The following is a 62,756-nucleotide window of genomic DNA, read 5'->3' on the forward strand; positions in this document are numbered from 1 at the left end:
CCAAGGTAATCCAGACCGATGGAACTAAAGGGCCGATGTTGAGTGGTGACTCGTTCGACGGGAAGGGGAGCCATTCTCGGTGATCTCGGTCGACACTTGTTGACTTTGCACCAGATGCAATGTTTCACCACCTGCTGGATCGCCGGACGCATTTTCGGAATTTGAAACCGCTGCCTCATCTCGTTGAACACGGTTTCCGAATTGGCGTGTCCGAACTCTTCGTGGTAGTGCTGTATCAACCTTTGTGTGATTTCGTGAGCCCGCGACAGAATAATTGGATGCTTCTTGTCGAAGGAGCTCTCATCCGAATTGGCAAGTCTGCCATCCATGCGCAGCACTCCGTCGTCGTCCAGTACCGGAGAACTTTTGTAGATCGGGCTACTCTTCTTGATGTTCTCCACCGGTTTGCCCGGCTGGCGCTTGAGGTTGTTGGTGAGCGCGCTCATCTCGTCGGGAAAGCTGTCCCACTGTGCCTGACGCCAGAGCAAGGTTTCTGCTCGCTGAAGCTCTTCTCGCTGCAGTGGTGCTTGCAGCGCCGCGTAATTCGCAGCTGTCGCCTCGATCATCTGCCGCTGCTTTGCCGTAGCACGTGTAGCAATGATCGGCTCTCCTCTTTTCTTCCGCCGGCAGTTGGCGATGAAGCGCACTACGCTGGCTGTGACCCGCAACAACTTCGTCCAGCGTGATATCGGTTCGACGTCGATCACTCCGTGGAACAATACAACGCCTCTCGCTTCCTCGTTGGTCTCTTCGATCGTCGCTTCTTGTGTTGGCCACTGCTCTTCCGGCCGGTACAGGAACAATGGTCCGTTGAACCACTCGCCGTCATTTTGCAGTGGAGGGCCTTGTCCCCACTTCGTCAGCACGTCCGCAACGTTGAGCTTCGTTGGTATCCACCGCCAATCCGTTACGTTTGTCCGCTCTTGGATCTCGCCGACGCGAAAGGCAACAAATTGTTTGTAGCGGTGTTGATCGGAGTGCAGCCAACTATAAACAGTGCGGGAATCCGTCCAGAAGACAGTACGGCAAATCCGGTACGAATGCATGTCGAGTACAGTTTGGCTTATTCGCGCCCCCAGGACCGCGCCCATCAGTTCCAGCCGGGGAATCGACTGTCGTTTTATTGGCGCCACCTTCGCCCGAGACATCATCAAACTGCAGTGGACCGCTCCGTTGATAACCGCTCGCAAATATGCCACACATCCGTATCCATGTTCGCTGGCATCGGTGAAGATGTGGAGTTCCAGCGAATCAACATCGGCAGATTTAGCGCCACCGATGTAACAGCGGGGAATCCGGATAGCTTCAACTACCGGTAACAGGGCTGTCCACCGCTTCCACAGCTGCCAGGAGTCGGGATCGATCTCTTGGTCCCAATCGCAGCCGGATCGCCACAGATACTGTATGACGATTTTTCCGTGGATGGTAAACGGCGACAGCAGTCCCAGCGGATCGAAAAACCCCATCACGCAGCTGGCGACAAGTCGTTTCGTCGGCCGTTTGCCTTCATAGAGGTACGGCAATAACTCCTGGCGGTGGGTCGTTGAAAAGGCAAACTGGTCCATGTCCGGATCCCAGATGACTCCCAACACTCTCTCATTCGACGTTTGCTTGTCACGGCCGAAATGCACCGGCGCCGCCGGTTTCTCCTCTCCCAGACTCCGCAGCACTTCTGGTGAATTCGACACCCAGTTCCGGATCTCGAATCCTCCTTTTTGGTGGACCAGTCGTACCTCCTGAGCTCGCTTGACAGCTTCTTCCTCCGTATCCACGCTATCGAAGTAGTCGTCGACGTAGTGTCGGTGAATGATCGCCGCCGATGCTTCTGGGTATTGTGAGGCGAATTCTTCAGCGTTTCGATTCTTCACGAATTGAGCCGAGCAAGGAGAGCTCGTCGACCCGAACGTCGCTACGTCCATGACGTAGATACTCGGTGGGTCCTCCGAATGTTTCCGGAAAATGAACCGCTGCTTTTGTTTGTCTTCGGCGCGAATCTTCAGCTGGTGGAACATTTCCTTCAAGTCGCCGCCGAAAGCGATGCTCCATTCGCGGAAACCAGCAAGAACTTTTACCAGCGGAACTAGCATGTCCGGTCCTGCTAGCAGTTGCGAGTTCAGGGAAATTCCTTGTACCGTAGCCGCGGCGTCCCATACGAGGCGAACCTTTTCCGGTTTCTTTGGATTTTGGACGACGTTGAGCGGGAGGTACCAGACCTGATCGGAGGCAGTACCGTTCAGCTCTTCCGCGGTGGCGAGGTGTGCATACCCCTTTTGCTGGTACTCATCGATCTGTCTGCAGACGTTTTCTCGCAACTTGTCGTTTTTCTCGAGTCGCTTCTCTAGCTGCATCATCCTCCGCAAAGCCATTGGGTAACTGTCCGGGAATCGTGGGTCATCCGTTTTCCACAGCAATCCAGTCTCAAAGCGATCGCCAACGCGTTTGGTGGTGCGCTCCAATATTTCCCGGGCACGTTTCTCCTCCGCTGTTTCCTGCGGAATCGCCACGACGGACTCTTCCAACGCGTAGTGGCTTTTCAGCAGCTCGTGCAGATCATCGTTGGTGATTCTCTGGTGGTAACCAAGAAAGTTGCCCGATGCAACCGTGGTGCTTTGCCTCGGCCCGTACACCGTCCATCCGAGGTTAGTTCGGACTGCGATTGGCTCCATTGTAGTGCCTATCTTTGCCTCCATCGGAGCAAACGAATGGATGTTATTCGCACCGATGAGCAATTGCGGCTGTCCGTCGTAGGATTCGATAGGCAAGCCTCGCATGTGCCCGTATTCAGCGGCGAGCTCCTCGCTGTCCAGCTTCTGACGTGGTAGCATCAATTTACCAACCGTATGAACCGTGTGCAGGAGCATCTTGTCGTTGGCACCGGCGTTTGTGCTCGATATCCACAAGCTGGTTCTGCGGGTTTCCTCCACTCTCGATACGTTTCCCGTCCACCTGATGGTGAGTCGCTCTTGTATTCCGAAAGCACCCAGGCGATCGGCGAGCTTTTTCTCCACCAGCGTGACGGAGGCACCTTCGTCGAGAAATGCGAGCACCGTAGCGGTTTTTCCACCGCAGTGGAGTTGTACCGGTACGATTCGGAATAGAACCGTGCAGTTGGTCCTGATGTGTGCACTTAATCCGACCGTGTTTTCGACCGGGTGCATCAGCGGGTTGTGCGGTTCTCTGCATTCGCCGACATTACAGCGAATTCTAAATTTGCACTGCCCGTCGTGCTCGTTGAGGCAAACATGGCACAGCTTCTCTCGAGTCACCAGTCTCAACCGGTTAACGTATCGCAGCTTCTTGAAGTCCGCACAGTGTCGCAATCGGTGATTGGTTCCCTGACACATTTTGCACGGTTTGAGCTTTTTCACTTCGCTGGACGTAGCGGCTGGATTACTGGCTTCGTTGTGGAGGTATAGTCCACCCTTCTCCTTGTGCAGCTTCTTCCCGGATTGGGGAACTGCCTTCGGCTGCTGCAGCGGCTTGAATTCGACGTCAACGTTGGCCTCGCAAGCATCTGCCACGATGTCCATCAAAAAGTCCGTCAGCGTCCGCAACGTCGTTTCGCCACGGCCTCTTCGGAAGTGGATCCACTCACGCTTCTCGCGATCCGGCAGCTTATCGACCAGTGACTTGATCAGCAGTGGGTTGACAAGGTGTTGATGAAGTTCCGCGGCCTCCAGATGACTACAGAGTTGCTCCACCGTGTTTCCGAATGGAACGAAGCTCCGGAGATTATCCGCCTTCGGAGATTGCAGACGATTCACCTTATCCAGCAGACTCTCGAGTAGTTGTTCTGGGCGGCCGAAATGCCGACGCAGCTTCTCGATGACCCTCGGGATTGATTGAGGGAGCAGTAATTGCCCGGAAACTAGCTCGAGGGCATCGCCTTCCAGCGCTTCATGCAGTCGCATAAGGTTTTCGTGGTTCATGTAACCACAGGCCTCGTTAGAAGCTTTGTAGGCGGCGTAGAACAGAGGCCACTGCGCTGGTTTGCCCGAGAATTTTGGGAGTTTGTAGGTTAGTCCCTTCCTCGCGGCTAGCTGCGCCTTGGTCGGTCCAGTCCGCTGTTGCTCCTGCCCGTTTTGGCTCATTTCATCCACCTTCTCCATGCCTTTCCGCTTGAGGTGCCTAGATGGCGGAATGGGACATTCCTCGTCCGACGATTCGGAAGATTGGCTCGACACTTCGGATTCTTCGTCGTCCTCGCTATCCTCGTCCAAGTCATCGTCGTCTGCCGCTAGCTTCTTGACGTTCTCCTTGCTCAGCTTCAACACCTTTTCGTTGACTTTGCTGGCACGACCGTCGCCACCGAGTTTTGACGCCGATGTTGGCCCCTTTTGGATCGAAAACTCCGCCAACTGTTTATCCATGGCCGCCATCTTCTTCTCGAACGACTCCTGGTTCGCCTTCATCCGCTCGATCTGTTCCGCCTTCTTTCGGAGCATTTCCGCTTGCCAAGCCCTTTGCTCCTCTTCTTCTTCGGCACGCATCTGCAGCTCCAACTCCATCTTCTTTCGCTCGAAGGCACGCTGCATCTCCCTTTCTCTTTTCCGCAGCTGCAGCTCCGCTTCCATCTCCTCATACTGCCGCTTTTGACGTTCCTCTAGCGCTCGGACCTTTGCTTCGACGCTAGATGCGCCTAAGCGGGAGTTGACGCTGGATTTGTCCGACTCGTCGACTTCCTTGCGGCTGCGCTGCTGCTTCCTGGCTTCTCGTTGCTTCCGGTACTCCTCAGCTTTCACCTGGCAGTCTGCGTTTTGGCAGAACCACTTTTTCGGCAACTTTCCGGACACCACATTGACACAACGGGAATGAAACCACGCGGAACAACCATCACAACCAATCATTTCTTCGTCCTGAGTCGACGGACCGCAGATACCGCACGGAGTTTCCGTGAAATCAAGGACGCGTTGGTTGACGGAATCGGAATCGGAAGCCATATTTGGGGCAAGATTGGCTTCTCACAAGGACACAATCGTATGTCAATTTATTTTTGAGAATGTTCCCGAAGGGAAACCAAAATTTTCCAGAAGCAGCTGACTGGTTTTCAGCAATGCTCAAACTAAAATTTATTAAATTTCATTTAGTTAATTTCTATTAATCTAATCTACATCTACTCACAATAAATTGGTTTCGTCTTGCCGTTCAATTTCTTTCGATCCGTGGTATTGGTGTCCAACTATGGTCCAACTACCCTAACTGTTTAAGCGGATTTCAATCGGTATTTTTGCTGTTAAATTTTATCATGAATGAAACTATAATACTGAAATTTTTCTTAATTCACTGATTTCAATTCTACTTACAGTCTAATTTGCAAAAACGGCAGTTTTAGCACGGGTTTTCGTGGTGGACAATTTGGTTTCACCGAGCCTGCAGGAAAATACGATAAACGTTACATATCATTTCTCACTCATTTCAACTTTCTTTTTCAGGTTGCACTCACGGATTCCCCTTTGCACTCTAACCGTCGATTTATCCAACTTAGACACTATTTAATTTTTGAAAATACTAAGTTTTTGGAAAATAAAACTTTCTTCGCAAATAATCTGCTTTTCCTTCAATTTGCAATGGCGAGATTCTTCTATTTACCTATGCTCTTTATTTACTTTCTACCATCGACAGGTTTGTTCGCCATCTCTCTCCTTCGCCTACCACTACAACTATGCGAACTGTCATGTTGCGGTTATGCTCGCTACTAGACCAGTTCATTTCTTAGGCTGGTCCAAAACGCGTCGCAACACCATCTTTTTTAATAATGACTACTATTGGAGATGCCCACAAGCTAGTTTTAATAGGTGTTATAATATTGTCTTTCTCTAGTAAACTTAAATGATCCAATACTTTATCCTTCAGTCGATAAGGAACATCGTAGGGTTTTCGAAAAATTGGGCGGTCTTCTTTTAATGGAATTGGTATTAAAAGAAGACCGCCCAATTGTTCGAAAACCATTTTTCAAAGCCAACAATAGGAGATGAAAAATCTCTGTTGAAAAATTCACTATAGCGGCTTTTCATGACGCTTAATGCATTATCTATATTGTCCTGTACGCTGTGCACCGCTCCAAAACTGGTAGATTTGTCCATTTGCAAAAAATTTTCTCGCCAACCATTGTAAAATACATCCAACCAATCTCTTCCAATGAGAGCCGTAAACTTATGGTCAATCAATTTCTTATGACTCTTTCTCACATTAATGCCACTAAATTTTTCCAAAAATTCTGTTTTACTAATGACAGACACTGCCGAACCACTATCTACTTCCATTAAACATACTCTTCCTTCTATTTTGACTTCGAGTAGACAAGGTTTGCTTACTTTTCTAATAGAAGAAATCATTAAACATGGATAGTCACCTTCTTCCTCACTTTCCGAATCATAATCTACACGAAGCCTTTTGAAATAGTCGTGGACTTCCTTAGGATTGGTTTCTGCTTTCACTGAGTTCACCGATTCGCCCTGATTATCTCTGTATTGGTAACAATTCTTTTGGATATGACCCCGGTTCCTACAAAAATAACAGACAAAATTGGCGTATCTACCTCGGCTCGAATTTCGTTAGCCCGACCTTGACCGTCCTACAAACTTTCTAAAATTAGTTCGTAAATTTCTATTTCTGCTGAAATTTCTTTCTCTAGATCGACTACGATCCATTCTGTCTATCCTGGACTGTCTACCTCCGAGGCGGTGCTTGACAGAATTAATCCCTATTCTTGCTCCTGTCTCAGCAATATAGAGAGTATTATTGTTCGCCAATAGGGTCCTAAAGCCCTGTCCCAATTTTAGTGCCAAACGCTTAAGTTTAGGCCAAAAACACATGTTTACTCAATTTTCTAATGTTTTCCGTTGGTTTAAGCTCAGAAAAATTTTTTTAGATTTTGTCACATCCTTTGGCTTAAACTCAAATATTGGGTGTATTTTGTTTTCCGTGTTCGTTACGAAATGTCAGATAGGAACAACCCCAGTGGTCGAACTAAACCCCTGTGGTGTTTTTATCGACTAAGCGAACGTCAAACATGATCAAAAGTGTCAAGGTTCATTAATGGACCAAATTTTTAAATTGAAGTTTAAACATGATATAGCCATTATTTGAGCGGGAAAAATTGCTAAAGTAGTTACAGTAACATGCTATTTCGTGTTATTAAATAAAAACAAGATTTCATTAAAAATTTTAGGACCCAATTCAAAACCTTTAATAATCCTTTCAGCCGACCTTAATTCAAATCTTCTTCGTTTAGTAAACGCTTTTGTAATTCCCTATTGTATACCCCGAACACCAATTGGTCTCAAATGGCGGAATCTCGAAATGCGCCAAAATCACAGGATTCTGCTAAATGCTTTACTGCTAATATATAATTCTCTCCACTCTCGCTTGGACTCTGTCTTCTAGAACGAAACTTGTACCTCAACATTATCTCCGAATCAATTTTGTCTAACCTTTCCTTTAATTTTTTAGTGATTTCGGCGTAAGACAATGTTTTAAGGTCTGTAGCTGGGTACAGAAGCTTCAATTCCTCAAATACCGCCAATCCTGCACAACTCATAAATATATCTTTTTTACGATCTTCAGCAATGTTGTTTGACGAAAAAAAATATTCTATTAATTCCACATAATTTGAAAAACTAGTGCCGGGCACATACGGATCGATTGTGCCGATCAACGCCATTTTTGACTGCACCGAATCAATTGATAAAACTGTGCGCATCTGAATTAATGATAGAAAGTAAACCACGTACCTGTTTGATACTGCTAACAACGTCCTCAATCTTCGATGTTGTCCCCAGAAGTTTCTTCCACCTCCAGATTAGTTTTACTCCAAGGCTCCCGCTATTCCCAACACTTCAACTCCGCCGTTCTTATTCCTTTTGTGGCACTCACGAACCGTTTTTTTTTTTCAGCAAGTAAAATCTGGCGTCGCTTTTCCGACCGGCTAGAAACCACAAATGAATGAAATTGTAATGGCCGCTTCAAAATTATTACACTCGGCGCTTTCTACCACTGTATTCGCCAGACAAGTATCCTCCTTGTGCGAATCACCACAGCTTGCAGGAGTTCGATTTGCACCTGGTCAAACAATATGTTCTCCGTATAGCAGTTTACGCTTTCACCGTTCCAACAGCCACCCAATAACAGCAACTTCACCAACTAGCACTGAACTTTACTCCAGCCTTACGACACAACACTGCCAACTAATGCACGCGAATCAATATCTCAACTTTTGCTTTCCCTCGTCGCCAACTGATATGTTCGGATTTCACCACTAAACAACACTAAAGTTATTAGCTTCTGGGATTAAACTGACATCCTCTGTCTTTATTGCTGAGCCTATTTATAGCTATCAAAACAATAACAAATTACATAGATCAATGCCCTCTTTGTTTACTTATGTACCAACATTACAAATGATGCATGAACTATAGACCGGCGCAATCGTCGGCTGTATTCACTTCCTTCAACAAACCCTGACGTTACACTAGATAGACGTTTTTAGGAACTAGGTCGGTGATCAACACATAAACAAACCAACGTCAAGCGAATTGTGGTTCGGTCGAACCTGAATCGGGTTGGGGTTGAAACCGTGAATCAGAACTGGTTTCGCCAGTTCCAACCTACGTTCAAAAACGAATCCGTCATTAGTAACTTTTTGCGAGCTTTTGACGATTGATGAAGTAGAGCTGATTTTTCCGTTCGGTATAGTTTCGATGACAACCCAAATAAAACGATTAAGGGGGCAGGATCCGTCTTAAATTTGAGAAATTTCAAAAGCAGTTTTTCCGTTATTCATAAAAATTGTTCATTGTATTCTATTTTCCAACCGAAACGCGATGAACACATTTTCGACAAATAAATTTAAGATTTGAACAGAAAACTGAACAAAAAATCTTCTGAAAACCTTTTAAATGTTTAAACTGAAACACGTTGAAATCACTAGCGCCGCCACAAAGCGTATTGCGCCAATCAGTGGTGAATATCAGTATCTTGAAATAATTCATATTCACCACTGACAAACTCATAGGAACATAGCGATAACTACGTCACTACGATGTTGCTACTTGCGAGCATGACATAATTTGTATGTCAATGGAGTATCAGAAACGAAGATCAAAAAATGGAGATCAAAAACGTATGTGTGCCTTTTACCCAAATGAATCGTCATTATAAGAGAAAACCTCGATTTTCACCGCTTTAAAACTCAACGATTTTTCTTGTATTACTGGTTTTTTCCGTGCATCAGCCCACCCCTACACAGTTTTTACGGTGCCTTATTTTTTCTCAGTGTACGCTGATTCCTTTTGCAACTTGCAAGCAAATCCCTAGCAGAAAATTTTCATGCCGATCGTCCCATCTGTCAGATAGCTGTCAAAATTTTAATCAACTTCCGCCTCCGAACTGTCGACTTTCCTTTCGCTCTTTTTCCGTCATAAAGCTACGGCTGTTGAAACACATTTCGTAAAGTTTGCGAAAATTTTAATGTAAGTCGGCATTTAATTGGTTTTGATTGAGATCTATTTAATAACGTGAAGCATCCTGATTTGTGTTATCACAAAAAACATTGAAATTGTGTGAAACTGTTGGTTAAAATAGTGATATTGTTTACTGGATGTTAACCTTCTCCGCCCGCTAGCTCTGTTTTGGTACACATCGAACTAAACTTCTGTTTTTCTAATTTCAGAAAATGTCGGATGTCGAAGTGTAAGTGTTCAGTGCACCTATGTGGATTTAAACAGTTAGTTATTGAAACAATTTCTTTGTTTACAGCGAAGCCCCGGTCGCTCCAGTCGACGGAACGATGGATGTCAACACAGCGCTGCAGGAAGTGCTGAAGAAGTCCCTGATTGCCGATGGACTGGTCCATGGAATTCATGAAGCCTGCAAAGCTCTGGACAAGCGTCAAGCTGTCCTCTGCATCCTGGCCGAAAGCTGTGACGAACCCCAGTACAAGAAGCTCATCACAGCCCTGTGCAACGAGCACCAGATTCCACTGATTCGCGTCGATTCCAACAAGAAGCTCGGAGAATGGTCCGGCCTCTGCAAGATCGACAAGGAAGGCAAACCCCGTAAGATCAGCGGAGCTTCCTGCGTAGTGTTGAAGGTATGTGCTATTTTTTATATGTTGTATCTCACAGGGCTGGTAGCGAGTCACTTTTTACTGCTTGATTGATAAACAATTTACTAGAGAAAAACAAGCAGTTTTTAAACTGATTTCATACAATTCAGTTCATTTGGGTACTATTCCACACATTCTAAATAACTGCTCCTCTGTTGATTTCTTTTGCTTTTTCGCAAGTGTGACGGTCTAGAAGAGCCCGATTTTGTGTAACGTTCTTTAAGGGAGAATACGCAACGTAAATAATTTATGATTGCAATAAGGCTCCTGCTTAATTTTTAGGATTCTGCAGAATATCATTCAATGGGAAACTTTTGGGTTATTGTAAAAACCTTTGAGGTGCTTTTGAGCATCCTGACAATTTGTTGGAATTCTGGAGTTCAGGATGGTATCTTGAGATTGTTATGGGAATTGTCTTAACTCTTAGTAATCGTTGATTTTTAGTGAAGGAACCCTCTGAATCACCAAGGTCCTTAATGAATCACTTAATATTTTTAATGATATTTCAAAAACTCCCATATAAATCGCGAAAACTCCTGCAGGTATTCAAAATATGTCTACCAAAATCACCGATTTCCATCTGAAAACCAAAGATCATCTAAGTTAAAAAGACAACTAGTTACTAGATTTACGAGATTGCCATCGGAATTACAAAAACCCAATCTAAACCTTGGAAATTCCAAACGAAATATCAAAGATTCCAATCGGATTACACAATAAATATTACCGGAAGCTCATACATTCCCACCAGAACTTTAAAACATTCCCCCGGAATTTTTACCGGACTACTAGAATCCTAAGACAACTAACACAATGCAAGAATTCTTACGGAAATTTCAGTATAGCTGTCGGAAACTATCAACTCCCACCAGGGCTTCCAGAATTTCGAAGAAAATCTAAAAATACCTTGGCGAATGTCAGAGTTAATAATTTTAGAATGCAATCGCCTGGTGCAAACACACGGTATTATGGCACGTTTGCTTCTGAGTTCCAAATACCGTGTTTCAGTCATAATTTCAAAATGGCTGAGTAAAATATAAATTTTATTTCTCGAATCAATCATACAAACCTCAAGACGTTGTTTGATACAAAAGTTTTAATTATGATGCGCTTTGTTCGTTCAATTGAGAGATGTTTCAAAATGTCACCCGGCAGTCGGGGTCAGATGCACGGTATTTGGAACAATGGTATGGTAGAACTATGGTTATCAACCAATATAATATGTTTTGTGCAAAATATGTAAGACGGTCAACTATATGAAACTTAAAAATCTTGAAAATAACCATTCCTAATTTTTTCCTGATTGATTGAAACTTGAATTTTAAGTGGCTGATTCCTGCAAGCATTAAGTGCAAGCCATTAATGGAAATCAGATATTTTCACTGATATATAACTCTTAAGAAATATGTCAAGTACAGTACGTAGTTTACTTTGAAATTAAATACGATTAGTAGATTGACTAACATTCATTATTATAAGAAACGTATTTTAATTTCTAGGAATTTTTACCAAATACTTGTGGTTTTAAAGTTACTATTTGGTCACTATGTTCATCATTTTAGTAACTAAAATCGCTATTATCTTGATATCTGGTCGCTACCAGCCATGTGCATCGTACAGAGGGGAAAATTGTATTAATCCTTCACTTTTATATTGTCCTTTCCAGGCTTACGGCGAGGAGACCCCAGCTCATGACGTTATCCGAGAGCATCTCAAGCAGCTGCGGCAATCGAGCTAAACAAAAAAATAAGGGATCGCAAAAAATGTTTATTAAACAAAACAATACATAACGTGAAAATTCAGTAATTCCATCGATTTTGAGTGAGTTAAAGTGCTTTCAAGTGATGACAAATGTCCTTGTGTTTGGTCCAGTCGGCAACCTGACAATCGCTGCAAAGATCAAGAAACGCTCCATTATAACCGGAAACAGTAAGTATAAGAAGTGTAACCTACCGAGAGCAGTAGAAAGTTGAGGCGCATTTTGAGCACTTTTTCTCTGCCGGTTTTCCACATTGGAAACATCCTTTCTGCGTAGATTTGTGATCTGATTCGGGGAACTTTTCCAGCATATCAGTGTTGTAAGCAGCAGCAAGTCTAAAATGAAGTGAATTTAGGGGTGGTGTTTTTATGATGCTTTTTAACCTTCTGTCTGTGCCAGAAAAAAAGTTACGTCTGTGCATTGTGGTCCCAAATCCAAATCGTGAAAACTCAGCGAAATTTAATCGGATTTTCAATTGTTCTGCAGTTTTGAATAGAAAATTTACCTAATTGCATTATACTAAAAATTAAAAAAAAAACATTCAAATTGGAAACTTTGGACGCTTACCTACCTATATCAAAATCAGTTTTATATGAAAGGCTATGCACTAGTCCCTAAGTCCCCATTAATTCGGAAGAAAGAGGCAATGAGATTTCTTACATGTCATACAAAATAATTATTTTACGTGATTAATGGACGTCCCATCACTTCACTATTTTAAGACAGAACTGGAAGATCTGTAAATATCCGTTGGTCCATTTTAAAAATCAGAGGGTGTTGTGTACAAGACACGGTCACATGACTTTAACTACGCTATGTGATTTGCTGCATTTGAATTTTAGTCAATTGTCGTAATGACAACCCTCTTTTAGTTATAATTTAGAATGTAATGGTTTGTGCATTTAACCCTTCAGTCGTCGCGCGGTTTGCCACCGTCAGAACCACCACGCTGATGCTGTGTACGGTAAGCGAGGTTTTTTCACCACTGTTGTACAAAATACAACAGCACGACGACTGAAGTGTTAAGAACAGCGAGGATTGACTGAATGATTTGTCTTTATTTTAGAGACTTTCAGCCCTTGGCTGGTTCGTCTCTTTTCGAGATAAGGTGGGCCAGAAGGGCTCACCTGGGAAAAGTTACAATTCTCGAAAACTTATTCTAACAGACTCAAGTCAAAAAAGTATACAAACTTACTTTATCGATTCTACGTGTTTCGCAGACGAAATTCTACACGTTGCGCTCTGAACCAACTCGATTTTTCACTTTTAAAACGTTTAATTTCCGGATTTACAAAACGACGAGAGTAAGATTCTCAACTTTCGCAACCTAACCACTACTTTCGCCGCCCCGCTGTATGGAGAGACAAAGTGACTTAACCACGAATCAAAACAAAACACTACTTGAGCCGATTTTACACTGGTAGAAAAACGTCGAAAGTAACTGAATAAATCGGCTTATCATTTTGTAATATTTTTTTTGTGGGAAATAACAGGAACTCCCTAGTTTTTGAACGCGAGCTTAATGTGTGCAAAATTTAAGCGATGTACACGGCGAAAAAAAATTAAAAAGTTGATTAATTTTAAAACAGTTTTAAAAGACAGGTTGTGATTCTTCTGAATTAATTTTCTCAAAACCATATGAAAGTTACTTACGTCGATTTGAAAAAGTAATCGAGAATTTATTCCTGTCAGTGTACATTTCATTTTCATCTCAGAGTGTGGGGATTAGACCTGTTCATATTTTAAAAAATGTCTGGAAATCTACCGGTCAAGCAGTATTCGGAATTCTCATGTTAAGAACAATGTCTGGTCAAAATTTCAGCTCGTTTGATAAAGATTTCAGTATGCTTCAAGTTGAAAATGTGTTTTTGGGGTTATTTCAAGGTTTGGAAAATCATAACTAGCATGTGGAAAATCAAAACCACTTGCTATTACCACTATTTGAAAGCTAATTATATTCTGTCAAAGTTTGTCGAACACGCTAATAAGATTAAATTGAGTTTTAACATTGTTTGATCCAAATTTGTTCTCCAAGGTACCCAGAAATTGCAGTTTTCTCAATATACACGGTATATAAAACACTCATTGACATTATTTTTTCAGGCCCTAGTCAACGGGAATCAAACATAATACATTTATGAATTCATTGACCATCAACAGCTTACATGTTGCTTAAGGCAATAAATTACAATAAATGCCCAAAGATCGAACACCGCAGCGCAACCTGATGATAGTTTAATCATGCATGACACATGTACCGAAAACGAATGAATTGAACAAGTTAGCATTGCTTTTTCTTTCCGAGTGATGATTGTTTTGATCGCATTTCACTGATCATTTAGAACGATTTGAAAACAATCATCATCATCGACTGAGAAAAGGCAGTGCTAACGTGTTCATTTTTTGTGTTCTTTGAAGCTCACGGTGGTGCTCTTGGCTCACCCACAGTGGATTTACAAATGTGCTTCATAATTACCTATTTTTTACAACTTATTTTCGTGAGATAAATGGTAACGTTGAGCGGGATTGACTTTAAGATATGCATAGTCATCATGTCTGGAAATTAAAAATCCGAAATTTTCATGCAGGAATGCTTTTCAGTGAAAAAGCTTCCCGAAAAAAGAGATTTTCAAGAACCTCGAGATACAAACCTCAACCAAACTATGTTAAAACTTGCTCCAATCTTGAAATCGTGTTCGGCAAAAGTTCGTAGAATTAGATAAACTACTATGTAGAGATATTTCCGATAAATTTCGATGTTTCGTTCGGTAGTTATGATTTTTCAAAGCTTGAAAATAGCCCAAAAACACATAATTGATTTGAAGCACACCTAAATTTACTCTAAATTGAGTGAAATTTTGGCCAGAAGTTCATTTTGCAATGCAAAATCAAAGTATTGGTTGACTGGGGAGTTTCCAGACATTTTTGAAAATATGAATAGGTCTAGTGGGGATGGGCCAGAAGGGTCCACCGGGAAAAATTACATTTCATTTCATTTTACAGTTCATTTCATTTTTTAAGCTATTTTGGCGGTCATGGGGTAGGCCTGTTGTGTGTTCGGATCCAGGGTATAGGGAGCCTGAGGCTCCTCACGTGGCTTTCTCCGTCGGCGGGGTTGGTCACGGAGTTCTTCTTCTTCTCCTGGTTGGGGGTGGGGGGCTTCGTGATGGAGGGCTTCTGCAGGGGTCGATGGTAGTAAGCCGGAAATTGTCCTGATGACCCGGTTGTGGATGGGTCCTAACGTCTTGGTCAGACGGTCTTGAGATCGGCACGTGGGCTCGATCCCATAAGTCAGCCGGCTGCCAATTATGGCGTCGGCGACTCGTAGGTGGGTGGCACTATCACTTCGGGTTCTCCTGTTTTGACAGTTCTTTTTAACTAGGTCGAAGTGGGCCTGTAGGGTCAGCTGCCGATCCAGAGTGACCCCCGAGGGTCTTCAGGGTCCTCTTTTGTGGGGATCGCCTCTTTGTTCAGGGTGATGGGCTTCCGGGGCGGTTGGTGGTTGCTTGTACATATATGTACACTGAGGAAAAAAATATTCTGATTTCCATACGAAACGGTTATGAAATTTTACCAAAAGAAAATATTATAAATTTCATACGATGGCGTTATGAACGAATTAGCTTGTGGTATGGTATGAGTTTTGCAGTACAGTAGTATAGATTTCATAAAAGTGTCGTATGAAATCTATGGGTATATGTCATGAACTTCAAAGTGTATTTATATGAAGCTCAATATATTAAAGTGTGATCTTTATACGCAAATTAATGTAATTTATTTCATATTATTATGCCTTTCTTAATATTTTTATTTTAACTAGGGGTGTTCTTGATTTTTTTTGAATTCATACAACAAAATTTTAATGGGAAAATAAACATTTATCAGAAACCATACATTTTATCATTGTTTGTGAATTACAAATCAATAGTTTATCTCCCCGTTGCAACTGTCATCGAATCTAATAACGCCATTCTTAGAACTGGAAAAAAGCTTAGGTAGTTCTCCGGTGGGAGTTCGAGCCGCGTCGAGTTTCGCCGCCAGGGGTGATGTTGGTTTTGTACGCATTTGTTGGGGGAATCGGGGTGGGCTTACCGCTCGGAACTGTCGATCCGAGGTGCCCAGAGGAGTCCTGCTTAGGGTCCAGGTTGGTTGCAGATTGATACCGACTTCGGCCGGAGATTCCAGCTGTGGGTGTTTGGTAGGGAGTGGCCGTATCGTTGCGGTAGCGCTCCGGTGGGAGTCGGCCCCACCGCTGGTGGTCGCTCAACTGGTTCTAGATTTAAGTTTTCAGTGGTGGTTTTGGTGGGGGTGAGAAGGGGGAGAAGGGGGAAGGGGTTTACCAGTCATGGTGTTCTTCTATGCTGTTGTTGAGCGACGTGGGCTGGGTCTTTAGTCGGTCGTCGTTTTGGGTCCGGTTTCACGGGAGAGCTTTTTTCGGCTCCGGGTGATCCGAGTATCGTCGCCGGAGTTGGGGTTAGAGTCGGCGCTTGACTAGGTGATAGAGTGGGATCGCTTGGAGACTGCTGCGGACGAGGCCACAGTGGCGATTGAATGGTCGCTATCTTCCATATCCTCTTGGTCGGAGGGCTTGCTTCTATCGCCTTGGCGGCTCAGGAGAGAGTGAGTCTTGGTCGGGCACAGTTCTTGTTTGTGTGGTTCGTTGCTGGTCTTCTTCTTGGCTTTGGGTTTTTTCTGTTTTTTCGGGGTGGGTCCTTAGCTGGCTTTTGGTTTTGTAGTTGTCGACCCGGTGTCGTTGGATCGGATCTATTCGGCGACCGTGGAGTGGGGTCCTGGATGGTCATCGGGAAGCTGTCGTTGCTGCTGACACTGGAAGAGATGTTCAGTGGGGTTTGCAGGGTTTCGTCGACGTTCATGGAATTCTTCGGGGTCAACTGCTGCCTTTGGAGCAATAATGGAGTCCTTGGCTTTAAGGTTGGCTTGGAGCTGTTTGACGGTAGCAGTTAACTCCGCTACCTGCCGGACCAGCTCTTCCGTGGGCCCATGTTCTTTGGCTGCTTCCAGCCTAGCCCCTAGGGGTCGATTCTGGAGAGCTGCCTCCAAGTCGGTAATCCTTTTTTCCCGTTTCTCTGCGTCGCTTTCCAGTTTTCGGACAATGGCCTGCAGCTCGTTGATTTGGGGGTCCTTGCTAGTGCTTGTCACTCCGGCGTAGTTGTTACGGTTCTGTTCTTTGTTTTTGGCTGCTTTCCGTGCCTCGAACTTGCGTCGCGCCTGGGGGTAGGAAATACCCTCGTCTAACCTGATGATCTGGATGGCGTTTTCACGCTTGTACGCGGGGCATTCCCGGCTGGAGAGGGCGTGCAGGGGGCTGTTGTTGCAGGTTCTGCAGCATACAGGCAGGGTACAAGCTCTCCGGGGTGGTGGCTGCGCGGTTGCTCCTTCCTCGGTGGTTGGATTGGGTACCTGGTCTTCTGGGTGGGTCTGGCTGCACTTGCCGCAAACTTTGGCCGGGGCCGTACATCATTTCCCGGTATGGCCAAAGCTACAGCACCGGAAGCACTGCATCGGACTCGGGTAGTAAGGCCTGGTCCGGCATCTTGACCACCCGAAGTTCACGTGCTCCGGGACTACAATGCCACTGATCGTCAGGATGAGGGTGGGAGTGTTTTCGAGGGCGCCTGTGGTGGAGTTTCGTCGTTTCGTGTGGGGGGTGAGAGGTGGGAGTTACGGGTCACTCCTGGCTAGGGTCCCTTTGCAGGGCCCAGAAAAAGGCCTCTTCGCTGGCCGCACACTTATCTCAAGAGAGATTAATTAAGGGCTTGGTCCCCTTTGCATAACACTACACAATCTTCCGGAATCGTCCGGGAGATTTTTCTCTCTTCGTGGGCCCACTTGCGGAGCACCCACGCTAACCGCACTGTTGTAAATTTGCACTGCCCTTTGTTTTCTTTTCACTCTGTTTCACTTTTTTTTCCACTGGCCCCGTGGACTTTTGGCCTTCCCCACCCTCAGGCGAGGAAAGGCAAGGTCCGGGGTGGCCCCGGCCACGTCACGGATACACTCCCCAACGATCTGACCGTTTTACGACGTAGAAATTTGATACTTTTTTTTTCTCTCCGTGGAGCGACGAAAGGGTCCCGGAATGTCAAAAAAATGGTGAAAACTCCCGAAAACACGGCACGATTTATTCGTCCACGGTTCCTCTCGTGGCTGGGCACACCAGGGAGAAGGAAAACCTAAAAACGCTCGCGGAAAAACACTTCAAAAAAACTCCGAAAAGGATTTTTCTACAGAGCGTGGAAAAAAACGCGACTGTACGCGACGAACCCGAGCTTTCAACTGAACAGCGAGGAGCTCTCCGTTTGGCGAAGTGACCCAGTCATCGATATCGTCATCGCCACCGTTAATTTCAATTTGCCGTATTGTCAATTATTCATGCAAAGGACCGATTTAACTGTTCGATTCGAGTAACACGGACACACTTTTTGGCGGCGCACAGGCTAAAATCTTTCTCGCCCGATGAGGTTTCTGTTGGAGATGACGATGGGCGCTTCTACGAGCGATTTTGACTTCTCTCCCAATGAGATTTGACGATGACTGGGACTGGGTTTTTTAGAGTTTTCAAGATCTTTATTTGTCCAGAATAGGTACCAGAGACATAAACGCTCATTACTCAAAGGCAGCTGCACCAAATCTCGAAAACTTATTCTAACAGACTCAAGTCAAAAAAGTATACAAACTTACTTTATCGATTCTACGTGTTTCGCAGACGAAATTCTACACGTTGCGCTCTGAACCAACTCGATTTTTCACTTTTAAAACGTTTAATTTCCGGATTTACAAAACGACGAAAGTAAGATTCTCAACTTTCGCAACCTAACCACTACTTTCGCCGCCCCGCTGTATGGAGAGACAAAGTGACTTAACCACGAATCAAAACAAAACACTACTTGAGCCGATTTTACACTGGTAGAAAAACGTCGAAAGTAACTAAATAAATCGGCTTATCATTTTGTAATATTTTTTTTGTGGGAAATAACAGGAACTCCCTAGTTTTTGAACGCGAGCTTAATGTATGCAAAATTTAAGCGATGTACACGGCGAAAAAAATTTAAAAAGTTGATTAATTTTAAAACAGTTTTAAAAGACAGGTTGTGATTCTTCTGAATTAATTTTCTCAAAACCATATGAAAGTTACTTACGTCGATTTGAAAAAGTAATCGAGAAATAGCTTCATTTTTTCACAACATTCTTCTTCTTCTTTCTGGCGTTACGTCCCAACTGGGACAAAGCCTGCTTCTCAGATTAGTGTTCTTATGAGCACTTCCACAGTTATTAACTGAAAGCTTTCTTTGCCGATTGACCATTTTTGCATGTGTATATCGTGTGGCAGGTACGAAGATACTCTATGCCCTGGGAATCGACCCTCAGCATGGTCATGCTGAATAGCTGCGCGTTTACCGCTACGGCTATCTGGGCCCTACAACATACTCGCATTACTATAGCATTCCGGGGAGTGAATATACGAATACGATAAAAATTGACGCGTCGGTCCCCCAAGGAATTTTGGAATATTTCCGGATCCAGATGACCAATCATCAATTTTGACACAGATTCCAAAACAAGAAGCGTTTTTCGATAACTTGTGAAAAAATGGTGCAAAAATATCGAGAAACTAAAAGGTTATCGCGATTTCAATATTTTATTGACGATAAAAAATGAAGCTGTCGGAAGAGGGGTTAACATCGTAATGCTTGGTAACCTCTTTAAGGGGAGTTCCATGATTTCTAATAGCTTTTAACGTTCTAAGTATAGTGTTTCTTGAATTATCAGCACGTTCTGTTTTTCTATGATAATTGCGAACCTTGTTTACTTATAGCTACCTAAAGAGAAAACACAAATTCAATCTCTAATAAAAAACTTTTCACTAGCCTCACGTGATACAGAAAAATTACAGTGTTATAATTTAGTTGTTCTTAGATCTTTGTCGAATTAATCCTAAATCTTTTTTATTGCAGTTTGAAACTGTCAGAGAGGACAACTTAGAAGTGGTACAGAAAATTACTTTCCGCAACTTTTTCCCACTGACAATATTAAAAGGGACCGTCCATAAATGACGTAGCATTTTTTCACTGATTTTTTTATACCTCCCTCCCCCCTCGTAGCATTTAGTCACAAATGCAGATACCCCCCCTTGGAAAATACGTAGCATATCAAGCACCCCCCCCCCCTTTTTTTTTTTATTTGTTTTCCTCAACAATTGAGCTTAAACAAAACATTAAAATCCAGAAATTAAAAACAAAGTTTTATATTAATTGATAGTTAATTACTGACCGAAAACGTCAGGATAATCTGACGAATAACAGTTTGAAATACTGTAGCGCTCAAAAAATATTTGAGACAGTATAAACTAACTTATTTTCTGTTGATGTTACATAATGTTGATTCCCAGTTTATATTTATTTTGTTATATTTAGGTTAAATTTAAATTGTAGTACTTTTACTATTGTTAAAACCTAAAAGAAGTTTACAGCTAAATATGTAGAAAAAAGATAAAATTCTTGTTTGGAGTTATACAACGAACAGCAATAAGTGAGTTTTTTAAATTATTCGTGGTTAAGAAACAGATTCCAGTGAATATGATCAACAAAAAAACCATCATCGTTTTACAAATTTTCTAAACCAGTTTTTTTCTTCTCAAATTTGAAGCAATCTATCATTGCATTACACTTGCTATCTTTGATACAATGATAGATTTTCTTGAGGATTTCTTTAAATTTGAACGAAAAAACTGTTTTTTTTTTAATGATTGCTGATGATTGAATGATGGATTCTTGAGCCTTAATTTGGAATGGTTCTCCGTCATTATTCCCTTAATTCAAATCCATTCAGCAAATAGTGGCCAGATAGAGAAAAAATTAAAATTATAATATTTGGAATGTTTCAAAAATCAGCAATTTCAGGGCTGTTCCATCGAGACTGTGTGGAGATCTCATGCAACATTGAACGCACTGAATAAATATCTTGTTTTACTAAAATAAAGTTAATATTTGTCTAAATGAGCATATTATGAAATAATATATTTGAGTAAATAAATCTCTAACAGAAAATATTAATTAAACTAAAACGGTTGATTGTATATCTTGTTAACAAATGGAAAAATAAAACTTTCCAAGTCGATAAAGGATTGATTTTTACCTAATTTATTGAGGTTTTAATTTGTTTATTCATAAATAAAAAGTTTGGACACGAATATAATGTAAAATTCACATAACTTTCAAACCTTCATAAAATCTGTTTAGTTGTCAGGAATTAAATTATTAAGGGATTAATGCTTTGAAGCTGAATCATTATTTTATAATTTAAGTTAAATAGTTCAACCAAATAAGTTTGATAAAACCGTTTTTAATTTTTTTTCCAGCGCTACTTTTTTTACCGAAATTATTTAAAATGCTACGTCTACAAGTTGGGACCCCTCCCTCCCCCTCGTCACACATCGTCACAAATTCGTGAAGACCCCCCTCCCCCCTAAAATGCTACGTCATTTATGGACGACCCCAAATAAGATTAAGTTGCACGTCGCCAACTTGTTACGGAGTGATAGTTGACAGGTTAAGCCCCACGCACAATGTGAGCGGCAGCGCGGCACAGCGGCATGACGGCGGGCCCATCTTGAGGTACACTCTGCTTGTCAAGTCAATGTTGAGAAGGATTTAGTCAACATGGGATTGATAAGTGGAGTGTGGATCAAGATGGGCGTGCCGTCATGCCGCTGTACCGCGCTGCCGCTCACATTGTGCGTGGGGCTTTAACAATCTTTCGCTTTATTATGCAATAATTTTTGAAAAATCTCAGGAATCTCTTACCTTTCTGAATGACTTCAAAGGTTTACGCATGAGTTTAAAACGTTTCCACATATCCAGTAAAATATACCAATTATTTTCACTTACCCCATTTACCCACTTGCCCCGCGGTACCTTATGCCGATTTTTGATGGACGTAGCTTTAGTTTTAGATATATTTCATCACATTACAACTTTTGAAGTTTTAATAAATGCCAATTTCGAGAACTATTGCATTTTATGTCTGTTCTTGGAATGTACATCCTCTTGCATTCGTGTTCCGTGCTGTTAATACAATTTACAATTTTGAAATCGTGACACTAAAGACGGCCTTACAATTGAGGTCGAAATACGCCTAACTGTCAAAGGATACAAACTCTAGTGGAATTATAGTATAGTAGTATTATGGTAATGGTAATAGTAATTTACTACTATTCGATTTTTCATTTATTTAGAGGTATTCCACTGCTGAACAGCTCGAAGATTTATTATTATATATGCTAGTAAAACTCGATTTAATTTACTATCCAAAACTGAAGAAAAATCGAAAATCTGTTCAAGTTTTGCAAATTTTTGCGATTTGAATTTGTTTTCCAAATTCGATTTGATTCTAAGACACAGACATCGTACTATTTTCAAGAAAATTACTCTGGGGTAGTCGGGGCGGTTTGGCCAATGGGGTGGAATGAGCACCCCTTGAAAGCTGCATAAATTCTTGAAATTTCATTTGAAATAACATGCAACCCCAAAGCTGACAAGGAAATGAAGCAATGGACATGCTACAAGTCAGTGTTCTAAGCTCAAAGAAAAAGAAATAAAAGAACTTTTAAAAAACTGCCCACATTGCCCCGAATGGCTCTTTCAAATTTCATCATTTTGGAATGATGAAATTTGATTGTTAGGGTGACGGTGCCGTTAGTGGACAACCTAAGCTATAAAAAATCATAACAATATAATGAAAAGCCTTAACCAAGATCTTTTGGCGTCAACAGAAAGACTTCAACCTCTACTATATGGGAAAAATATAAAAAAATGATAAAACTAATTTTTTAACATAAAATCGCTTGAGCCACTATTGGTACACGTGTTCCAGTAGTTGCGCTAGTGCTCCAGTAGTAGACGTTCGGGAATGATACAAGGAATTTTAAACAAAATGGTAAATCTTTACGTAGGTTTAACATTTTTCCCTCGGAACAGCAATTAAAATCTTTCGAATGAAGCATAAAGAAAATCTCTAGGGCTTTTCTTCATTTTATACATTCATTTTAAAAACTGCTTCCATCCGTTGATCCACTACTGGAACACGACGGCCACTATTGGTGCAAGGGAGCAAATTTTTTGCATAAACTTTATTATTTATATGACTTTTCGATAAAATAAAAAGCTGAAATTTGGCAAATCGACTAAACTAGAGACTATCTATCCAACAAAACTAGCACATGTCGTTTTTATCGAAAAATGTTCGTTTTATTCCATAGTCCAATCTACTGGCACATTACAACCATTGGTACCGGCACCCTAGAATATTTTTTTAAATTTTATCTTTTTGCACGAAGTGTTAATTAAAACTAATAACTTTCAAGCCTAGTGTGAAAAATAATTGGATTTTTAGATTATATGAGATAATTTTATTACCAAAAATGGGTGCTCATTTCACCCCATAAAAAATCGTCTCAAAAAATTACAAATTTTGAGAAATTTCTCATTCATTCGGGAACTTTATAAGACAACGGAAATCATACAGATCTAGTGTATTGATCTAAGAATTGTTGGAAATCACGCAAAAATCCGAAGTTTACATCATATTTTCAGCACTTTTATCGACTTTTTCTTAAGGTGACCAAACTGCCCCACTTTCCCCTATTTTACCTTTTTGCCATAACGCCTATTTCGTCCGGCGATAGTTCGATAAAAATTTGCCGGTGCTTGTGAATTATTGCATTCCATCCAACTTTTTTAGCTGCCGTTAGTAAGGCTTCCTTTATCTCCGGCAATTCATCCAACAATAGTTTATCCGGTTGCTTTCCAGTTTGTCCACTGCCCATTTGAAAAGTGCACAAAAATTGCTTCAGTTGGGCCAAAACCGGAACTTGGTCCAATATATGATCATTCAACAAGCCAACACACCTTCCTATTTCCTTTCTTCTGAAATCCGTTGCTTCATAGTTTCGCATTGCATTTTCATTGAACAGTAGTGCGTATAAACAAAACCACGCTTGGACTTCATCCTTGGTAACTTTTAGGATATCATCGCCATAAACTGGCGTCCAGTGACCTTCTAGGAACTTTTCGAAGCCCTTGGCTGTTCTACGAAGCCATGGCTTGGAATGCAAGATTTCCGCGATCAAACAAGGCACATCGTGTGTTTTAATGGTGCGATTCGTGGCACTCAATGGAAGTACGCTTAGATTATTCATCAAATGACTCGTAATGCTAACACACTTCAATCCGATCTTGAAGTCCATTTCGGTCTTCATTCGTTTGAATTCATCTACGGTTTGTTCTTGTAAAAGTTCTTTCGGGTCTTCCACGTCATTGTGCTTGTTGTTAGCATATCCTACTAAAAGTCCCAGAGCTTGGGCGCAATAGTCAATGAGATCTAAGGCAGTGTCGCCAAGAGCTTCGCAACAGGTTTGATGAAATAATAGAGTTTCCAGTAGAGCAATCGCATTGACCTCATAGTAAAGGACGCTATAGAGCACAAACGAAGCTTGCAAATTAGACGATTCCAACAGTTGGGGCAGAACTTTCATCCTCCAAACTAGGATACAGTAGGCTTCGTGGACCAGCAGCGGAAGCTTTCCCTCGACTAGAAGTTTTTCCTTAATAACCTCTTCCTGCTTGGTACTGGCCTCTATGAACGCTTGTTGAGTTAACTTCAGAACGATTTCATTCTGTTCAAACCAGCTAGAAAAAGGGAAAGCAACCGTCTCAGAAGAACTGATCTGTGATCCGAAGAATGTTCAAATTTATACCTCTCACTCCCTATATCGGTAACCTGGAATTTCCTCAGACTTTCCACGAAATAGTCGACCTCGTCCGGGAAGACAGCAAACGGGTAAGACATCTTGCCGTACGTAGAGCTTGGTTCAGAATGGAAATAACAAAATATGAATCTCTTGGCAACCAACGTTCGTAAGTTGGATCGATTGAATTACGCACATTGTTACGACAGTGCAGTGGCATAGCAACAACTCGCTACGATATGTCGTCGTTCAACTCGGTCCATGGTCGGTACTCTCCACTCTCGATTACGGCCCACGCTCTTTAGATCCTGTTGCAGGACTTGTATAAAAAAGTCTGACAAACCTCAAAAATTGTACCACGTCTGTTTCCACTTTTGATGTTGATAATTTTACATCTTTTACGTTATATGTTTTGTCATTTCAACTCAATTATGTTCAGTTTATATTTTTATTTAAGGTAAAACATGTCGGAATCCAAACATGGCTGTCACAATGGCCGGCGTGTAACCCTAATCACGATTTCAAAGGCACTAATCTGCAGAAATATTGAACGAACGAAGTTGATCTTCTTATTTAGAACTTTCGGCTAGTGCACAAAGCTGAAAAAAATTGCATTCTCATATGATGCTTTTTTGCGAGATTTGTGACTTGAAACGCCACAGAAGAACGCAGTAAAATTTTGTCAAACGACGTGCCTCGAAAAACTTCTTTGCAATGTAAACAGAGTGTGACTGAAATCTTGATATACTGTCAAAATTTCAATCGCAGCCCAGCAAAAATGAAGGAAATTTATAAAAACATTTTAAGCTCATCCTTTTCGGTTATTCTGGCAGCTGAAACAAGCTGGGATGAAAACGTTAAAAGCGAAGAAGTCTTTGGAAGCGGTTTCAACGTATTCAGAGGCGACTGGAATTTTTCAGAGTCCATTTTAAAGAATTCGAGCAGGTCTGGGTAAAGTCACACATAGCAGGTGAAACACACTTGTTTGTCTCAGTGTATTTTCCACCTGACCATGCGCATAAAGGCACGTATGAATATTTCTTACAATGTGCCGAACAAATTTTATCACAACTCCCTCCAGAGGTCACATTTATGGTGATTTTAACCAACGCAATGCTTATTTCATTCGGGACTCTGAAAATGAAAGTATTTTACTCCCAGTCGTTGGGGACAATGAAACATTGCAGTTTATTTTCGATAAAACCGCAAATTTAGGACTAAATCAAATCAATCATATTAAAAACAGACAAAACTGTTATTTGGATTTCTTATTGACAAACATTTACAAAGATTTCTGTGATACTGAGTAATTGAATCCATTGTGGAAAAATGAAGCGTTTCACACAGCAATCGAATATTCTTTATTCATCCATAAAAATTCAAGACCCAACGACTATGAATACGAGGAAGCCTTTGAATACAAATCAGCAGACTATGAAAAAATTAAATGTAGATTAAATAATGTAAGTTGGCAAGAAATAATCAGAAATGAAGGAAATGTCGAAACTGCTGCATACATATTCAATGAAATTGTACTAGAAATCATAAAACAAGAAATTCTTTCCAAGAAAATACGGCGAAACCTCAGTACAAAAAATCCAATATGGTATAACAACCACATAAAAATCTAAAAAATCGGAAGCAAAAGGCACACAAAATTTATAAGAAACACCAGAAAGATGAAAACTTAGCAAAATATTTGAACATTTGCAATCAATTGCATATTGCCATCAGTGATGGGCCTTCCTTAGCCGAGTGGTTAGAGTCCGCGGCTACAAAGCAAAGCCATGCTGAAGGTGTCTGGGTTCAATTCCCGGTTTGGCCAGAATCTTTTCGTGATGGAAATTTCCTTCACTTCCCTGGGCATAGAGTATCATCGTACCTGCCACACGATATACGAATGCGAAAATGGCAAGTTTGGCAAAGAAAGTGTGGGTGACAACTCAGAAAAAAAATGTAATCTATATGCCATTTTTTTCCAATAAATCTATACTACATTTTCGGAAGAAGACAACGATCGCAATTATTTTATCCGGAATTTTCTAGAGATATTGGTGTAAATCAAATCCATGTGCGGGAAATTTCAGACGTACTAATCCAAATTCATCCATCGCTTCAAAAGGTCCCGGCCCGGACACAATTCCACCAATATTTTTGAAAAATTTAGCAAAAGAACTAACAGCGCCATGGTTTTGGCTTTTAATAAATCCCTTGAATCCGGAATCTTCCCAAAAATATGGAAAAGCTCCTTTTTAGTGCCTATCTTTAAATCTGGCCGAAAATCTGACATACGTAATTATCGTGGTATTGCCATTATCTCTTGTATTCCAGAACTTTTCGAGTCAATTGTCAACGAAAAATTACTTCTTCAAATCAAAAATAGAATTACTAACCGCAACACGGCTTCTTTAAAGGTCGCTCGACCTCAACAAATTTACTTCAATTTGTTGACTATTCATTGAATGCGATGGACAATGGAAACCACGTAGAAGCTCTTTATACGGACTTTAGCAAGGTATTTGATCGCATAGACATACCAATGCTACTTTTCAAACTACAAAACATTGGAATCGAGCCAGGACTTCTGAAATGGCTTGAATCGTATTTAACTGACCGCCAACAAATCATAAAATTCAAAGGAAACAAATCAAAACCAATTCAAGTCACTTCGGGTGTCCCTCAAGGCTCTCATTGGGGACCTCTTCTTATTATCATGTAGGTGAACGACATTTCCTTCATTTTTAGGCTGACCATACGTCCCGTATTTAACGGGACAGTACCGTTTTCGCGACCTCGACGGGCTGTCCCGTCGTTTTATCGAAAATATTCAATTTGTCCCGTATTTTGTGAAAAATCAGAATATCCTAACATATGAAATTGAACGGTTCCAAAATATTCAGTTCTACATTAAATCTCGATTTGTAGTACAGTCATCTCTCCCTTACTCGATATTGAAGGGACCATCGAGTTAGGGAGGTATCGAGTTACAGAACACAAAAGCAGTGCAACTGCGTTCCAAGGGACCATCGAGTTAGCCATGAAAACCAACTTTTACTATGGTTCTCTAACTCGATATCGAGATACGGAATATCGAGTAAGGGAGAGTTAACTGTATTTGTAGAAAAGTTACACATCTCGATCGATTTTGATGAATTTGATCTCATTCACATATTTCTTTAAAATACTTATGTTAACTAACTGTTAGTAACTTATGAACATAACAATGTATATTTATTAATGACAATATATTCGACATTATGTTAAAGGAAATTTCACAATAAACTGCAACATATTTCCTTAATTTGACTTCAAAATTGATACAAAAAATTGGGAAAGGCAAAATACCACATTTCTTTGCCTGAAACGCTCTATTGAAGTTCTTTGAGTTTTTTTTTTTTTTTGAATAATACAGCAGATTTACAGTAATAATAAACAATCTAGTTATTAACGTTCTTAAAAGTACGGAGGTAAAAATAACCTAGAAGACAAGAGATTCGAAGCCTACAGTAGAAAAACTAAAAATATGGCGACCATTATTAGGAACAATTTTCTGGCCACAATTTTGAAACATCATGGTCGGTTTATTTTGAGAACTTAACATTTTGTAGTTCCTAATTTTGGACAGATTTTTCAAGAAAATTTAAATTTTCGATTCAAACACGTATCGGTCATTACTAACGGAATATCGATTGACAATGTGACAATCGCAATTCACGCTATGTCTAAACCAGCAGATTATAATAATCGAATGTTTTTATATATAGCACATAATAATCACGTTTTCTTACGCATTTCAGCCCATACAAAATGTATGGAAAAAAATCACCATTAGAATATTTTAAAACCTTTCGATTATGAAATAATAGGTCAAATACTGATCTCTAGCGGGAAAAAATATGAGGTACATTCGATCTTTATAATCTTCTGGTTTAGATGTACCGTGGATATTTTTTGCAAAAACGTTCAGCATTCGTAAATAAATGGTTAGAAAATATTCTGTCGTCGAAAATTTTCCTCTTATTTTTTGTGGGACAGATTGAGCTTCAAAATTGACATTATTGATATGCCATTATTAGGGAAAAATGTCTAGAAGTACAAAAAATCCAAATTTTTCGACAGAATATTTTTAAACTTTCAGAATCTACAAATTATATCAGGGTGCTTATATTAAGTAAAAAAGATCTGAGATGCTTGCAACTTCTATAAAAACGTTAAAAATAAACAATTTTTAAATGTCTACGGTTTATACAAAAATCTTCAAGTTTTGACGTATTTCGTGGTACTTCCTGATTTTCGAGAATTTTACAAATTTTGTAACTTTTGGATTGTACCGTTTTTGTCCTTCATTTGTCCCGTTTCTATCTTGTTAGCTTTTGGTCAGCCTATTCATTTTCAATAAACTCAAAGTCTTAATTTATGCCGATGACATGAAGCTCTACCTGGAAATAAGAAATGAAGAAGACATCAATGTATTCCGCAATGAAATAGAAAAATTCTACACATGGTGCAAAAAAAAGCCTATTAGAACTAAATGTAAAAAATGCAATCTAATAGCATTTAGCAGAAAAAGAACAGCACCACTCATTTCAATTGCATTAGGAAATCAAAATGTGAAAGATTAAGGGAATTAGGAGTAATCTTAGACCCTAAACTTTCTTTCGTAGACCAGTACAATTCAACAATTCACAGGGCTAATAATGCTAGGGTTCATAAAACGTTTCTGCTACAACTTTCATGACCCATACACAATTAAAACTCTATATATTGCATATGTAAGATCAATCATGGAATACTGCAGCATTGTATGGTCTCCTTTCTCAATCACACACGAAGATAAATTAGAATCTGTACGAAAACAATTTCTACTATATGCTCTTTTGGAGATGAACCAGCCCTGGGCTGAAAATCTCCCTAATAAAGATAATAATAATAATAATAATATGCTCTTCGTAAACTAGGTTGGACGTCATATCGTCCCCTTGATGCTACAACTAGATAACTCGAAATTTGAAATTTTTGACTTCAATATGCCAAAACATTTTTATTAATTAGATCTGTAAAATACCCACAGCTCATAAGCGTGTGATTCAAAATACACAAGTTAAAGTTTATTTTTCAACCATATTCTCTGCGATTACCCGTCACCTTGTAAAACGGTCATATTTTCAAAGTGGCACATCCAAAAATTTTGATTTTCGAGTTATCTAGTTGTAGCATTAAGGGGACGATATCCACGTCCACCCTACAAAGCACGCTGCATGCTTATTGACATACAAACTTTAAAAGGGCGGCGTGAAATCGCAAGGGTTTCATTTGTAAATGATTTCGTTTCGCAAAGTATTGATTCTACAGAAATATTATCAAAACTAAATTTCTACATTCCTTTTAGGCAACTACGAAACCGTAGCTTATTCCTGACAAATCATCATCGTACAAATTATGCCAAAAATGGGCCTCTAAATCAAATGATGCCCATTTACAATCAACATTGCAAAACTATTGACTTTACCATGTCTCGGCAAAATTTAAAAACATACTTCAAATCCATTCGAAATCGCAACACATAAAATAAAACGAAATGAAATATACATTACTTACACACATTTTTCTTTCAATATTTTTTATAAATTTCGTAATTCATACTAGCATTAAGAAATAAATCAAAAATATGTATATGTAAAATGTACTAATCTACGTCGGTTGACGAAAATAAATAAACTAAACTAAAAAAAGTTTTGATACATTATTGAAGTTGCATTCCGATCTTTTTGAAATAAATGGTAAAGTCTGTTATTAAAATGTGGATTATCTTACAGCAAAAGCCCTTGGTGAGTTTATCACACGATTTCAAACTATTGAAAATCAGTTGGGTTTGAACTGACACAAGAAAATGATCAACTGATGGAACATAAACTTCGTACATGCTAATCCGCGATCAATCAGGATAGTGATGTTGCACAGAGACCCACTCAAATGGAGCTTGGGATTTTAGTTTTTTTTTACCATCTTCAACGTACAATCACATTACTCTAAATAGTTCTTGATTGATAACGGCGCCGACCACGTCCTCATTTCCATCGGGGAGAAAAAGGTCGATTGTCCCCTTGGTCTTGGTCACATTTCAAATTAAAACTTTTAAAGTCAATATTTTAGTGAATATTCAACTCAATGGCACACAACTTTATTGACACAACGATAATGCATAATTATAAGTTTTCAAATGATACTCCAATTCTAGCCGTACTCCGATTGAATGGTGAGTGAGAATTCACCCTTGGAAATGAAGGTCCCATGGTACCAGAGCCGCGTATCCACCAGCAAAGCATCGCCCGGCTCGACGTAGAAGCTGAAGCTGCGGCATTCTTCGTCGCACTCCGGAGTGGGTGCCAGGATCCAACTTTTGTTACCCCTCAGCTGGGCCTGCCACATCAGTCGGGGTATGTAGTCGATCTGTTACAATTCAGAACGTTTATTGTGTATCGAATCGCTAAATGTGCATCAACTTACGTGCATTACCGCGCCCTGTTCGTAACCCAAGAACACAAAATCCGTATTCGGCATCTCGGCGTCCTCCGGCAGGAAGTGCGGTTTCGGGTAGAGCTTCCTCAATTCCGCCAGGATCACTGGGTTACAGTTACTCCATCCCACGTACCACGGCTTGTGCCCGGTACGGAAATCTTCCGACATGCGAAACACGTCTTTCAGGGATTGAAAGTTCGATTTGAAATGCAAAAACTGGCAATCTTCATGGAAGCTGTTGAGCGCTGATGGATGTTTGTAGTAGAGATCCTTGAGGAAGGTGAAATTGAGCAACCTGGCTGCCGGCCAATGAGATATAGCATTTTTGATAATGATGGGCCGCGAAGAATAGGCGTACGGTTTGAACTCTTCCCGGGACAGATTGGACAGGATAATTGGTCCTTGAACGCCTGTAATGCAAAATAGTAGGGTGAGAATGGTAAGATTTTTTTTTTGTGGCATGATAATTATATTAGATGACAAAAATTAATTGTAAAATCATTAAGTTTCTCAAGCGTTCAACCAGTGTATCAACTTCCTTTTAAATCTTTGTCCAGCGATGGCCAACGAAGCAAAACTAATGGATATCGATCGCTATCGACAATCACTGACTGGTTGACCGGGACACAACATACAATCGACGTATAATTGGAGTAGGTGTAGAATAGGTCATCTTTTATTACTTTTTTCCTTATTTTGCTTGCAGTGAATTCTGCTGTCAAAGTTTAAAGAAAACTTCAGATACTATTGCGCCACTATTTCAAAAAGTTTCTTCTCAGATTCCTCGAAATAAAACTTCAGAAATTCTTTTAGAGATTCCTTCTGGCATACATACAGGGATTATTTCCACCAATTCTCATAAAAAAAATCATGTCTTGGAGAATTTCTTCAGAATTTGCTCCAGGAAACCTTTGGAGAGAGAGTCCAAAGCTTCTACCTTCGACAATATCCACGAGGATTGCTGTGAATTTTTTTCCAGAGACTATATCTTAATTTCCTATAGTAACCTATATGAGACCTTCCAATGATTTCTACAGGAGTTTTTCCAAGAAAATCCAAGGGTCCATTCCAAAGTTTCAAAAAAAAAAAAATGTTCTAGGATTTTTTTTTAATAAAGACAATTCTAGTTATCTTTGTAGCATTTCTATAAGAACTTCTACAAGAATTCATCCTAATTTACTCCAAGTAATAACTAAAAAAATGCCTCCAGGGAATATACGTTGTTGGAGATGAACCAGCCACGGGATGAAAATCCCCCAATAAAGCTAATACAGTCAACTTTCGCTTGTTGAACTAAATTTGTAGCCCACCTACTAGTGAAAGACTTTCACTGATCGGGCTGAGTTTTGAGCTGTCAATTTATCTAGAACAAAAGAAAATCAGAGGTACCAACATTGAAAAAATTTCTTTTTATGTCAGAAAGTGACACTTGTCTTCGTTTTAGATGGGATATAGCCCACCTAACGGGAGCCCAATTGAAACGAAGTTTAATTAAACATAGTGCAACGAACAATATTCGACTGTAGTAATAATATTATATTCGTGGCAATATATTCAGGGTGTCGACTCAATTTTGAAAATAAAATTCCCTGACTTTCCCTGACCTTCCAGTCGTTTTCCAGAAAAATTCCAGGCCAATCAATTGGTTAATTTGAACCGAAATTAGTACGATTCGTACAAGAACATACATATCCGGTTATTTGCATGATGTTATAGATCGTATGAATATACTGAACAAAAGCTATTACTTTACTGAAATATATTTGTCAGATAATGTTTTTAGCGTTAATTCTAGTTGATATGTTAAAACTGAGTAATTGAACTAAGTGTAAGAAATTTATCCTGAAATTTGGCTATTACTTATTCCAGGTAAAATTCTAGCCATTGCCGAATAACTTTTTTGGAGAATGGCTTCAAGAAATTCCACATAATTGTTAGAGTATTTCTTTCAATGTTGAATTTCTTCAAGAATAGAATTTGGATTTTTGAGGATTATTTCAAAAACACGTCTAAAGATATTTTTCAGGAAACACATAGAGTTTTTTCCAAAATGCTTTCATTTTTTTTCTTAGAATATTTTCAATAATGCTTCACGATGATTAGTTACAGGCAGGGCTGTGCATTTTCGAAAGCATTATGTGAAACACGAAGGCTTGGCTGTGTCGTCTCGATGGTGACGAACAACTGCGTCGCTTCGTCCTTCGTTCCACACTCATTCGTTTCGTTGCCCGATTGGAAGCAACGAACAAGAAAGGTGAAATGAAAGAGTAAGAATTTCGTTTCATTTAATTTCATTGAAATGCATCAAAATGTTTAAAATTGAATTTTATTTTTTTTTTGCAATAATGATGGGTGCACTTTGTTAGGTAATGAAATAAGACAGAGAAACTACACGGGCCAATTCATTAAATTAATCGGCTCCTAAAAACAGAGACTACCGATTGAAAGGCCAGCTCGCTGCGGTGACACTCCGATTCATGACGCGCGACGCACAAGCAGCAAGAAAGAAAGGAGAGACTACGCATGCTGTGATGGAAGGAAAGGTTTGTCGGTTTGAAACGAAGCAGTAGTGTTTCAATTGAAAGGTAAGCTTGAGTCAGTCAGCTGGGACTGAAAATGCTTTCAATGAAATGAAATTGTACGGCCCTGGTTACAGGTATTTTTTTTTTTTAGTTAATATTTTAGGAGTCCAATCTGATCACACTTGGTTCACTAGATTTATGCTCTTGAAAATTTGAGGTGTGGCTTCGTTGTATCTTCAATTTGAGGTGATTATAAACAAAGCCAAATTTCGAATTTTCAAGCTCACAGATCTAGAAAACCTGACAACCGTTCGCGTTGAAAATTTGATAGGTTGGTTGCATTCTGGAATGCTCAAGCAATCAAATTTTCAGTTCAGAGTGCTGTTTGGTTCTTTAGACTAGTGTAATTCAAGGTGTGGCTTCGTATTATAATCATCTTATAATCATCTTGAATTATGCGCTAATAATAAGTGTTCAGATGCTCCTCTTGAATTTGTTTTTCCTTCAGCAACGGTCCGAAGAACTCCTCTAAGAATTATTTTATAAGTATCTTCAAGTAATCTCACAAAATGTCAAGAGCTTATTGATGGATAGATGAAAAAAAAAACGAATTTAGTACTATACCATTTAATTCCACTAAAGTTTGTATCCTTTGACAGATACGCGTATTTCGACCTCAACTTAAAAACCGTCTTCAGTGTCGTGTACTAGACTCGACTTCAGATTATTTCAAACAAATTGTTTGAAACAATATTCCTAAAATTTCTGCTTTTCAATAATGTTCTGAAGAATTTCCTGGGTAGATTCTAAGTAAAAAAAACTGGTCATATCTATGAGACAGCTCCTGATAAAAATCCTGAAGAAAGGTGGTATTATCTGAACAAACTATTTTCAGAAACAACTTGAAAAAAAAAAACAAGAAATATCCTGCCCATATCCTGATATCTGAAACATCCGTTTTTTCGACAAAATTTTAGTTTTTTTATTTATTTTCTCGTGCTGCAATTTTAAATCAAATATAATAAAAGTGACACTGTCCAGAACATTAAACCGAAAAATTGTACCATCATTGGGACCACAAATCCAGAAAACCAAACAGTGTTAAGAGCTGAACAATTGATCTATTGATCACCACCAGCCAGTAACAATTTTGTTTTTCAAATAAATTATTGTTTGATTCATCAGATTTATGCTCTTGGAATTTCGAGATCATAGGCTTTTATTCATCATCACTTAAATACGAAAATCCTTATTGGTTTTTCTCCATACTTAGTTACACTAGTTCTACTTGGATATTTTGAGCAAACTTGTAATGATTGACATAATTTGATGGATTGGACTCCATTTTTTTCAAGAATGCGCCAAACTAGGCATTGAGTTGAGCTAGGTAACTTAACAACAAAATATTTTTAAAGCAATCCACGTCAATTTCGATGAAGTTGTTCGGAGAGTACTGTTGATGCTTTTTAATTCAGAAAAAATGAATTCTGAGGATAAATGCAAGCAGTAGAGTGCAGTTTACTCTACTCTATTGACAGACCGTTTGTTCTAACCCTCCTTTAGATACCAGCGTGAAAAAAATGTTTAAGTATTCGTTTGTCGTTTTAATAACAAAAAAGTGCTGAAAACGTCAGGCGCTTACGTCGACTATGCAAATATGAGCGGTGCAATTCTGCCAAATAATTTCTCAAATAAAATCAAAAGTTATTTAAAGTTTACACTAGGTAATACTGCATTCTTTGCTGTTCCTCCTATCGATATTATTCAAAGATTTTTTTTTCGTGTATTCTAGCAATTTGTCTGGGAGTTTCTCCAAGATTCCCTAAAAATTCCAAGGGTTGTTTAAGAGAGCGAGTTAGTTAAGTTATTTCAGAAATTAATCAAGTTTCAGCAGATGTTACTTTAGGATTTATTTCTTAAATATCTCCCAATTTTTTCTAAAAATATAATAATTATAGTAGAAAAATCGACATTTGCATGGAAACATCCCTGGAAAGAAAAATGAATGTTCAAATTATTCAAAAACTTCCTTGGGAAATATTTTAATGATTTTCTGAATGGAACTTCAATGATTTTCTGAATGGAACTGAATTCCTGAAGGAACCTTAGGAGTAATTCCTAAATACCATGAGTGTACCAGTAGCCGCTTTTATTCCAGTATCCCGCTCACACTGAAAAAGGATAAGTTTAAATGTAGTAAATTTGTAAACTTTAGCCGCCAGTTAATTCAAATGGACGTATTAAAACATACTATGAGCAAGTTTTTAAACATTAACCGTCAAACGGGGCTTCTTTTGACATTTTTTCCACATTCTTTAACTTTGAGGATTTGTAGCTCTTAAAATTATGGATAGATGTTGATAATGTTTGCCTATATTTAAGTTGTATATGTACGTAACAAATGTGTAAAATATGAGGCAAATCCACCAAGAAATAACAAAAATGCTCGAATAGCGAAAAAAGGGTGTCCTTCAAAATAAAAAAGGGGCTACTTTGGACATTTTCACAATTTGCTAATGAAATGATTTTTCCTTATAACTTTCAAACTGATTCAATAAATTGTCGTCCACTGTGATGTTATGGAACGTTTTTCATTGATAAGCTTAATGTAGAAAATGGCAAAGCTAGAACCAATTACACATATATAACAAATTTCAACGAAACATGCCATTCACTATTCTCAGTTTGCAGTATGAAACTTAAATTTTTAACTTCCTCTTAAATGGAACTATCAGTTACGAATGCTCGATTTTCAAGTTGACATAAACGAACGACGTAACTACTAGGTACTGCGATGATAAATGAGCTATGTACAAAAACTATTTTTTTCTATTCTTACTGTTATATGAACGATATGTTGAATGATCACATTAATACCGGTAACTAATTTAATACCAGTAAGTAATTTTCATTAAAAACGCAATCTATGAAATAAAGTTTAGCAAATAGTAAAGAAGTAAGTTTGCTTTTGTAATATGCTTTTAGCTTCTTAGCAGTTTAGAGCTGGCTTAAGGGTAGTTTAATTTAGGCATTTGAAGGATGCAACTGTTCTGTACTACAAATTCATGTAAAATATGACGAAAAATAGTTTTTTAGAGATTATGTTGTGAATTTGGCATTGGTACGTATTAAAATATATGTGTTTTATGTCTGTTCACTTTTACAAATATTTATTTTATTTTTTTTAAGTTGTAAAATACACAAACCAAAACATTATAATGAAATGAAAGTCGCAAAAATAAGACCTTTGATCAATTATTTTAATAAAACAACAATTTTAAGCAAAACAAATCACAAGATTTTCATGAAACATGACGATTCGATAGTTTTGTGATGCTCCCAATAAGTTTCCAAGACATGGGTAAAATTCAAACAATGTTTGTATGGCCCATGTTTTATACCTTGTGAATATTTATTCGGGCTTTTTTTAAATGTTTTCTTATTTATCCTGTTATTGTTGATGTTGTTCCAAGAAAAAATCATGCCTAGTGGTAGAGCATATATTGGTTAATAAAAGACACAAAATTGCTCAGATTAATATTTACGCTGCTAATGAATACAAAAGGTGAGTGTCCAAAGTAGCCCCTGGAATCAAAAGTAGCCCCGTCGGACGGTACTTAAGTAAACTTACTTTTAACACTCGTGAGCGGGCTACTGTAACATGAGCGGCTACTGGTGTTTTGACAGTATATTCTTAGGGAAATTTTTGATTGAAATCTTAAAGTAATCCTGAACGACAATTCTGTAAGGAATTTTTGAAGATGTTCTGAACAAGAATCCTGGAGGAAGTCTTAGAGAATACGTTGGAAAACGATTGAATAAAATGATGGAGAACTTAGAACTTTCTTGAAAAATTTCTGTAAGATATTTTAAAGGAATTTCTGTTGGAAACTCTGAGATAACTCCTGTGGTTGTCTTTAGAAAAACTTCTGAAGGTATCTACAGTCAAACCTCCATGTGTCGATATTTGACTTTATTTTCTAGATACTTAGTCTCTACCAGTTCTGCAATAGTGTAATTTACGGCTTCGGCACCATTCGACTATTATCGGCAACCAAATTTCAAACGCCAAATACACTATATTTTTCTATCAAAACACACAAATGAACACATTCAGATGATTCGCCAGAGATGTTATCAATTTAAATGAATACGCCTCAAAATAATGAGGCTGACGACAGTAGTCAAAGGAGATGACAAGAGATGTTCGAAGCGTTGTAAAAACGTTTCCAAAAAACTATTAATAATTCTGTCAGTGTAAATCGATAAAGGATCGAGCAGCGCATAAACGTAAACAGACAAACAACAGACAAATTAGTCTGCTGATATCCGAGAAAAATACAAAAGAAGTGCGACATCGGTCATAGACTGCCAAGAATACGCAAATTCCCGTATGTAAAACTTAACACATTCTTCCCAAAATACATCAACAAACTGATTCATTTTTCCCTTTCGAAAACCTGTGCCAACTAAATATGATTTGAATCGATTTCATTTTCAGTACTAGCTAAACAGTTCGTTGGTTCACGAACATACCTATTATGTTTCAACTATATAGCGGACCTTCCCTTTTGCTCAACCTTATTATACGTGTTTAAAGCAGGGCTGTCCATTTTCAATTCATTGAAAGTATTTTCAGTCCCCAACTGACGGACTCAAGCTTCCCTTTCGATTGAAACTCTACTGTTTCATTTCAATCCGACAAACATTTCCTTTCATCGCAGCAAGCGTAGTCTTTCATTTCTTTCGTGCCGCCTGTGCGTCGCGCGTCATTTATCAGAGCCTCACCGCAGCAAGCTAGTCTTTCAATCGGTAGTCTCTAGCTTTAGGAGCTGATTAATTCAAATGAACGACGTGGTGGCCCGCATACTTTCTCTATCTTAATTTATTACCCAACCAGTTATATACATTACTATTGAAAAAAATATGTAAAATCCAATTTGAAACATTTTGATAGATTTCAATGAAATCATATGAAACGAAATTCTTACTCTTTCATTTCACCTTTCTTGTTCGCTGCTTTCAATAAGGTAACGAAACGAATGAGTGGCGAAAGAAGAACGAAGCGACGCAGTTGTTCGTCACCATCGAGACGACGCTGCCAAGCCTTCGTGTTTCACAAAATGCTTGCGAAAATGCACAGCCCTGGTTTAAGGCGAAGTAGGCCGTCATTGAAATTTGTACGCGTCGTTGATGATTGTTGCTAATTCATCTCACGATTTCTAATCAAAGAAAATCAGTTGGTTTTGCACTGACACACCTGAAAATGTATCAGCATACTTTATGCATGTTAGCACGTATAGTGATACTTTTTTCAAGTCAATATAAACTATCAAGGCTGAGTTTTATCACTTTGAAGTGCAAGCTGAAAAGTCATCATTCTTGCCAAAACGAATGACGGGCTACTTAGCCAGTAAATCAGAAAGAGTATGTTCACTAAGGACCTACCTCTACAGAAGTCACAATCCGACAGGGGTCTCGTTGCTTCCCAAACGAGATAATTGTTTGGCAGAATGCATCGCGTTCCCAGTATGACCTCGATGAATGAGGCAAGAAACGGCGTCAGTACAAACAGCGCTATCAGGAAAATTACACTGTACAGTATCGAGAGCGTGCCATCGTTCCACTGGGCCCAGGAAAGTCGGCTTGGACGGTAACCGATTGATTGCTTGAAGGCTTCTTCCATTTCTCGCTCGGTGACTCCCTTCTGCGACACTGCGTTGTTCAGCACATGCAATTTGTGCAGCAGGATTTGATCGCACAATTTCACTCGCACGTTGCTTAATCTTGCCATCTTCGTGCGTTGATTGTTAATTTATAAGATAGGAACCAAAACAGTCGGATTTTACGTATTTTCCAATAATATTTCGATGCAATCCATCTCGCGAAAAATATTGTTGTTTATGTTTATTACTAACGAGGGGCTACTAAATGGCTATTGTTCTGATTGTTCTACTTTTTGTTTGAAATATAGGCCTATTCACATGACGTCTCAAATCAGCTGATCGGGAAGAACTTTGACAGTTCTTCTATGAAAATGACAGACCCGTGTTAGCATCGGCCCTCCACCGATGTAAACAATTGCATAGACGGATCTGTCACATGAAAAGGCCTATTCCCCATGCATGCGTGACAGCGTATGCACACTGACCGAAATCACTGTATAATATTTAAAAATAAACGGATTTTTTTTTCAGCATCTCTATTCATTTTCGTACGGGGCACTGTTTCCATATCAAGTTAGTATAAAAATATTAAATGGTGCATGGACTTCGATATACTTTATCAATAACGAAGGTCATAGGTGTAATCTATTGTTTGGCATTAACAAACTGTATTCATTTGCTTAAGTCTTTGGAATAATGGAAAAGTATTGAGTTTGTGACTATAATTGACCCAATTCCATATTCGTACACCTAACAAAAGAGATATGAACAGCATTCAAAACTTATTTTTAATGGACTAGATGATTGCTTAAGTTCTTCGTTGTGTTGTTTAGATGTAGTAGAGTACATTTGGAAAATTTATATGCGGACATATTTGAAACTTAGGTGAATTGAAGAAAAATTCCACTTTTCCCATGTTTTTGCTAAAATATTCGGTAAGTATATTGTTGGACTTAATTTTTTTTCAACATCACGTCCTTAAGAATGATTACTGCGAATATTGTACAAGTTTCAGAAAATTATAATCAGTTTTAGAGTAGCTAGGAGTGGATATCGACAACTTATAGTTTTGGAACATAGGTAATATAAAATTTATTACAAATCAAAAACCAAAAATCTTTGGTAAATTTCTCTCAGTTTGGCTCCTAAAGGGATATACATAATCCAAAGTTAATTTTCCCATCAAAACATTGCGTAATTATTATTTTTAATTTTCATTTTACTTCCAAACATGATTACAGAGATTTATAGAATAAATATTATTGCCGTAACCGCAACACAAACGCTTTATAAAATGATGAAAACAGCAGGATATATTCTAAAAAAAAGTATATCAATGCTCTCTACTCATTCAAATTATTTTGCATTTTTCTTACAAAATCAATAAATTTCAAAATAGGGTGCTATTTTGAATATAATTTGAATATTAATTCAAAGATAATTAAATATTGCGATAACATCAATTATGTAGAGGTTTGTACAGCGTAGTTTAGGGTACTTTATTGTAAAATGAAGTTCGTAGTTCAAATTCTTTTTACAGACAAGTTCAAAATTAACCTTTACCTGTTGATTAGAATGAAAATTTGGTTTACATTGATTAAAAATATCATGTTAGAAGAGTTTTGAAGTTATTGCACAACAATTTTCAGAACTCAAAAGGGATGAAAACTGTTTATGGTTCCTATAAGCTGTATACATTCCAACTAAATTTCTATCAGAGCTCACGAATATAATTAATAGTCTGGATCAAATGACAATAATGAACGGTATTGTCCGAATCATTGGATTTTTTTGCAAAAATCATTGGAAAACTGGAATTTCTCATAATTTTACCTAAATTCCATATATGTCCGCTAATAAATTTTCCAAATGTACTTCACTACATCTGAACATCATAATAAAGCACTTCAGCAATCAAATAGAGGTTTAAAATTTAGTTTTGAATGTTCTACGTTTTAATTTTGGTAGGTGTACGAATATGAAATTGGGTGAATTTTAGACATAAATTCAATACTTTTCCATTTATCCAAAGATGAATGTAAATGGAAACATTTTGTGATTGCCAAATAATAGATGACACCTATTACCTTCAATGTGGATAAAGTATTTTGAACTCAATACATTATTTAATAGTTTTTTTACTAACTTGATGTGAAAACAGTATCCCGTACGAATATGAAATTGGGCCACTGTATACCTTCATCGTTTACCAATCATGCTCCAACTCATGCTCAGTTTTAGCCAACAAGAAATCAATTTTTTTTAAGATGTTTTTGTTACAAAGATCTCTACTTCACCAGATCAAGAATTTCTCCATGAACCAGCCATGGGTCACTTTAAAGTCAATTCAAATATCAAAACCGTCTGGAACATATGAAGCTACAGAACCAGGGTCCATGATGCCACCCAGTTATAATTTTTTAGACATCCAGGAAAAAACCATGAATGGTAAAACTGATTTTGAATAGATACCCTGTAAATAGAAATTCAATCAGTTTTCTGAAAATTTTGAACTTTATTTTTTCTTTAGCTGTAAATATTTGAATTGAGAGCTATTTTGGTGTACGACGAAACTGATTCGAGTGTTATGGGTTCATTCACAAATTTCCTAACGCTAAAAATGATAATTTTTGACACCCCCTCGTAACGCAATTTGTATGTTTTTTTTTTTTTTTTTTTTAATTCATATGAGTTGTAACATCTTGAGGACACCCACCCACCCCTTTCAGCGTTATGAAATTTATGACTATGTTGTGACAGCGTTATGAAATGGGCCCTATGTCTGTTTTCAACATGAATTTGATATCATAATTCGATTTCCATTTATCATCATCATATTCGCCATGACAATATAGCATAATTAAAAACGGTAATAAAATATATAATGTTATATGTATAAAATCAATAATAATGTAGATATAAGGCAATACATCTTGTTGCAGACTTGTTTTGATGTCAACCTTCTACATCTACTTCTCAGTGAGTTCTCAATTTGCTCTCGATAATAGCAGAAAATGTGGGCCTTCTTTGGCCTAATGGTAAAGTTCGCGACTACGAACCACAGGAGCTTTCCATTATTTAAGTTAGTCTATATCAGCGATTTTACAGATTCGTCTCTTCTCATAATAAATTAAAAACATAACAAATTAAAACGACGTAAGAAGTAGAAAGTAGGGTACGTTTCATACATACTAGTAAAGTACACTAAATAACTGTACAATTAAAAAAGCACGACCGAAAATCGCATGACAGAATATGTCATCGCAAAACATTCTTTTCAACAATCTGCCAACCCTATGAGAAGTAGGAATAGAAAATCAATATTGTGATTAAACAGTAGACTATTTTAAATTTTCATCCTCATTCGCAAGCAGTTTCAATTGATAACAATATGAGTGCGACGCTGGTCAGCATCGCAGAGGAGGACTTCTTCGGCACCGTAATACGCTACGGATTGTACGTCGGTGCTCTGTTCCAAATGGTATGCCTGGCTGCGTGCATTGTACTCCCTGACGGAAGCTCCGATGGGTTAAATGGCCCGAAGGTAATTGTTTTACGATTCAATCATAATTAGTTTTAATAAAATCCGGTAATTTGTGAACTACAGGCAAACGACAGCGAAGACTCAAGTTCAGAGCATTCGTCGCCGCAAAATACTCCCAGACGTCCTTACCACCGAAGCCGCAAGCAGGATAAGAAAAAGAGGCGTTAAGTATTACGTTGAAGCCAGACAAAACTCACTTTCAGCTCCATACATATAACCATAGAGGCAGTGATCTTCAAATTATGTCAGCAAATTGAAATAATTCACTTCATATATAGTATACTTTGAAACAAATGAAACAGGTTAAGCTTTAACTTTAGTTCAATAATAGATTTTATCAAATATGTTTCAACAATACATAGTTTAGTTTTCTGTTTTTTAGAAAGTCACAATACATTCCAAATACGACAAAGATTTTAAGATCTGAATGTCTCATCTGAAATAGTTGAACATCCGTAAGTCAGTATTTTAATTGATCCCTGTGTGTTCGTTTATTTTATGTACATTAAGCTTAAGTATTTTATCGTAAGAAAGTTACAATACTCTGTGTCGCTGCAATAGAATGCAGGCTTATGTTTAATTAAATTGTGCAACATGTGATTAGTATGTGCAAAAAAATAGCGTTCTATTCATTCCATATCTTAACTTGTCCTCTCGTCGGGAACCGAAAGCATTTTGTTGGATCTTATATTTCTGTAACATTGTTGAATAGTAATTGAACAATGTACAGAAAAACAGACGTACCATCAACAAGCTGTCACAGTCTTATGAATTGCATTTAAAAAGCTCAACTTGAAAATATGATTGTGTATTTCTTTTACCACAGAATGAGCCCGCTGTACTTAAACGGGACACCGACTTGATATGATGTAATCGCACACTTTTCAGCGTTTCCGCAATTGTAATAACATCTGCGATAGTCCAGTGGTGATAGAAAGGTGCAATATTTAATCGAATAACAAAGGGAAGCTGTATAAAAATATTCAACAGTTACGAAATTACTGAAAAAGCTCCTTTTGAAGATGTTACATACTGACCAGCCGAGACAAAGCTATGATCGGTTTGTAAAATAGCTGCCAACACAGATTACAAATAGGCCAGGGGAAGTGGTTCACCTAGAGTGAATTTATGTCAGACAAAAAGTAGATTTTGTATGAGAATTGACAGAAACTTAAGTTCATCCACTTCTCCTGGCCTAATAGCCTTCGTCCGTATGTAGGACAACGATTTATTTCAGCATGAAGCCGTATAAAGAAATCTTCTAGAACGTTTGCATAATACATGTCAGTAACATCGATTTCAGAATTTTACCATCATACATTCGACATAGAATTCCGACAAAAATTATTCAGAAAACAAATAAATCCAAGTGTGGAAAAGATGATACATCTTACGAAGGTAACTCGAAAACAATTCTTTGAACAAAGTTTCAGTCCAATGTGTTTGCACTGGGACCATAGTCGGCTATTCAGTTTAGTGTGTCTAAGAGCACTTCCACAGTTATTAACTGAGAGCTTTCTATGCTAAATTTGCCATTTTCGCATTCGTGTATCGTGTGGCAGGTACGATTATACTCTATGCCCAGGGAAGTCAAGGAAATTTCCATTACGAAAAGATCCTGGACCGACCGGGTATCGAACCCAGACACCTTCAGCATGGCTTTGCTTTGTAGCCGCGGACTCTAACCACTCGGCAAAAGAAGACCCCATCTTAAGTTTACGTTTACCGATAGTTAATTGCAATACTTATTAAAGTGAACCCTTCATAACTCGATATTCCGTATTTCGATATCGAGTTATAGATTCTTAGTAAAAGTAAAAGTTGATCTACAATGCTACCTCGATGATCCCATCAATATTGAGTTACAGAGAACTCTTGAAGGTGGACTAATTTCAAGTCCGCTACATATTTGCAACATGTTGCAGTTAAAAGTAATTAAGTTATACACATTTTCAAATGCACTTGAATGAAATTATTTTTCACTTTGAAGTTGACAAATGGCAATGCAAACATGTTGCAATCAACGAATCGCCACTGTACACTTAAAACTTGAACACGATCTAGCGCACAATTGTAGAATATCCGATCAGTGAGAAAAGTCTAGGAACATTGTCATCAAACAGCATTCGAATGAGCATTAATTTTTGCATTCGTTTATCCATAGAAAAAAAAACAATACATCAAAACTAGTAACAATATCAACTACTCTACCATATATAGCCCTATGGAATATTTTACCACTGCAAGAGAGAACCCCACCAATAGCGCTTCACACGGCTAGACTTTCGAGTGAATCTCGTTTTGAGCACATTTCATTACGTCCAGAGCACCTTTCGAAATCAAAAAGTGTGCCAACTGTTGGCCCAGCTTTTCGCATGCTTCAAACGACTCGTTTGGAACATTCTTGTTTCGATGCATGCCGCAAAAAAGGTGTTCACTGTTATCTTCCAGTTTGGGTGCTTCCCGTTGTACGTTTTCGTTGTAGTCTATAACTTTTGCCTGTGCCAGGAATGGACACTTGTCGGTGATGGGGTGATCTTGCTTATCTACGAGTAATTTCCCACTGATGGGACAGCTCATTCCTGTTTGCGAGGTTTGTTCAATCTTTTGCTCGGTGCTAACGTACGGACAATCTCCCATAAAATCAACTCCAACAGGGAAAGCGCTACTGGGACATAAAGCAGGTTTGCCATCGCCTTGTCCTTGCTCTGATGTCTTTTCAGCTTCTGATTGCTTTTGTAACTGGTTTGAATAAGGACACTTCTTAAACATCTCACCATGCACATCCATAAACTTGGTCATGGTTAATTTTTCAACAGCTTTTGAGCAGCCAGGTTGTAATAGTTCATCGACTATCTCCGGGCTCTTACGTTTAGCATCCGGTGAACTTGGTTCTGCTTCGCGAAGGGCGTTATCAACGACGTCCTCCGTTTTGCTCTTCTTCGCAGGTACACCATTGCCGTTATCTATATCTGATTGTTGCACGTGTTCAAGCTCAACAGAGCATCCGTCATCAGCTCGAATCTCTGTTTTTCCATCCAAGCTCCATACGGCGCCTTGGATATTGAGGTAGTTGGATTTTGAGTCATGCTTACGCTTCAGACTTGTACAAACAGCCACTGGGGCACTGCATCCTCCTCCCAGCGTTTTTAGGAAGCTTCTTTCCACCAGAATCTTGCACTGCGTTTCCAGATGACACAGTTTAGACAACATGTTCAGAATATACTCGTCGTTCGATCGACATTCTACAGCGAGCGCACCTTGACCAACGGCGTACAGTATCTCTGACGGTTCGATGACTTGATCAATTCGTTTTTCCCAACCCATTCGAACGAGGCCCGCTTGAGCTAGAACAATTCCAGCAAACTTTGAACCCTCGGCGTCCAATTTGGCCAAACGAGTATTCAAATTGCCTCGAATATCGCATACCACTAGATGTGGATGCAATCTCGCCAGCTGGGCAGAACGCCTTAGAGATGATGTCCCGATAACGGAACCCTTCGGCAATGTGGACAACGTTTTACCACGGAACTTTTCATTCAGTACTAAAGCATCGCGAGGATCCTCACGTTCTAGCACGGCGCCAATGGCCATTCCGATAGGCAGTGATGTTGGAAGGTCCTTCAAAGAGTGAACGACAAAGTCAACGCCACCATTCCTCAGAGCATCTTCCAAGTCTTTAGTGAATAACGATTTCTCACCAATCTTCGGCAGTGATTTATTCAGCACTCGGTCTCCAACAGTCGTCATAGTATCTGCAAAAAAAGTACTTGGGTAAGTTTAAAAAATGTTTTCTCATACAATGTTCATAATTTTCTAGTATATTTCTACATGCAATATTTATTTACACCACCACACAGATAACTCATTTTCCTTTGATTGATCAGCAAACATTATAAACTCAAACACAATTCACGTTTTGCAGTTACTATTAGGGTTTAAAGTTCATATAGAGACTTTTTCTTAATATGGGACTTCACAAACTTCATATTTTACCACAAAAATTTCAAAAATAGTGTGTTATTTTTTATATGCGTAGTAAAGTATATATTGAAACATGAATGTTGCGATGGAAAAAAGGTGTTGGTTCGCAAGTCCATGTGGGATAGTTCTCGCATAATTTATGATCTAGCCCTAAAGCCATTGGTAACCAAGTGTGTAGCTTGGTGTTACTAAGCAAACGGATGAATTTGTTTGTAATTTTTGAATGGATACTATGGCTGGAGAGAACAATCTCCTCTATCTTCCAGTGGTGATAGATTTTGTCGACGTCTATTAATTTACTTAAAAAGAACGATCTACACACTCGGTTGTCAATGGTTTTTAGGGCGAGATCATAACCAGGGTGTCTGCTCATTTACAGAAATGGAATTCCCTGAGATTTCCAGGTTTTTCCAGGTTAAAAATAAAAACAATTCCAGGTTGTACAAATTCTCCAAAATACATAAATGATTGGCGAATATTTGATTTTACATGCCTAAAAATTTAATTAAAAAAAATGCTTGAACAAAAAAGAAAACGATAAATTTGAAAAAAGTAAATAAAAGTATTTTTTATTTTAAAGGCCGGTTTGCTACTGACAAGAAAAGGAATCGCCTATCTCGATGCGTGGAAAATTCCTCCCAAGAAATGGTCAAGAAAATAACTTTTTTTCTGATCGCAGTACGCAGTTGAGAAGAAATGTCACTTCAAAGGGGGCTCTCAGTAGGAAATTTCTTGGCCCTTTCAGTCAAGGAATTTCTTTACTTTTCTTGAGTGAAACAGCATACTTAGCTTAATAATGAAAAATTTTATTATCAGCTTGTTCTAAACGTGTAGGCAAACAACATCAGATTTTTTTTTTTGATTTCCACAAAAAAACAATTATTTTTATCAAATGATCTTCTAGCGCCTTTAATCATCATAATCAGATATGAAGAAAATAGTCTATTCGAACTTAAGGGAAAAACCTTTCCCTTGAAATGGGATTCTGAATTATGGACACCAGCGATACACCCACAAAATTTGTCTAAAGGGCGTGTTGTATTTTTTTTTTTTTAGATTTTGTCTTGCGGAAATTGGATCTGGTAGCGTTTGATCGTCTTAGAAATAGATTTTAAAATACCTCTTGGTTAAAAAAAAAAACGAACTTGAACTAAAAAGAGACCATAAAGTACACCGGGGCAAGTTGAAAAAAGAATACTTGATGAAATTATTCTTAAGATTTTCTTGATTTTAGCATTTATAATCGGAAAAATCAATTCCAGTGTAATTTCCTACAAGACTTTTAGACTAATTAGAAAAATACCTGTAAGAATGACTGTAGTAATAATTGATGTGGAATCTTGAATGAAGTTTTGAAAAACCCATGAAGTTTGGAAGTATTATTTGAGAAATTATTAGACAAATGTTTGTACCACAGCAATGATATTTTGATGAAATGGTGTAGAAATTTTGGAGGAACTTAATGAGGAATTTCAGGTCATTTTTTAGGAATTTTGCAAAAGTTCACAAAAGATTCTATCGAATAATTCCTGAAGGAAGACATTTTGAGCAATTGCTGAAAGTAATCGTGGCTGATTTTTCATAGGAACTAGAAAAATATGGAAACTATGGAATAAACCTTTGTGGAAGAACTTCATTAACATTAACTTATTATTCATATGTGGTAAATCTCATAGAAGTAATAACTAAAAAAATCGGCGAATTAAATAATCAGTGGAGAAACATTTGAAGGAAATCCTGGGATAATCACTGTTATTTTTTTCAGAGTGATCTATGTAAAAATTACTGAAGGTAATAATGTTGCAGTGCTCTACGATTTTCTTGACAAAATTTGTGGCGGAATTCATTTGAGTATCCCTTGAAAAATTACTGGTAGCATCCCTCGAGAAGTTCATAAAGGTATTCCTAAAAGAATCACTAGAATACCTGAATCATTCCTTTAAATTTCCTCCAGAACTTGTAGAATAGTCAATAAACATTTTTTAGACAAATTAGAATGCTTTCAACCAAGTTTCATATGCTCATGAACGACACCCAACTGTAAATGGGAACTGTACTTGTACTTCCCCTTACCAACTTTCTAATCTCATGTTAGGATTAGAGTTAGTTAAAGAGTTAAGATAAGGATGAAATAATCTGAACATGTTTTTGTTGGATAAATATAAAATCGTTAAACAATTTAGGGACTGAACATCTCTAGTAGCTTCTTAACAGCGGTGCAGCCAAAAATGTGTATGATGGAAAAATTTTCTACCACAAAAGGACATATTCTACCTTGTATTAATGATTCAAAATAATTTCCCTGATTATGGTCGAAATTCCTTGAGAATTCCAGGTTGAATAAAATTCCCTGATAATTCCAAGTTTTTCCAGGTAGTAGACACCCTGATAAGTTAATGCTTTCAATAAAAGCGTTATTGAAAAATAGTATTATTAAAAGCCCTCTTTCTAAGTGGTCAGGCTACTGAGCTACCTGCAAAACAAAAAATCCATTCTTATTCATGTATTCGAATCCTCTGAGCAGAATCTCAATAGAGAAACTTAAAAGTAGATAGAGTACCTTGTACCTTTTAAATTCCGCTCCTAAATATTTATCTTTGACAGATACGCGTATTTCGACTACCACTTGCAGTTTTCTTCAGTGTCAGTTACTCGTATCCACAGTGGATACGAGTAACTGACACTGAAGAAGACTGCAAGTGGTAGTCGAAATACGCGTATCTGTCGAATATAAGCATTTAGGAGCGGAATTTAAAAGGTACAAGGTATTCCAAAAATTCCATGCTCACTAGCGCCGCCTGGTGGCATAATTCCGTATCAGACTGACCACCGCATGTTAGTAGTTCATGTTGTTCATCACAGAAAAAATGAAAGGAATCGGTTGAGAAACGGCAGAGATATACTGCCGTGAATCGCAAGTCAGTCCCATCTGTAAAAAGTAGGCATTGAGAAAATAGGCTGTGAAGCTTTCAAACTCGTTTTCCATACGAATATTCAAAAAATTCCAGAGAATTGAAACATGTTCAAATTTTAATTAAATTTTCACAATTTGCTTTTCACTACGATATCTTTACGAGAAAAATATAAAGACGATTAAAAAACGATTCATTTTTGTGTGAAACAGTCCGGGAATCCGTAGTGGGACTGATATGCGGTTACTTTTCGTTATGGGACAATTTGACTTGCTGTTTTTTCCTATTTTTTCTAAACAAATCATATTATCTCATTAGTGTAGCTGAAAGAGCATTGGAAGATATGTTGAAAACTGAACTCAACTCAATTTTGACAAAAATGCAGATGGGACTGACTTGCGATTCACGGCAGTATAGCTCTCTGAAGTTGACCATTTTGCATGGGAAAACGGCTTCGGTGCATTTTATATGTCCGATACTGTAGTACTGGTACGTTAACGGTATTCGGACAAATGTACCATTAGTAGTGCACCTCAGGAAAAAAACAGCTGAAATATGATGACAAAGTAATGTAATAATATGTGTTTTTAATGTATCAGTCGATAGATTTCATATCCTTCTATTATTCAAATGCATCACAATTTGTTTAAAATTTCCCTACGAAAATCCTTGTAACAATAATAGAAACATTGTTCCTGTTGTTCTAGTATGGTTCATTCAATGGTGCAAGCCATTGATTTCTTATGGTACCCTCCACTATGGATACTGATAATTATTATCAGATAATAGAAATACAGTCATCTCTCCCTTACTCGATATTTCGTTTCTCGATATCGAGTTAGAGAACCATAGTAAAAGTTGGTTTTCATGGCTACCTCGATTATCCCTTGGATCGCAGTTGCATTGATTTTATGTTCTGTAACTCGATACCTCCCTAACTCGATGGTCCCTTCAATATCGAGTAAGGGAGAGATGACTGCAGTGAGGCAAAAAAATTTAATAATTTCTTAAGGAATAATTATGATCTGGCGCCACAACGATTATTGTTGAATTTCATAAGTTTTACTTATGATTTTGGTGAAGCATTTTATTACTAAATTTTATAAGTCAACCAATGGAAATCTGTAACCAATTCAATGAAAATTGCATAATTTTATTTTTCAATAAATAATAATGTTAGCCTTTAATTTTAGGCGTGCTTACACGGTAAAAAATAAGCACCATGCTATCAATAGTTCTGCACTTGGATTTGCACTACTGTTGAATCTTGACAAAATCAAGGTAACAGCACTTGAATTCAACGTTGTATGTTTTGATTTGAAATAAAAAAAGTTAAAATAAACATTTCCGCCTGACCCAAGATTCGAACCACCAATCTTCGGAGTGCAAGTCTAGTGTCTTACCTCGACACCATCTCGCATCTGTTGAAAGGGGTTGAATCGATCTCAATCACTTTCTACAACGAGCTGTCAATGATTGCTTTTACACAAAAGACATGATGTTCAAAATCAACGACTTTTCACTTCAGAGTCTAGTTCTAGAGACAGTAGAGCAAATCCAAAGTTAGAACTCTTCAAATCATGGTGATTGGTGTTTTGAATTGAGTCAAGTTATCAATCTATTCAATCGAACGTGCTGATTTTTTACCGTGTAAAAATTGACATGTTTTGTTAACATGTGACCTACTCTCTACTAACGATCCTATAACATTTCCCCGAATACCATTACCCCGAAAACCATCACCCCGAAAGTCAATACCCCGAATGGTCAAGTACCCCGAAAACCAATACCCCGAAAACCATTACCCCGAATAGTCCGTTACCCCGAATACCATTTCCCCGAATGGACCATAACCCCGAATTTTCTTGGCACGAAAAATTGAAGATCCGACAAATGAATCCCATATACCTATTTCATAGAATTTTGATATTCATTTGAATTTTTGTTCTTAATGTTATCAAAGATTTATTATTCTTTTAATCAACAGCTATTCTTCATGAGCCAGGTGAGAACCCAAATTTTACTCACAGGCGTGTGCTTGATTTTGTGAGAATGATTGTGTTCACAGCAATAAATCATTTTTCGAACTGATGATAATGCTGACATGTTAATATTAGAGACCTTTCCCGCCCTCTTTCAAAAGCGTTATATTATTTGGTAATGTATAATTATATTTTTATATTGCTGGAGGCAATGCGAGTTCAACATATTCTAAAATGTCATTAGACTATGGTTTGAAAAATGTCAGATGAAAATGTTAACTGATATTAAACTGACCACTATTTCAAAAGTACATCGCTAAAGAACAGCCTATGATAAAAGAAGAAAAAAACACTGTTGAAAGCGTCAATAATTATGATGCCAACAACCACTTTGCTAGTGCAACTTCCGAAAGAATAGCCGATAACCAAAAGAAGGGCAAATCTCTTCTTGGAAATTGTAATACTGACAAGATGTAATACAGACAAGTAATGCAGGGGCTTATTTTCATTTATTTTTTGAAGTCACTGCCAACTTTGAATTTCGCTCAAGACAATTTTGTCAGTCGATTTTTTTACCGCTATTGCTCAAACTTCAACTCAAACGGTACAACTCGAAAGAACAGCCTATAACTCAATGAAGAGAAAATCATTGATTAAAATTTTTACACTGCCATTATACAACCTCGAAAGAACAGCCGATGTTTGAAAGAATAAAAAATCACCAATAGGAATAGTAGTAACTTAACTCTCCCTTACTCGATAGTCTGTATCTCGATATTTCCCCTAACTCGATGGAATGCGCGGTCCCTTCAATCTAGCATACTTTGATCCCTCTGTAAGTCGATACCTCTCTAACTCGATGTTCCCTAACTCGATGCGATCTGTTTCAGTTTCCTATGCAAGTTTACCTCTCTAACTCGATATTTTCATGGAAATTTCCAAATATTCTCCAAATGTTCATAAATTTCATAAATTTGATAATTATGATTATAGTGATAGTAAAATGAAGGTTCACAAGTCATTTCAGGGTGATAAAAAATTAAATTTTTGAAGACTATGCAAAAAGTGTCACGTTGGCAAATGTACAAAAAATTTACTATTTTTCACATTTAATTTACTATTTTACTTTGTCGAAACAATCAAAATTTCGAAAATTGAAAAAAAATGTGTTCTGTATTTCGATACCTCCCTAACTCGATGATCCTTTCAATATCGAGTTAGGGAGAGATAACTGTAGTTACTAAGCCGAAAACTTTCAGGCTCAAATTCGCGAGCTTCCTTGAAGAATTTCTTGAAGTGCATCACTCATTTTCGGGGAAGTGTCGTATTAGGGGAACTGGTTTTCGGGGTAATGGTTTTCGGGGTAATGTGTCATTCGGGGTAACGTTGCATTCGGGGTAATGGTTTTCGGGGTACTGGTTTTCGGGGAGATGGTTTTCGGGGTAATGGTATTCGGGGAAGTGTTATAGGACCCTACTAACTTGTACCCAACATCGATAGCGGGGCAGTTCCTCTAGCGATCGCTAGAAAAAATATTTCGTGTGATGGCTTTTAAATAATTCAAGGCTCTCACTTATGAAACTTATCCACAGTGGATACGAGTAACTGACACTGAAGAAGACTGCAAGTGGTAGTCGCAATACGCGTATCTGTCAAATATAAGCATTTAGGAGCGGAATTTAAAAGGTACAAGGTATTCCAAAAATTCCATGCTCACTAGCGCCGCCTGGTGGCATAATTCCGTATCAGACTGACCACCGCATGTTAGCCCTTGAGCTACCGAACAACTCTTCCGAATTCACCATCCTTCCAAAACATCAGGATCTAGAGATATGTTACAACTTTTGCATTATTATTCCTCACGGTTCATATAGTGTAAGTCAGAAAAGGCGCTCCTACCGGCCAAGTTCTCAACTAAAACTTTTAGTCTAAAAGGATGATCCTCAACTCCTAAAGTACCGAAGACAGTATTATTGTGCTATCTCTGACCGCATACGAGATATTCAACAACACCCCCAAATTGATGAAATCCCATAAGGTTTGGTCTCTATAACGCTCTAGTGTGTTTTACAGGAGTGTGCGTCGTTATGAGAATGCGTTCAATAGGAGACCCAACTGTAGTTTAATTTTGTGTTCATGAAAATTGGACAAAAAAAAACAAAGTAAAGAATAACAATACAAGTTCTGCACAAAAACTGTCTTCAATAAACTTGTTTTTGTATTCTATTCTATTCTAAGCGCTTGCACAGCCAATATTGTAAAGCATCCTAGAAATATCGGAATTTCTTCCAGTATTTTTCGTCAGTATTAATATTTGCAGCATATCGGTGATATGTTACAAATTCAGACTTCGGTTTGAAATTAATTCAAAAAATTACGGTGATCATTTCATCCACATAAGAATAATATAAAAAAACGCAAATATTTGAGTTTCAGGCAGCATTGGCTTAACCCCTCCCGCCCATGGTGTCTGTAGAGCTCCAAAACTTCCAACCTTTGTATCCTGAAAAATAACGAACAAAATAAAATTGTTTTCACCCTACTTCATAATTACACATTTCTCGCATACTCTGAGATAACGCCCTAAAAGCCATTGGTAGCCACGTGTGTAGCTCGTTGTTTCTGAGCAAAAGAAATAATAAGCATCCAAACCAACATCACGGGCAGATAGATAATGATCCTTTCTTCTCCATAGCGTTGTTAAATAGCATGAAAATCCATTCAAATGCTCAGAAACAACGAGCTACACACATGGTTACCAATGGCTTTTAGGGCGAGATCAGAAGTTATGCGAGATTTCCTCTTTCACTTCAATGCCTTATTTTAGGGATGCCAAGACATTGAGCCTGTTTCTTTACGAAAAATATGTATGAAGGAATGGGTTTTACTGGTCGAAAAATAGTACATGTTTTCGAAGCCTTACAAAACAAAGAGAACTGATTCCCATGGTAGCAATAAAAATATTTCCCAATAGATTTACTCTTTATTTGCTCTAACATATGTTCAGAAATGCTCAATTTAGTTTCGCAATAATTGAATTTGATGGAACTTGTATGGTGCACATGTGCACTACTGGGCGCACGGCACACAAAAAAGCGTAATATCGAAATTGTTTTTATCAGCTCAGTTTACAAACTTTACTGAAAAATCGTCAAGAAATAAGACAAGTCTTTACGAAAGCGGTGCAGAAAGTGATTTTATCGGATTTTTTTTATGAAGATACTGGTGCTTTGAATGGATTCAACGAAGTTACTAAAGAAGCAGCGAAAAGCTCTAAGCGTACTACGAAATCGATTAGATCCAGAAGTAAGTTCAAAATTAGAATCGTATTGTAAGCAGAATATATAGACCCTATACTAGGGACGTTCCGATATTGTGAAGTATCGATATTTGATTCGATACGATTATCGAATCAAAGTATCGATACCATCGATATATTGATTCAAAATATCGATATATCGGAATATCATATGATAGATTTGAATGGAGAAAAAATCCTATATCGCTTAGTGACCTGAATTTAGTTTCCCAAGAGTCAATAAAAATCTTCGGATATTCAAGATTATTGGTATTTTAACCGATATGCAGGCTTGACATCATTAGAGTTCGGTGAAATACTCTAGAGCAGCGTGCTGCCTTTGCTTCTTTGCGAGGGAGCGCTTCCAAGCAGGCGACAAAAAATGAGCGAGCAAGATGCAGCACAAAACACAACAGAGTAAAATTCCATCAAAAAAGGGTGCTCTGACAACTCCCCGAGGACTGCCTTGTTCGGGCGGCAGACTCAAGAGTTCGTTTGAAGTGTGAGTAAAGGTGAGCATCGCAACAGAAGATAGAGAGTACCGTAATCCGGGGTATCATTGATCAGCGGGGTACCGTAAATTCGGGTTAAATTGATCAGTAGGGTGAAATTGATCACACTGTCACACGATTTTATTTCTTCCCAATGGAACACAAAAATCAATGTAACCTACAGTGAATGAACGTTGTTTGTCGTAACTATTGTCGAATTGTATGTAGTGAGGTTTTTTGCGTTAAATAATTTTCATATCTATGAATATAATGTGATATATCAAAATCATGTTCGGTGCAGTATCGACAAACATCCATAAACTTCTTGTTCTAAGCAAGGATTGGAACATGGTATAAACCTGAAAGTTTGTAAGGATGCTTAATATATTTCCCCAAACCAGATTTCATCATCAAAGCTCGTAACAATTTGCTCATTCGGCTGAAATAATTGAATTTCTTTTCGATATCAGGAAATTCTTTAGGAAATTGCCTTCATTTAGGCGTTTTCCGCGTAATTCTTTAAATTTAATCATTCATCATTTCTATGAGTATTGTATTGTTAAGAATTTGGCAAGCATATTCGGATTCAGGGAACTCTAATTCAGTATGTAGAGTTGTTTTAAGAGCTAACAATAATCGCATTGACAAGTGATCAATTTCACCCCGAAATGGAATCCCTAGATTTTTTATTTTGGATATGATTTTTAACACTAAAATCACATTTGTTAGAAAATTTCGGTTCATGAGCCTATGGGGCTCACCGTCGTACTTGTTTCCCTGCACTTAGTTGTTTGGCATTGGCAACATTATAGAAAACAAGAAAGAAAAACCATGAAAAATGATCAATTTCACCTGAAATTACGGTAACATTGATCGGCAAGACTCATCTCATCAAAAATACGTATTATCATTTATTGATGAAACATTTCCAAATTATGAATGGTGCTTCTCTTTCTTATATTCATGAGCTAATGAAAGTTAATGTTTTTGAGAAAATTGAGTTCACCTTATACGTAAATTTATCAACTTTTTGAAATAATGATTTTAATTGTTAAGGATGACACTACCGAAGATTCATGTCTCACACAAGTTTTGCAAAAGATATAAGCAAGGAAAATGTGATTCTTACTAAAAATGGCATCGCCGAAAACGATTCCGTTGTCAAAACTTTTATAAGTATGCTCAATTAGGCAACATTACCGAATTACTGTTAAGAATGTAGAATTCCCTTAGGAAATTGCCTACCTTTAGGCGTATTCCGTGGTTCGAGGTGTTTTTAATTTTAAAATAACTCAAAAAGTAAATGACTTGTAAGCGTTTGGCCTTCATATTCGGCTTCAGGGGCCATGGTTTAAGTAAGTAACGACATTTTCAGTATTACCGAACTTTGTTTAAATATGTGATCAATGTTACCCCATATCAGATAATTCAAAAAATCGCCTAAAACATTTTTTTTAACATGCTTCAATCTGTCAATTAACAAAATACAGTATATTGTCTCGAGCTATGGGTGGCAGTACTTGTTTTAAAAATATAAAATTTGCAACATTTGCATTTTCAAACGAAATATTAAAGAAACATTCAGAAAAATGATCAATGTTACCCCGGATTACGGTACCTGAAAAATTCCTCGCATTTTTTTAAACTCTCACTTGAATCGCTAGAGGATCTGTGTTGAAAATTTTGAGTTCAATTTTCACTCCTCAGAAAAACGGCAAAATCGCCTCCTCTTTGCATCGCAGAGGAGTTTCTATCAAGTCTGCCGATATGGACATGAACATCCTCTGTTTAGGTACATTATAGTACAATACGAACGGTAACTATTTTTTGAAATACATAAAAAAATAAAATATGTATGGAGAAAACTTTACAATTGTTTTCTTTTGTATTAATGTACGATATATCGGAAGGAAATATCGATATCACCGATATATTGAATAGGAAATATCGATACCAAAATATCGAATATCGAAAGTAAAATATCGATATTCCGATATATCGGAAGTATCGGAATGTCCCTACCTATACAAATTCCGATATCGTACACTTTATCATTGTCCCGAAGGAGATGACACGGAAGTGGAGAATTTGGATATGAGCAATGATGAAGCTAAAGTAATCCAGTTTACGGTACTTCTACTGTAAGAAAACATCGAAGAATTGGTTATACTTATGTAACGAGTTAGGTAAATGAAAAGATAAGAAACGACAATTACAAAAGCGTTTGAAGAAAGCCCATCTGAAAAAATACGTTGGAGCCATAAAGTACTCTAAGTTCCCGGTGGTGCATCAGAGCCACCACCTCATATTTGATTTTATGTTACCTTGAACACTAATTCATAGTTCAAAAAAGCCATGGGCGGGATAGAGTTAAGCGGCTTTCTCTCTGGAAAGAGATGAAGACCTGTATTCTAAAGAGTAAGGATAGTAATCATTATTGTGACCCACTTTACTCGGTTCATATTTCAGACATTCTTCTAATTTAGTACGTCGTAACTATCACTTCCCATTTGTGCAAATAAAGCAAATATGCAGCTGTGAGGTGAATGAGCCGTTAGAGTTGAAAAATATTTGTATTTGAGAATTACATCGAACAATGTGTATGAACTGTCATTTTTTTGCCCCACCTGTCCCAGGATAACTATCTTAACAAATTTAGTTAAATACTCACGAATCTCATACTGCACGTCCGGATTGAGTTTTTGCAAGCAAGCAATCACATGTTTGGTTTGAATTAGCGCCAACTGCAGAAGAATATCCCTTATCGTATAGACTGTCATTTAGGAAAAGTATAGATGCCAATCATAATTACCTCGCTTTTTCGTGAGCCAACCCTGATAACATGTTCCTTCGATGCTCCGGTCATCTTGAATGTGCTTCTATCACCTTCGCCTGAAGGCCAGCCTTAGTTCCTTAGTTGGGGAGTGGTAGACAAGAAACTAGAAGTAAAATAAGACCGATACGATCTACAAAAAGATAATCACTCAAATTGCTGTGTCAGCTTACTCAAGTGCCTATGATTAGGTGTTGCCTAAGTCAAAGAGACAGAGAGAGAGAGACCCGCTAAATGTCGCTCCACGACTGGTCTGCTTCTAACACTCGACAGAGATGTAGATCTCCGTTCAACATTCACTTCCTTACTACGATTATACTATGCGGACACTCCCAACTGGATATATCAATGAACTGTTTCAATAAATCACTCTAATTTATAACACTCTCGTAAAAACATCACATTCAGTAGTTGTTTTGTTAATTTAAATGATATTCCATTCGAACTGGACCAAAAAACTGCACTTGAAATTCTTTTACATAACGAAGTGTCCACGAGTCGATATGATACTGCTGGATGTGTAAAGGGGTGGCGATTCGGTTTTGCCCATGCTTCGTCTCAGTTTGCGTGGTGTGCGTGTATGTACACGAAGTACATAAAGCTGCACACCAACTAAAAGATGTGTCAAACGCTACACACTAAAATTAAATGGCATAGACATGTGTTAGAGTCTCACATAGTCTGGAAATTTTGTCACTCGCACGGAGAAAATCATGTTAGCATCTTGAGTACATAGGGTAAACGCTCCCATAGTGGAGGTAGCGTGTTTTGCCATGTTTCGCACTAATAAATGATGTACGATCCGAAAATGATACAAGCAATCGAATTATATCATTGAAATTTAATCGTAAAGCTGTGCACAATAATTATTTTGCTTCAAATAATGTCTTCTTTGCACCTAGTGCATCAGTACAGTAGAAGCATTAACCTACTAATTTTTCTATTATCTGATAATAATTATCAGTATCCATAGTGGAGGGTCCATAAGTAATCAATGGTTTGCATCATTGAATAAACCATACTAGAACGGTCCTATAACACTTCCCCGAATACCATTACCCCGAAAACCATCTCCCCGAAAACCAGTACCCCGAAAACCATTACCCCGAATGCAACGTTACCCCGAATGACACATTACCCCGAAAACCATTACCCCGAATGGTAAATTACCCCGAAAACCAGTTCCCCTAATACGACACTCCCCCGAAAATCAGTGATGCACTTCAAGAAATTCTTCAAGGAAGCTCGCGAATTTGAGCCTGAAAGTTTTCGGCTTAGTAACTACTACTATTCCTATTAGTGATTTTTTATTCTTTCAACCATCGGCTGTTCTTTCGAGGTTGTATAATGGCAGTGTAAAAATTTTAATCAATGATTTTCTCTTCATTGAGTTAAAGGCTGTTCTTTCGAGTTGTACCGTTTGAGTTGAAGTTTGAGCGATAGCGGTAAAAAAAAATCGACTGACAAGTCTTGAGCGAAATTCAAAGTTGACAGTGACTTCAAAAAAAAATGAAAATACGCCCCTGCATTAGGGAGCCTGGCACTTTTGATTCACTTGAGCAGTGGGGTTTTTTATATTTTTTATATTTGGCCACAATATGCGTCATTATGAAGCGCTTCTTACTGCAAAGTTTCAGACAATTCGACCGAGAAAAAACCCCCATGCTAAAGTGAATCATGGGAGTGCCGAAGTGGTTCTGCATCCTACTTGTCTGTATTACATCTTATCAGTATTACAATTTCCAACAAGAGATTTGTCCTTCTTTTAGTTATCGGCTATTCTTTCGGAAGTTGCACTAGCAAAGTGATTGTTGGCATCATAATTATTTACGCTTTCAACAGTGATTTTTTCTTCTTTTATCATAGGCTGTTCTTTAGCGATGTACTTTTGAAATAGTGGTCAGTTTAATATTAGTTAACATTTTCATCTGACATTTTTCAAACCATAGTCTAATGATATTTTAGAATATGTTGAACTCGCATTGCCTCCAGAAATATAAAAATATAATTATGCATTACCAAATAATATAACGCTTTTGAAAGAGGGCGGAAAAGGTCTCTAATATTAACATGTCAGCATTATCATCAGTTCGAAAAATGATTTATTGCTGTGAACACAATCATTCTCACAAAATCAAGTACATGCCTGTGAGTAAAATTTGGGTTCTCACTTGGCGCATGAAGAATAGCTGTTAATTAAAAGAATAATAAATCTTTGATAACATGAAGAACATGAATTCAAATGAAAATCAAAATTCTATGAAATGAGTATATGGGATTCATTTGTCGGATCTTCAATTTTTTGTGCCAAGAAAATTCAGGGTTATGGTCCCTTCGGGGAAATGGTATTCGGGGTAACGGACTATTCGGGGTAATGGTTTTCGGGGTATTGGTTTTCGGGGTACTTGACCATTCGGGGTATTGACTTTCGGGGTGATGGTTTTCGGGGTAATGGTATTCGGGGAAATGTTATAGGATCACTAGAACAACAGGAACAGTGTTTCTATTATTGTTAAAAGGTTTTTGGTAGGAAAATTTTAAACAAATCGTGATGCATTTGAATAATATAAGGATTTGAAATCTATCGACTGATACATTAAAATCACATATTACATTACATTGTCATCATATTTCAGCTGTTTTTTCCTGAGGTGCACTACTAATGGTACATTTGTCCGAATACCGTCAACGTACCAGTACTAGCTCCTGTTTCACTAGCCCGCTCACGTGTTTAAAAAGTAAGATAATTTGAGTAAATACGCAAAAGATTGCGTACAGTATAATTCAATTTGTCGATTTGAATCATCTAGTGACTATAGTTTTCAAATTTACTTTGTTTAAACTCCTCTATTTTTGGTGTGAGCAGGCTACTGGAACAGGAGCGGATACTGGTGCACTGCAGTGATGGTATGAACTTTTTTTTAATATATAACATATTTAAAAAAGTGAAATTATTTATATAAACTGTAGATTTTATTCTCAAAACAACTAGGGTATATTCTGTGATCATATGTTGTCTTAGCGGTATTGAAGAAACTATTTTTGCCAGATTTGACTTCATTCCATTTTCACTTTCGAGCTGGTAAGCGATTGTCTTAAGAAGTTGATCACCAAAGCCGGTTGTTTGCCGCCATCTTTGAAAAATGTAACTTACACGTAATTTACTTTATGTAAGATTAAAAAAAAAGTTCGATATAATTCCGACTCAATTACACTAGCGGTGCGGCATCGGCAGCGGTTAAGAGTTTTATTTTCAAGGAGTTCTTTAGGTCATATCTATCGAAAATATGCTATAAGATCATAATAATAATCCCTAGGTGAGTTAATAGAGAACAGCCGCAGTTCAAAAGTGTTTCATTAAATTTTGATTAATTACATAATCATGATTAGTTAATGGTAGTGAATCCAGAAAGCACAGTGACGCAGTTACTTCCCGGTGGATATCTTCGATTAATTGAAATTAAATCTTTTCCGCATTCGGGATATTATTACCGTACGACACCATTACTACTGAAACAATTGGCTCTTTTCAGGGCTACCAAGAGTTTGCATATGAGTTGTTTTGAATAATATTTCTCATTACGAATATCACTATTTCACTCTAATAAATATTGTTATGCGTAATCGAAACATGGTACTTGAAACTGAACTATGTGTAGGACCTCCAAGACAATCGGTTCTTCGTAAAAACCATTTTCAAGAGCAGATTCATATTCAGACCATTCCCAAACAGACTAAGGTTACCCAACGCCAACATTGTGGTCGTTTCTTGCACACAAGCCCTCCAACATTTTAAAAAGTGAAACTCCAGTGGAAATTTGTCGGCTAAGTGAACGTCAAACATGATCAGAAGTTTCAAGGTTCACATTTGGATTGAAATTTGAATATGAAAGAGCCGTTATTTGAGCAGGAAAAGTTGAAAAGTAGTAGCAAGGACACGTTCTGTCGTGTTTGTCGTGTTATTTAATAAAAACAAGATTTTATCAAACAATTTAGGACCTTATTGGAAATTTTCCTGACTGGAGATATTCTAAGGTTCCCCTGCTGGATGAATTTTCGGATAAATGGAAATATTTTATGAAACTAAAGGGAATAATAAACAAATATCTAAATTATGTTTTGATAATATTATTAGAGAAAACCTTTAACCTTTTCTTTCCCACGACTTTAAGGCTAAGTAGCCCGTTATTCGTTTTGGCAGCAATTATGACTTTCCTACTTGCAATTTCAAAGTGATAAAACTCAGTCTTGATAGTTTATATTGACTTGAAAAAGTATCGCTGTACGCGCTAACATGCATAAAGTATGCTGATACTTTTTCAGCTGTGTCAGTGCAAAACCAACTGATTTTCTTTGATTCGAAATCGTGGGATGA

At 38.2% G+C, this 62,756-nt stretch overlaps 5 protein-coding genes across 6 annotated transcripts; 2 read left to right on the forward strand and 3 right to left on the reverse strand.

The window, feature by feature from the left end:
- Positions 1 to 9,329: 9,329 nt before the first annotated feature.
- LOC5573217 (40S ribosomal protein S12) lies at positions 9,330 to 11,920 on the forward strand. 2 transcript variants are annotated; one of them, XM_001654385.2, is made up of 4 exons: positions 9,330 to 9,470; positions 9,671 to 9,690; positions 9,757 to 10,090; positions 11,772 to 11,920. In XM_001654385.2, the coding sequence occupies exons 2-4, from the start codon at positions 9,674 to 9,676 to the stop codon at positions 11,841 to 11,843; spliced, it is 423 nt and encodes a 140-aa protein (XP_001654435.1). In that variant the 5' UTR covers positions 9,330 to 9,470; positions 9,671 to 9,673; the 3' UTR covers positions 11,844 to 11,920. The 2 variants fall into 2 exon arrangements, with proteins under 2 accessions (XP_001654435.1, XP_021704310.1); XM_021848618.1 differs by having other exon boundaries at positions 9,431 to 9,470; positions 9,623 to 9,690.
- On the reverse strand, positions 11,792 to 24,793 carry LOC5573224 (zinc finger MYND domain-containing protein 10 homolog). The gene is made up of 4 exons (XM_021848617.1): positions 24,640 to 24,793; positions 23,534 to 24,571; positions 12,059 to 12,199; positions 11,792 to 11,995 (listed from the first exon to the last, which is right to left on the reverse strand). Exons 1-4 carry the CDS (start codon positions 24,729 to 24,731, stop codon positions 11,932 to 11,934), a joined length of 1,335 nt encoding a protein of 444 aa, XP_021704309.1. The 5' UTR covers positions 24,732 to 24,793; the 3' UTR covers positions 11,792 to 11,931.
- A 5,984-nt stretch (positions 24,794 to 30,777) lies between these two features.
- On the reverse strand, positions 30,778 to 39,611 carry LOC5573228. The gene is made up of 3 exons (XM_001654383.2): positions 39,120 to 39,611; positions 31,138 to 31,559; positions 30,778 to 31,080 (listed from the first exon to the last, which is right to left on the reverse strand). The coding sequence occupies exons 1-3, from the start codon at positions 39,463 to 39,465 to the stop codon at positions 30,865 to 30,867; spliced, it is 984 nt and encodes a 327-aa protein (XP_001654433.1). The 5' UTR covers positions 39,466 to 39,611; the 3' UTR covers positions 30,778 to 30,864.
- Positions 39,612 to 42,632: 3,021 nt separating this feature from the next.
- Positions 42,633 to 43,499, forward strand: LOC5573227 (protein anon-73B1). The gene is made up of 2 exons (XM_001654382.2): positions 42,633 to 42,881; positions 42,945 to 43,499. The coding sequence occupies exons 1-2, from the start codon at positions 42,729 to 42,731 to the stop codon at positions 43,047 to 43,049; spliced, it is 258 nt and encodes an 85-aa protein (XP_001654432.1). The 5' UTR covers positions 42,633 to 42,728; the 3' UTR covers positions 43,050 to 43,499.
- A 1,519-nt stretch (positions 43,500 to 45,018) lies between these two features.
- Positions 45,019 to 58,917, reverse strand: LOC5573216 (porphobilinogen deaminase). Its single transcript, XM_001654381.2, has 4 exons — positions 58,555 to 58,917; positions 58,361 to 58,487; positions 58,220 to 58,292; positions 45,019 to 46,636 (listed from the first exon to the last, which is right to left on the reverse strand). The coding sequence occupies exons 2-4, from the start codon at positions 58,412 to 58,414 to the stop codon at positions 45,159 to 45,161; spliced, it is 1,605 nt and encodes a 534-aa protein (XP_001654431.1). The 5' UTR covers positions 58,415 to 58,487; positions 58,555 to 58,917; the 3' UTR covers positions 45,019 to 45,158.
- Positions 58,918 to 62,756: the final 3,839 nt, after the last annotated feature.

This window comes from Aedes aegypti, chromosome 3, assembly GCF_002204515.2.
Source record: "Aedes aegypti strain LVP_AGWG chromosome 3, AaegL5.0 Primary Assembly, whole genome shotgun sequence".
Lineage (NCBI taxonomy): Eukaryota > Metazoa > Arthropoda > Insecta > Diptera > Culicidae > Aedes > Aedes aegypti.

Coding starts and splice junctions, on each gene's coding strand:
- LOC5573217 (XM_001654385.2), top strand. Junction 10,091..11,771: donor CTTCCTGCGTAGTGTTGAAG/GTATGTGCTATT, acceptor TGTCCTTTCCAG/GCTTACGGCGAGGAGACCCC.
- LOC5573224 (XM_021848617.1), bottom strand. CDS start 24,731: ATGTCTTACCCGTTTGCTGTCTTCCCGGACGAGGTCGACTATTTCGTG. Junction 12,200..23,533: donor ATAGGCGTTATGGCAAAAAG/GTAAAATAGGGG, acceptor ACTTCATTTTAG/ACTTGCTGCTGCTTACAACA. Junction 11,996..12,058: donor TCAACTTTCTACTGCTCTCG/GTAGGTTACACT, acceptor TGATCTTTGCAG/CGATTGTCAGGTTGCCGACT.
- LOC5573228 (XM_001654383.2), bottom strand. CDS start 39,465: ATGGCAAGATTAAGCAACGTGCGAGTGAAATTGTGCGATCAAATCCTG. Junction 31,560..39,119: donor GGATTGTGACTTCTGTAGAG/GTAGGTCCTTAG, acceptor TTTGCATTACAG/GCGTTCAAGGACCAATTATC. Junction 31,081..31,137: donor AACAGGGCGCGGTAATGCAC/GTAAGTTGATGC, acceptor GAATTGTAACAG/ATCGACTACATACCCCGACT.
- LOC5573227 (XM_001654382.2), top strand. CDS start 42,729: ATGAGTGCGACGCTGGTCAGCATCGCAGAGGAGGACTTCTTCGGCACC. Junction 42,882..42,944: donor ATGGGTTAAATGGCCCGAAG/GTAATTGTTTTA, acceptor TGTGAACTACAG/GCAAACGACAGCGAAGACTC.
- LOC5573216 (XM_001654381.2), bottom strand. CDS start 58,414: ATGACCGGAGCATCGAAGGAACATGTTATCAGGGTTGGCTCACGAAAA. Junction 58,293..58,360: donor TTGGCTCACGAAAAAGCGAG/GTAATTATGATT, acceptor ATTCTTCTGCAG/TTGGCGCTAATTCAAACCAA. Junction 46,637..58,219: donor GGACGTGCAGTATGAGATTC/GTGAGTATTTAA, acceptor CTTTTTTTGCAG/ATACTATGACGACTGTTGGA.